We start from the raw sequence: 68,459 nt of genomic DNA, 5'->3' as shown, positions 1-68,459 counted from the left end.
CCTTCAGCTGTGGCCATCAACACTGTACAGGTACCATGACCAGGAAAGGGTGGGGCTTGGCCACAGAAGCCCCAGAGCATCACAAGTCTTTGTAGAGGAGGGGTGTCTTTAGGACGTGGACCACTCTTATTTACTGACTGAAACCTGGACCCCTGGCTGGTCCCGTGAGACCCAGATTATCAAGGGGCTACTGTCTCTCAGGCTTTCGGACTCTTCTACTGAGGATCTAAAAGACCACTGGGTCACTATCACTTGGGGTCCTGATGGGTCCACCCAGGGACCTAGGACATGCGAGGGTCATCGTCACTTAGGCTTCCGGTTGGTCCACTCGGGCTCCAGGACATGAAAGGGTCACTGTTACTTAGGAACCTAAACTGGAACCCCACAGGACCCAACATTGATGAGTCACTATCACTTAGCCTTTGGATTGGTCCACTTAGGACAGTAAGGGTTGTGGTTCCCTATACCTCTGGTTGACAAGGACCCAAGGGCCAGGACCTGAGGGGCAGAGAGAGCTCTAGAAGCCCCAGGGAAGGGGGAGAAGACTAAGTGCTCAGGGATAGAGGAAATCTTCAGCGGGCACCAGGGCCCAGATTTCAAGGACGGGAGGTGACAGGGAAGAAATAAGGCCACCTGGCTGGGTCAGGCCAAGATGAATCCATAGGGGACCAGCTTCTGGGGCAGCGAAGAGTGCCCAGCCACTGCTGGGAGGGGATCGCAAGGGCCCTCAAACCTTCGCCGGGTCCCAGCCCGCCCCCGGTGCAGAACTGGGCCAAGGAGCCAGTTGTGCGTAACACGGCTCATGACCCATCGCCTCCACCTATGGGATCAGGGAGTGGGGAGGGGTGGGCCTGTGGCTGCAGGTGCAGTGGGCTCAGTCCTCCAACCCCTCTGTCAAGTCTGCGATGCTCTCCACATAGTAATGGGGCACGAGGTCGTGCTGGCCGGCTGCTAGGTAGGCCTGGGCCTCTTCTAGGCGGGAGACTCCTGTGAGCGTGAGCACAGTGGTCATGCCGCAGCGGTGGCCGAAGAGGATGTCGGTCTCCAGGCGGTCACCCACCATAAGCATGCGTGTGGGGTCGATGCTGAAGTTCTCCGTGATGCACTCGAACATGTAGGGGCTGGGCTTGCCCACCACCAGGGCCTGGCGTCCTGAGGCCGTCTCCACTGCAGCAGCCAGGCTCCCGGTGCCTGTAGGGAGATGGAGACGCAGTCAGCAGGAGGGCGGCAGGGACAGCATCAGGCCCTGAAACTGGAAGTCCAGGGAGGCGGATTGTGCCGGGGTCAAATCGGCTGCTGAAACAAGCCAGAAAGCCCACTTCCGAGTCTCACTGTAGTGGCTAAGGGTAGAGACGGCAACCAGATGCCGGCATCTGGACTCCATCTCCACCGTTCTTGGCAGGCTGGCTAACCTCTCTGTGCCTTGGTTTTCCCATCTCTTATATGGGGATGTCTACAGCACTTATCTCATGTGGGTACTGTGAGGATGTGTGGAGCTACCGCAGGTAAACAGGGCCTGGCTCGGTCAGTCCTGCCTGAGGTTCGCGATTTCACCCTGGCAGCTGTGGGCCTTTGGACAAACCACTCAACCACCCCGAGTTTCTCCGGACTCCTATGAAAGCGGAATCCAAGTAATGCCTACCTCCAAAGCGGCGCTGGGCAACACGGGCAAGTGCTTTGTAAATGGAAAAGCATTTAACAAATAGCAGTTGTGGTTACTGCTGCAGGAATTCATGCGGCTGGCGTCAGAAACTGGCACAGCCCCTTTGGAACACAGCGGGGCACAGAAATGTTCGCACCTCTGACCCAGTCCGCCTCCCCCGGGAAAGTGATCACAAGAAGAGAATTCCAGCTGGAGACAAAAAGCTGCAGGCTGGAAGACATCTGTGGCTACAGTAACTGATAAGCCAAACTGTGGAACACGCCCAAGTGTCCAACAATAGGAGGACTGTTTAGAATTAAAGGACAGTCCTGTCTTCCAGACCAGTATCATCCTGCCTCACACAATAAGTCCACTGTGCCTGTCCCACAGACGTGTCTTTGTGCCAGAACATTCAGCCTTCATGCTAATGTCCCTGAACAAATGATGATAATCACCATTTACTAAGCACATTCTAAACCGCCTGGCCTGTGCTGGGTGTTTATGGAAGCCCATTTTACAGATGAGAATGCCAAGGCTCAGGGACATTAAGTAATTTGCCCAGGGTTGTACAGCTTCATAAGTGGCAGCAAAAGGATTTGCATTCAGGTGGGTCCAACCCAGCTCTGACCTGGGAGTACAGATTGTTTCCTATGCAGGAATTTTATGAGCTGGTTGTTAAAGGAAGGTACTATTAAGAGTCAACTTATGACTGGGGACAGTGGCCCATGCCTGTAATCCCAGCACTTTGGGAAGCACAGGTGGGAGGAATGCTTGAGCCCAGGAGTTCAAGACCAGCCTGGGCAACATAGGGAGATCCCATCTCTACTTAAATAAATATACATATATATTTAAAAAATTTTAAAAAAAGAAAAGCTGGCTGGGCGCCGTGGCTCACGCCTATAATCGCAGGACTTTGGGAGTCTGAGGCAGGCGGATCATCCGAGGTCAGGAGTTCAAGACCAGCCTGACCAACATGGTAAAACTCCATCTCTACTAAAAACACAAAAAATTAGCCAGGCGCAGCGGTGCATGCCTGTAATCCCAGCTATTTGGGAGGCTGGGGCAGGAGAATCACTTAAGCCCGGGAGGCAGAGACTGCAGTGAGCTGAGATCACGCCAGTGATCTGGGCCCAGATTCCAGTCTGGGCGCCAAAGCAAGGCTCTGACTCACAAAAAAAAAAAAAAAAAAAAAAAAAAAAAAAAAAAAAAAGTCAACGTATTCCAGGCACAGCTGCATTTAAAATAAATAAATAAATGAATAAATAAATAAATAAATAAATGGCCCAGCCTGCACCATGAAACCCCATCTCTACAAAAAATAAAAAATTATTGGCCTTTGTAACACCAACATCCGGTCCAGGGCACTCTTCACTGCTGTCATCTTGCGAATTTGGCCCTGCAGGGGAGGCGGGAGCAAAAGGAGGCCCCTCCATTGTGGAGGGTTTGAGTCAGACAAAAGAAGGTGGCAGCAGAGGCTAATTGGCAGTGGTCAGTGTGTGTGGACAGGTTAATAGCCCAGTGAGTAGACTGGGGGCGTGGACAGATCTCTGTCACTCCCTCTCTGCTGGCCACTGACCCGGACAGTCATTGATATTAAATCCTGGGGGTACAGGATAGTATTGAGTGAAGAGAAGTAGACACAGGATTATAGTGGGGTACGGTGGTATATACCTGCAGTCCCAGCTACTCAGGAGGCTGAGGCAGGAGGAGTGCCTGAGCCCAGGAGTTTGAGGTTAAAGTGAGCTGTGATTGTGCTGCGGCACTTCAGCCTGGGTGACAGAGCGAGACCCTGTCTCAAAAAAAAGTCAGCTCACAAACTTACAACTATATGATAATTTTTTTTTTTTTGAGACGGAGTCTCGCTCTGTTGCCCAGGCTGGAGTGCAGTGGCGCCATCTCAGCTCACTGCAAGCTCCACCTCCCGGGTTCACGCCATTCTCCTGCCTCAGCCTCCCGAGTAGCTGGGACTACAGGCGCCTGCCACCATGCCCGGCTAATTTTTTTTGTATTTTTTTAGTAGAGATGGGGTTTCACCGTGTTAGCCAGGATGGTCTCGATCTCCTGACCTCGTGATCCGCCCGCATTGGCCTCCCAAAGTGCTGGGATTACAGGTGTGAGCCACTGCGACCAGCCCATGGTAATCTTTTATTTATTTATTTATTTATTTAGAGATGGAGTCTCGCTCTGTCACCCAGGCTGGAGTGCAATGGCGCGATCTCAGCTCACAGCAACCTCTGCCTCCTGTGTTCAAGCCATTCTCCTGCCTCAGCCTCCCAAGTAGCTGGGATTACAGGTGCGTGTCACCACACCCGGCTAATTTTTGTATTTTTAGTGGAGACAGGGTTTCACCATGTTGGCCAGGGTGGTCTCGAACTCCTGACCTCAAGTGATCCACCTGCCTCGGCCTCCCAAAGTGCTGGGATTACAGGCGTGCGCCACTGTGCCCGGCCAAAATGATACTCTTTAAAACAAAGGTAGTAAGTTCTCAAAACTCATCACTTCTTAGTTATTGAACCACACTAGCCTCTGCTCTTTTTGCTCTTGAGGTTCCACCATACCTGTGATGGTGGAAATCCCATATGAAGGTGTGTGCTACTGCACATCTCTTCCTGATCCCACGTTCAGGGACTGACTTCACGTTGGTAGCTCAAGATCGGCTGTACTGGGAGTATTTACACCACAGAAGCCAGCACATGGTATAATCATGGCTTTCCCTGCTATTCCATGTTTCTCAGTGCACCACTGGTCTGATCCCAAATGCTCTGGGCCTCCTGTCTCCCTTCCCAAGGCCAACAACACTCCAAAGGCAAAGGCAAAGATGGGGAAGGGGAACAAAGGGGAAAACAGGTGGGGAGAGCAAGAATCCTCAGCCCTGCTGTCCCCAGATGAGGAAGAGAAACTTCCCAGGATCACAAGATCAAGGCCGAGGTGGGCCAGAACTCATGCTTTCAGGTGGGCCCAGGGCAACACCCCTGGGAGTTCTCCCCCCATCTGACATCTCCTGACCTGCCTGTTTTAAGAACTTGGTAGAGAATAAAAATTAGCTGGGTGTGGTGGTGGGTGCCTGTAATCCCAGCTACTGGGGAGGCTGAGGCAGGAGAATCGCTTGAACCTGGGAGGCAGAGGTTGCAGTGAGCCAACATCAGGCCACTGCACTCCAGCCTGGGTGACAGAGCAAGACTCTGTCTCCAAAAAAAAAAAAAAAAAAAAAAAAAAATTAAAGCAAAAGAGAGAGAATAAAAGCCATGTGCTCCGTTGGTGAGCGATTCCTTCTGGGACAGAAAGGGCTTCCACTGAGTCATCCCAAAATATTCTTCTGAGCTCAAGAATGGCCCCAACTCTGTCCTTCCCCACAAGGATGGAGCTGATCACCTTTGGGCCCTGTGTCCCACTTCCTTCATTCAGCTAATATTTACTAAGGCCCAACTACATGCCAGACACAGGGGATAGAGCAGTCAACACTACAAAGATCCTGACCTCACGGGAGCGAGCCTCCTAGCAGGGGCATCTGGGAACATCGCCGTCTCCCAGGCCACCATCATTCCACTCCCCTCCACTCCGTAATCCACCTCTCTGCATGTTATGCTGATGACGTATTCCTAAGACAGCAGGCCTTTCTATTTGTCAGCTCAAGTGGCTGCCATGTGGTAACAAGATAAACACACAATTTCGGAGGCCCCTGGGGCAGGGCAGGAGGAATTGGGGGTGAGATATTTGCATTATTTCAGACATACGCATCATGGGGGCTTTTATTAATATTGTCACACCACACCGCACCACACCACACCACACCGTTTGAAAGCTGCATCAAGCTGTGCACAAACATGATCGCAGCGCTGTATTTGTTAAGCCTCTGCCCCCCCCCAGGCTGTGAGAGTGACAGCAGGATGGGTGGGCACAGCCGGGTGGCTACTGAGACCAAAGGGGTCTGGATTCCACAGAGGCCTGCAAGGCAGGCGTGGGCAGGGCCTGGTTTCTCCCTAGCTCCTTGACAACCAGCCTTCCTGAGCCCTGGGGAACCTCTTAACCCACAGCCTTAACCTGAGCCTTGAGGCCTCCTGGGAAAAACTTTTCATAGCATAGCCTAAGGCAGGCAGGAGCTGCTGCCACTGAGAGCCCTGACCAGAGAGCCCTCAACACAGATCTATAGGGAAACTGAGGCTGAGGTGAGCCCACATACCAAGCAGGTGTGCAGCACAGCCAGGAGAGGCCAAGGACTACAGAATCCCTCTCTGCCATGCCGTAACACTGGGTTTACATCTCCTGGTATATTATCACTGCCCTGCATCATGCCTCCTCCAGGAAGTCTTCCCAGATGCCCCTGGCACTAGGCCCTGCTCACCACCCCACCATAATCCTGTGTCTACTTCTCTCCACTCAGTACCATCCTGTACCCCCAGGACTTAATATCAGTGACTGTCCGGGTCAGTGGCCAACAGAGAGGGAGTGACAGAGATCTGTCCACGGCCCCAGTCTACTGACTGGGCTATTAACCTGTCCACACACACTGACCACTGCCAATTAGCCTCTGCTGCCACCTGCTCTTGTCTAACTCAAACCCTCCACAATGGAGGAGCCTCCTTTTGCTTCTGCCTCCCCTGGAGGGCTGAACTCGCAAGATGACAGCAGTGAAGAGTGCCCTGGAGGTCGGTGTCGCAAAGGCCAAATTCAGGTTCCTGTGCTCTATCACTCTGCTAGGGAGTTGCTGGCAGAATTCCGCCCCACCCATCATTGGGGTGGGGTTGGAGGGTTGGAGGGGAAGCCTGGGAGGACTGTCCCTATATGTGAGGGCTGAAACACCAATTCCCAGAGGCAGGATGGAGGCAGGTGTGTGGGGACACAGGAGGTGGAGGGGCTCACTATATCTGTTCTTGGGCAGCTCACTTCCCTTCTCTTAGCCTCAGTTTCTTTCCTCTTCTTTTAGAGATAAGGTCTCACTATATTGCCCATGCTGAAGTACAGTGGCTTTTCACAGATGCAATGATAGCACACTACAGCCTTGACCTCCTAGGCTCAAGCAATCCTCCCGCCTCAGCCTCTCGAGTAGCTGGGACTACAGGCCGTTGCCACTGCATCCGGCTGCCTCAGTCTCTTTACTTGAGAAATGGGACAATAACTCCCATCTCCAGAGTAATTTGGAAACCAAAGAGGAACACACACCAAGCTGTTTCATTAAGTTCTCTGTAACATGGGGGCCTCTGGCTACAACTTACATCATCTGAACACCTACTATGTGCCAGGCACTCACCCTGATCACCGTCACCGGGCATGCTGAGCACTGCCATTTTTCACCCAGGCAGAAATGCTTGGAGGTTATGTAACTGAACACGATTACACAGCTGTGGAGCTGGATGGAGCTGGACCTGGAACTGAGGTCAAACTCCACCGCCTTTGCTCCCCACACACCTGCCTACACCCTGCCTCTGGGAATGGTGTTTCAACCCTCACACAGGGGGACAATCCTCCCAGGCTTCCTCTCCAACCCCACCCCGATGGTGGGTAGGACAGAATTCCGCCCAACTCCCTGAGTTACAATGGGCCTCAGTTTCCTCATCTGTCCAACAGGGACCACATTGCTGCCCCTCACGGGATGACGGCTACAGGGATCAACAGCCCCCACACCAAAGCACCCTGGGCCTCCTTCGCACTCTCCTGTTCCCCACCTGCCACCTGGAGACGCCTCTTCCCCGCCCCTCACCCTTAGGCGTGGAGGCGAATGCGCAGGTCGCCCCCATCTCAGTTTCCCCGCCATTCCCGCGCTCACCAGGGGTCCGGCTGCCGTCGCTCAGCGGGTGCCATGGGTCACGGTCGGTGGCCACGAGTAGGCATTCGGGGTCGCGCAGGTGCGCGCACGCCTCCCTCAGCTTGGCGAAGGAGAAGTGCTCGTCGTAGCCCACAAGCACGGCGCGCACACGCGGGGCCGCGCCGTCCCCCGCGCTCGGGTCGTCGCCCGGGTCCCCGGCCAGGCGCAGCCCCGCGGCGCGCAGCTCGGCGCGCAGCCCCTCGCCGCCCAGCACAAACACGGCGCCCGGCGCGTCCGGAGGCCCGGGCAGGCGCTGGCGCAGCAGGCGCGCGGCGCATAGCGCGGAGCTGAAGAGCTGCTCGGCGCGCAGCCCCCCGAAGCCGAGGCGCGCGAAGCGCAGGGCCAGCTCGGGCCGCGCGCGCCGGCTGTTGTTGCTCACAAACAGAGCCGCCTTGCCGGCCCGCGCCAGCCGCTCCAGCAGCTCCGGGGCGCCCGGCACGGCGCGCTCGCCGTTCCACAGCACCCCGTCACAGTCGAACAGGACCCCCTGCGCCCGGCCCAGCACGTCGCGCAGGGCCGCTCCGCGCAGCCTCTCGCAGCGCGCCATGCAGCCGGCTGGCCGCCGGCCTCCCGCGCCGCGCTCTCTCCGCGGGCACGGCGCGCTCGCCCTGGCATGTTCATCGCAGCCGCCAATTGGCGCGCTGGAAGGACCGGGGGCGGGGCAACGGCATGGTCTGCAGCCAATGGGGGCGAGAGTCTGGGAGAGGAGCGAGGCCGCGAGCTAACGGAACTTGGAGAAAGGGGCGGATTCGTGGCCAACACCGAGGGGAAGGGACCAATGAAGAGCTAGCTTGATCCTTCTTCCCGTCCCCGGTTCTGCTGGACCAGTCGCCGCCGAGTTTCAATGCGGACTACAGGCTTACGGGGTGGGAGACTGACGCTCTTCTTAACCAATAGGAATCTACAAACAAAACGCGGAACGAAAGGCCCCGCGCCCTCCAGCCAATCAGAAGCTTAGGCGAGCTGGTTGCTAGGAGAAAAACAGATGCTAAATGAACTGTCTTTGGGTCAAATCTCATTGCCCTCTGAATCGTGGACCTTCCAGTTCAGAGCGAAGTCCCAAGAAACGTGTGGGTATGATGGGGTACGAGGCACATGGTGTCTTCTTGGGTGCTGGAGCCCTCGGTCTAGACCAGTAGTTCTTCACACTGCGTTAGAGTCCCCTGGGAACTTATTTTCAGATATCATTTACGTATAGTAAAATGCATAGATCTTAAATGTACGGTTCAATGTGTTTTGACAAATGCTTTTAAAATCACCGATGTGTAGCGGGACAGATTCTCATGTAACTGTTTTGGGTGGGGACTGGGCATTTTTTGGTTGGTTGGTTAGTTGGTTTAATTCCAGGGATTCTACTGTGAGGCTAGGATAGAGTAGGGAAGCACTGGGCTAGGGGCAGGCAGGCTGTCACTGGAGCACGCCCCGGGAGGGCAGGAGCTAGAATGGTCGTGGCCAATTGCCCAGGATAGTAATGGGGTGACCCAGGTTTGCTGGGTCCCTGTCTTAGGGAGGGGGCCTTGTGATCTGGAAGCAACCACAGGTCTTGGGACCTCTGAGGAGCCACTGGTCTGCAGTGTGGGGATGAATGAATGGTGAGCTGTGGTGTCACAGCTTTGAAGTTGTCTGCCAACTTCAGAGAAGGCTGTGACCCCCAGGAGCAACTGGAGCTCCAAAGACTTGGGAAAAACTGTACCTTGTAACCCAACCTTAGAAGCTCAACTAGCTCCTATTCCCCAAGTGCCCTAAGCCTTTTGCTCCTGGCCTTTGCATAGGTAGTCTCCTTGGCCTGAATGTTCCTTTTTCCTTTAAAAATTTCACCTTCAGGGCCGGGCTCGGTGGCTCATGCCTGTAATCCCAGCACTTTGGGAAGCTGAGGTGGGCGGATCATGAGGTCAGGAGATCGAGACCATCCTGGCTATGGTGAAACCCCGTCTCTACTAAAAATACAAAAAAAAAAAAAAAAAAAAATTAGCTGGGCATGGTGGCAGGTGCCTGTAGTCCCAGCTACTCGGGAGGCTGAGGCAGAATTGCTTGAACCCAGGAGGCAGAGCTTGCAGTGAGCTGAGATGGTGCCACTGCACTCCAGCCTGGGCAACAGAGTGAGACTCCATCTCAAAAAAAAATAAAAATAAAAATAAATAAATAAATAAAATAAATAAAAATAAACAAATAATATTCACCTTCAGGTCAGCTCCTGAAAGACTTCCCTTAAATATCACCTCCTCCAGGAAGCCTTTCTTAACCACCCACCCCATACACATGAGTCTAGGTTATATGGCCACCCCTAACTTGGCTAATATGGGCTCCCAGTGCAATGACACTTGACTTTTTGAGACAGGGTCTTACACTGTCACCCAGGCTAGAGTGCAGTGGCATGATCACTGCTCACTGAAGCCTCCAACTCCTGGGCTCAAGCGTTCCTCCTGCCTCAGCCTTCCTAGTTGCTGAGACTACAGGCACATGCCACTACACCCAGTTAATTAAAAAAATATTTTTTTTTTGTAGAGATGGGGTCTCACTATGTTGCCCAGGCTGGTCTAGAACTCCTGGGCTCAAGTGATCCTCCTGCCTCAGGCTCCCAGTGCTGGGATTATAGGCGTGAGCCACCGTGCCTGGCCAGACACTTGATTCTAGTGGTTGCTTCTGCCTGTCTGTTTGGGAACTCTTTGGGTGTAGGGTTAAGTCTGGGAGCTAGCTCAGGGCCTGGCACAGAGCAGATTTAGAGAAGGTTTGAGGACAGATCCATCTCTGCTCCTTGGGGAGCCTTCCCAGCCTCCTCCCGGAAGGAGAGTGAGGGGTCCAGGAAACACTGGGAGCAGCAGGCGCTTCTGTGGGCCAAGGGTGGTGCTTTGGTTTTCAATGGAGAGCAATGCCTCTGTGGAGGGAATTATTATAAAGTTTCACAAATGAGGAAAAGGGACACCAAGAAGTTAAGTAAATTGCCCAAAATGTGAGGGACAAGCCAGGCTTAGGAGTCAGACCTAGGCTCTAATCCCAGGCCCCTGCCTGACTGCCGTGTGACCTTGGCAGGTCACTTCTGTCTGACCCTCAGTCTCCTCACTGGTAAGAGGTAATGGTATTTACTGCAGTAGGAGAAGATTAAGTGGAAATCATCCACAGAAAAGCACAGCATGTAGTGCAGAGAAAGCTCTAAAAATGTCTAAAAATGCTGTGATCTCATTTCAGACAGGAAGAAAGGAGGCAAAGAATATGTATTTTTTTCCCCTTTATAAAATTGGCTTCTTTATTTCAAGGACAGAAAATAAAACTATCATTTGGGCAGCTGCTCCAGTTTTGTCCAAAATAAATTATTTACCAGCCTTACAAAAAACATGTTGGCAAGAGAAGAGTCAGTCCCGTAGGAGCAGGCAAGCCTCTCCTTCCTTCCAGTGGCTCCCCTAGGACCTGCCAGAGAGTGGAGAGTCCGGTGGGGGGGTCCCCAAGCCCAGGGTGGACGAGGAAAAGGTCAGGAAGTGGAGGACTGTCCTGAGCCCTCCTGGCCATGGAGGCCGACCCAGTGGGCACTGAGGCACTTGTGGGCAAAGGCTGGAGGCCCACGCCCCTTTGTGGGGCGTGAGAGCTGTCCTGGGAGGGCCAGGTTGGGAGGGAGGGGATGCTGAGGGCTGCTTAGGGAGAAACCAGCCACTCAGTTGGTCTCTGAGGCAAGGCTCCTGGGGCGGGGCTGAGGGGGGATAGCTGGGGGAGTGGGGACCCCACTGACAGCCTCAGGGGCTCCTCCCTCTGTTGTGGCAGCCCCCAGGTCCACCTGTGCAGGGTTACTCAAAGAGACTGGGCTGGGGGAGGCTGGACCTGGGGAGGCCGGGCTGGGGGAGGCTGGTGAACGCCGGCTTTGGCGCCGGGCAGGCTGAGGGGGTGTAGGGGGTAACGGGGGTGGCACTGTGGGGGCTCGGAGGCTGCCAACCAGACGTCGGGGCAGGGCTTGGGGGGTCCCAGGACTTCCAGAGCCAGGGGGCAAGGGCGGGGCTGGAGGGGAGGAGCGGGAGCCGGAGACCTGGGGGGGCGGCATGGTGGGCCGGGCTGGCGCTGGGCGCTTGGCTGTTGAGGAAGGAAAGGGTGAGGGAGGTTGAGTGTCCACGTGGCCTGTGGTGAGTCCACCAAGCTCCGTGCCCCCTTACAACCCTTGCATCTGCTGTTCCCTCTGCCAGGAACACCGTTTCCACGGCTGGCTCATCATCTATGCCTCTCCTTGTGCCCTTTGCCCCCTTGGAGGCCCTCCCTGAGCACCCTAGTTAGAGCCCCACCCCAGCTGCTCCGTCACATTTTCCAGTTGTATTTTCTTCGCAGGACTTTTTGTCCTCTGAAATTATCTTGTCCATTTATTTTTAATTTTTAAAAGTTCTTAAATTTTGAGACAGGGTCTCGCTGTGTTGTCCAGGCTGGTCTTGAACTCCAGGGCTCAAGCGAGCCTCCTGCCTGGGCCTCTCAAAGTGCTGGGATGACAGGCGTAAGCCACCGTCCCCGGCCTATCTTGTTCATTTTTATTTTACTGTAGACTACCTGCCAGCCCCGGTCACGAGGCTCCCAGAGCTGTTCCGCCTATTCCTGGCTGGCCACTGCCCATTGCCTCCACTGAGTGTCAGTCACTCTCTCACCTGGTCAGCTCTGGGCCAAATTGACAGGTGAGTGTGCCAGAGGGGCTCAGAAGGAGGCCCCTGGTTTCTTCCCACCCCTGCCACCTCCTGTCCTTCACTGCCACTGCCTTTTTTTTTTGAGACAGAGTCTCATTCTTGTCACCCAGGCTGGAGTGCAGTGGCGTGATCTTTGCTCACTGCAACTTCTGCCTCCTGGGTTCAAGTGATTCTTCTGCCTCAGCCTCGTAAGTATCTGGGATGATAGGCACCCGCCACCATGCCCAGCTAATTTTTGTATTTTTAGTAGCGATGAGGTTTCATCATGTTGGCCAGGCTGGTCTCGAACTCCTGGCCTCAAGTGATCCACCCGCCTCGGCCTCCCAAAGTGCTGGGTTTACATGTGTGAGCCACTGTGCCCAGCCCCTTCACTGCCCTTTGAAGACTCCCTCCTTCTACTGTAGTCTGTGACCTCTGGGCTTCTGGAGGCACGGGACTCCAGTACCCCAGTACTCATGCCGGCTCCCCTTTAGTGGGCATGTGCTGTGTGCTAGGGCCAGGCACTCCTCCTGCAGCACCACTGCAGGCTCCATGCAGCCCCATAAGGTAAGTGCAGACACTGTCCCATTACAGAGGAGGAAGGTGAGGCTCAGACAGGTGAACTCACCTGCCCAAGGTCAAAGAGCCCAAATCTAAACCCAGAGTGCCAGGTGGCAAAACCTGGGCTCTTTACCACTTTGACTCCTGGCCTCCCCTGGCTGCCTAAAAAGATAGGAGGACCTGGGACTGCCTGTCCTCTCTCCCCGCCCACCCTCTGTCCCCTCCTCCCCTCCCACAGCCAACTCACTCCTCCGAGCCATGTCCTCCACTGGGGCAGCTGTCTCCGGGGGGCTCCTGGTGACCTTGGGGGAGGCTGGTCTGGGGGGCACCTCAGACTCTGTCCTGCAGAGGGAAGGAGAGGATGGGGCAGACTTGGCCACCTCCCGGAAGTCTCATGGAATCCTGAGGAGTCTCCAGCTGCCAGGTGGAGTCTGGATCCTCCCAGCACTCGCTATCACCCTGTCCCCATGCCACACACCCCTACCAGAAGATGCTTCTGGCATTGGTCGGGGTCTGCATCCACTGAGCCCCTAGCTGCTTTGTGACCCTGTGACAAAGTCCATGTTCCTCCAGGGACTGGGAGGGAGCCCCACCTTCCTGGTAGGTACGGCCAGGATGGGAGGTGGGACATAGGGCCTGACCTCTGCCTCAGCTCAGGGCCTCCATGTGGTTTTTTTTCTTGAGATGGAGTCTCGCTCTGTCGCCCAGGCTGGAGTGCAGTGGTGCGATCTTGGCTCACTGCAGCCTCCACCTCCAAAGTTCAAGCAATTATCCTGCCTCAGCCTCTGGAGTAGCTGGGATTATAGGCACACATCACCATGCCCAGCCTTTTTTTTTTTTTTGTAGTAGAGACGGGGTTTTGTCATGTTGGTCTTGAACTCCTGGCCTCAAGCGATCTTCTGCCCACCTCGGCCTCTCAAAGTGCTGGGATTACAAGTGTGCGCCAACTAGCCTTGTTTTTTTTGTTATTGTTCTTGAGAAGTCTCGCTCTGTCGCTCAGGCTGGAGTGCAATGGCATGATCTTGGCTCACTGTGACCTCCGCCTCCTGGGTTCATGGGATTCTCCTGTCTCGGCCTCCTGAGTAGCTGAGATTACAGGTGTGCGCCACCATGTCTTGCTAATTTTTTGCATTTTTAGTAGAGATGGGGTTTCACCATGTTGGCCAGGCTGGTCTCAAACTCCTAACTTCAAGTGATCCACCTGCTTCAGCCTCCCAAAGTGCTGGGATTACAAGTGTGAGCCACCACACCTGGCCATTTCTTTTTCTTTCTTTTTTTTTTTTTTGAGATGGAGTTTCGCTCTTGTTGCCCAGGCTGCAGTGCAATGGCACAATCTTGGCTCACCGCAACCTCTGCCTCCCCGGTTCAAGCCATTCTCCTGCTTCAGCCTCCTGAGTAGCTGGGATTACAGGTGTGCACTACCATGCCTGGCTAATTTTTTGCATTTTTAGTAGAGATGGGATTTCACCATGTTTTCCAGGCTGGTCTCAAACTCCAGACCTGAAGTGATCTACCTGCCTTGGCTTCCCAAAGTGCTGGGATTACAGGCGTGAGCCACCACACCTGGCCATTTCTTTTTGAGACAGGATCTCACTCTGTTGCCCAGGCTGAGTGCAATGGCACAATCATTGCTCACTGCAGCCTCGACCTCCTAGGCTCAAGAAATCCTCCCACCACAGCCTCCTGGGTAGCTGGGGCCACAGGTGTGCACCACCACACCGACCTCATTTATTTTTTGTAGACACAGTCTTGCTATGTTGCCCAATCCGCCTCCACGTGATCTTTTTTTTTTGAGATGGAGTCTCGCTCTGTTGCCCAGGCTGGAGTGCGGTGGCGCGATCTCAGCTCACTGCAAGCTCCGCCTTCTGGGTTCACGCCATTCTCCTGCCTCAGCCTCCCGAGTAGCTGGGACCATGCTACTCGGCGCATGCCACCATGCCCGGCTAATTTTTTGTATTTTTAGTAGAGACGGGGTTTCACCGTGTTAGCCAGGATGGTCTCGATCTCCTGACCTTATGATCCGCCCGCCTCGGCCTCCCAAAGTGCTGGGATTACAGGCGTGAGCCACCGCGCCCAGCCACGTGATCTTTATGAGATGCTTTGGCCACCGGAAGCCAGAGAGCAGGTGAGAAGCAGAGGGGGTCCCAGGCTCATTCCTCACTGCCTTCGGGTCTCTGCTTGGTCGTCTCTTCCTCAGCGAGGCCTTTCCTGGCCCCACAGGTAAAGTGGCCCCCGCGCTCCCCCTTAACCTGCTCCCCCTCCCTGAGCAGCGCCTCTCCACCTGACACTATAGAGAGAACGCACCAGTGGCTGCGCTTGATGCTGTCTCTCTCTCTCCCTGTGCCCTGGAATGTGAGCATTTGTCTTGCTCATCAGGAAATTCAAGGTGTGAACCGCAGTGCTCTGTGGTATCCTGAACAGTAGCTGCCGGGTATGGAGGTACCACGGTACCACGAAGCCCTTCCAGATTTAAACAATCAAAGAGAAGACGGTGGCCAAGCACGGTGGCTCATGCCTGTAATCCCAGCACTTTGGGGGACTGCGGCAGGTGGATCGCTTGAGACCAGGAGTTCAAAACCAGCCTGGCCAACATGGGGTAACCCTGTCTCTACTGAAAATACAAAAATTAGCTGGCTATGGTGGTGCACGCCTGAAGTCCCAGCTATTCGGGAGGCTGAGGCAGGAGAATTGCTTGAACCCGGGAGATGGAGGTTGCAAGTGAGCCAGGATCTCACCATTGCACTCCAGCCTAAGCAACAGAGTGAACTCCATCTCAGCAAAAAAAAAAAAAAAAAAAAAAGAGAGGCCGGGTGCAGTGGCTCACACTTGTAATCCCAGCACTTTCAGGGGCCAAGGTGGGTGGATCATTTGAGGCCAGAAGTTCAAGACCATCCTGGCCAACATGGTGAAACCCCGTCTCTACTTAAAATACAAAAATTAGACAGGTGTGGTGGCACTCACCTGTAATCCCAGTTACTCGGGAGGCTGAGGCATGAGACTCACTTGAACCTGGGAGGCACAGGTTGCAGTGAGCCAAGACTGTGCCACTGCACTCTGGCCTGGGCGACAGAGTGAGACTCTGTCTTAAAAAAAAAACAAAACTGGAAGGTATTTACAGATTCCAAAATGATCATCTCTCGAGTTCCCTAGGATTGGAAACAAAGCCTGGCATATACTAGGTGCTCAGGAAATTGCCACATGATGAACAGGGCACACATCAGTGGCTGAGACAAATACCGCCTCTGAGTCTCCGCCCCACCCTCTCCAAACTAGATCTGGTCTTTGGGATGAAAATGCTAATAATTACATTTCCAAAAATTCAGCTTCCAGCTCTGATACATGGTGCCTCAGGCAGGCTGACTGTGAGACCACCACAGGAGCCATTCATGCCCCTCAGTCCTCACCTTTCCTTGGTAGCCGCTGAAGCCAAGGCTGGGGCTGGAACTGGAGCTGGAGCTGGAGCTGGAGCTGGAGCCGGGGTGATGGCTGGGGTGGGCACGGCAGTGGGTGGCAGTTCCTCAGAGGCCAGCCTGTCACTGACTGTGTCCTGGAGGGTAACAGCTGAGAAGAGGCCTGACACGTTGAAGTTGATGTCTGGAGACAGAAGGAGCGGAGACGGCTCAGAGACTGCGCCAGGCTCCTCGCTCCACTGGCCGGAACCGTTTCCCCTTCCCCCGAACCCATCTGGACCACGTTCAGCTTCCCCACTCCCGTGTGAGCCTCACCACAACCCCACAAAGCAGGCAGACCATCCCCGTTGTAAAAACGAGAAACGGAGGCTCAGACTTCCTCCTGGACTTATGGTGAGTTTGTGGGGCTGCAGGGGAGGGAGCAGGGCAGAAGAAGGGCACCCAGCAGGGCGTCCATGTAGGCAGGAGCTTCACCTCCAGGGAAGAGGGTGTCTGCGCTCTGGATCAGCGCCTCGACGACGCCCACCACCTGGATGGAAGACACGGAGGCCGCATCCAGCTGGGCCTGGTCCCTGGGACAAAGAGATGCGTCTGCTCAGCAAAGGGTTTGTGATCCCAATTCTCTGTCTCGCCCTCTGCTGGGCAATGGAGACACAAGGATCCATCATATTGAGTCCTTGTTCTCAAAAAGCCCACAAACCACCAGTTGATGGTAAATGTGTCACTCACATGCCAAATGTCCCCCTTCCTTCACCCTGACAGACATCACTAATTAATCAAGGACCCTTTTCCTCATGGTTGTGATCTAGACAGCCTCTACCAAGCAAATGCAATCAGCACGTGGGAGGAAATCTTGCCATCTGTGGCCAGGTGAATAATGATGACTCCTCACATAGCACTGCACTTTACACTTTAATTTTATTATTTCTTCTTTTTTTTTTTTGAGATGGAGTCTTGCTCTGTCACCCAGGCTGGAAATCAGTGGCCCGATCTTGGCTCACTGCAACCTCCACCTCCCGGGTTCAAGAGACTCTCCTGCCTTAGCCTCCCTAGTAGCTGGGATTACAGGCGTGTACCACTACACCCAGGTGATTTTTGTATTTTTAGTAGAGACGGAGTTCACCATGTTGGCCAGGCTGGTCTCGAACTCCCGACCTCAGGTGATCCACCCACTTCGGCCTCCCAAAGTGCTGGGATTACAGCCATGAGCCGCTGCGCCCAGCCTATTTCTTCATTTTTAGACACAGGGTCTTATTCTGTCGCACAGGCTGGAATGCAGTGGCTCCATCACGGCTCACTGCAGCCTTGACTCCCCGGGCCCAAGCAGTCCTCCCACCTCAGCCTTCTGAGTAGCTGAGACTTCAGGTGCGCACCACCATGCCTGGCTAATGTTTTTAATTTTTTGTAGAGACGGGGTCTCATTAAGTTGCCCAGGCTGGTTTCAAACTCCTGAGTTCAAGTGATCTTCCCACCTTGGCCCCCCAAAGTGCTAGGATTACAGGCATGAGCCACTGGACCTGGTTTGCACTTCACAGTTTCTAAAACATTTCCCAATTCATCATATAACTCACTCCTCAAAGCAAAAGCCCTCAAAGTTTGTATGATTTCTCCCCAATTTACAGATGAGGAAATCGAGGTTCTGAGGGTGACTTCCTCAGGCCCATCTCTGGAAAGTGGAGGGGTGGAGCTATTAGTAGAACCTGATCGGGCCGGGCACGGTGGCTCACACCTGGGGCGCGATGGCTCACACCTGTAATCCGAGCACTTTGGGAGGCCGAGGCTGGTGGATCACAAGGTTAGGAGATCGAGACCACCCTGGCTAACACGGTGAAACCCTGTCTCTACTTAAAATACAAAAAATTAGCCGGGAGTGGTGGTGCGCACCTGTAATCCCAGCTACTTGGCAGGCTGAGGCAGAGAATCGCTTGAACCCGGGAGGCGGAGGTTGCAGTGAGCCGAGATCGCGCCACTGTACTCTAGCCTGGGCAACAAGAGCAAGACTCCGTCTCAAAAAAAAAAAAAAAAAAAAAGAACCCGATCTCTGGGCTCCCAGCTCCCCCATGCCACTAAACACCTCATCACCACCACTGGCCAAAATGCCAGAACTGCCTCTCTCCAAAGCCCTGTGGCCTGCACAGCCCCTTTGGCCTGTTCCTCACGGCAGCCTCAAAAACAGGAGCTGCTCAACCCACTCCAAAAATGGGGACACCGAGGCCCCGGGGAAAAATAGACAACAGATGGTTGGGGTGGGGCAGGAGGGGCCTTCCTCCTGCCACCTCCCCCAGCCCGCGGCCCCTCACCCTTCTTTCTCAGGTGGCCACAGCAGGTTGGGTCCCAGGACGATGGCGATGTTGCTGGGTGTCATCTTGTTCACCTCCTGCTCCTCGGCCAGCCGTGCCAGGAACTTCATCAGGTACCTAAGGGCGGAGGCAGGCTTAGGCCAGGGGCAGAATGCACCCAGCCCTGAGAATTCTCCAGCCCAGGGTTTCCAAAGAGTGTGAAAGACACCGCCCAGAATGGTCTTAACATTGTCACAGTTAAATCAGCTTGTCCACTGAGTGCCAACCCTGCAGCGGGCACTGAGCCAAGGTGAGTCCTCAGCAGCCACCCTACAGGGTAGGGACTGTTACAATCTGCATTTTCCAGATGATGATGCCGAGTGGCCTGCCCAGAGGTGGCATGTGAAGCCAGGCGGTATGGCTTCAAAAGTTCAAGGTCTCATTTATTTCAATGCTTCGCATAAAAATATATGACTAATCCGGCTGGGCGCAGTGCCTCACGCCTGTAATCCCAGCACTTTGGGAGGCTGAGGTGGGTGGATCACCTGAGGTCAGGAGTTCGACACCAGCCTGACCAACATGGTAAAACCCCATCTTTACTAAAAATACAAAAATTAGCCGGGTGTGGTGGCAGGCACCTGTAGTCCTAGCTACTCGGGAGGCTAAGGCAGGAGAATTGCTTGACCCCAGGAGGCGGAGGTTGCAGTGAGCCGAGATTGCACCACTGCATTCCAGCTTGGGCAACAGAGTGAGACCCTGTCTCTCTCACACACACACACAAAAATTATATATATAAATGACTAATCCATCAAAGCTGCACTTTCAGAAATATTTCTTAGGATACAGTGGCAAGGCCAGGCTCAAGCCCAGGGTCCCAGGGTCCCAGGGTCCCTGACCCCAGCTGGGCTCTGGCTCTGTGGCAGGCTGGGGAGGCGGGCTCGGGCTCACCTGAGGTTGCTGAGGTTCTCAGGGGGCAGGCGGCTGCACACCTCTTGGAAGGCCTGCAGCCGGGCCCCTGGCTCCTTCAGGCTGTGGGGGAGTGGAGAGACCTGTCACCCAGCGCAGGGCTACGCCTTTGCATCCTCCTCCTCCCCATCCCCTCCCTCCTCCAACATCCTCACCTGGCTGCCGTCATCCAGTCGTCATAGAGGTCGAAGGTCATCAGAGGCTCCGGCAGCTCCCGCAGATACGACTTGAGGGCACCTGAAGCAGGGGTGTGGGGAGGGTCGGAGGCAGCCCCCACCCCGCTCTCCCACTCTCCCTGTAGAAAGAACCTCCGGCCCTTGTTCACACTAACGTCACTAGGTCTGACAGTTTCTTTGGGCTGCAGGCCCTTTTGAGAAAATGAAGGCTAGCCATCTTGTCCCCAGAAAAATGTACAAACATTTTCAGGGGACTCATGATGGACCCCACCTTAAGAACCCCTGAGAGTCCTCAGTCTCAACAGAATATCAAGTCTTAAAGCCAGGCTATCTTGGGATCATTTCAAGCCGCTGCACCCCTTCCCCCCAACCTCCTGCCCAGGGCTCCCCGGATCAGGCACCTGCCACGGCGTGTGGGTCGGAGCAGAACTCCTCCAGGCTGTGGGGGTCCGAGGCCATCGTCTGCTTGAGACGCTTCAGCACCGAGGCCCCAGCAGCCAGACGGAAGAGACCCTGTGTTCAAGAGGAGGCAGGCAAGGGTCATAGAGGGGCAGGCAGGGCAGGACACTCTGACGCACTTGTAGCCTGGGGTGTGCCACTGGCCTTTGCTAGGCCTGTGTCCCCGCTGGTCTGGCCAGCAGTGTGGGCACCATGGTGTCCACGGGCCTCAACCTTCAAGGTCTAGAATTCTGAGCAAAGGGCGGGGCTGGGAAGTCTGGGAGGAGGTGGGAAAAATCACGGGGAAATGGGAGCTCAGTCAGAAGTGGAAGGGAGGGGCCGGGCGCGGTGGCTCATGCCTGTAATCCCAGCACTTTGGGAGGCCAGTGCAGGTGGATCACTTGAGGCCAGGGGTTTGAGACCAGCCTGGCCAACATGGTGAAATCCCATTTCTACTAAAATAAAAAAAATTAGCTGGGCATGGTGGTGGGCATCTGTAATCCCAGCTACTTGGGAGGCTGAGACACAATCGCTTGAACCTGGGAGGTGAAGGTTGCAGTGAGCCAGGATCGCACCACTGCACTACAGCCTGGGTGACAGAGCGAGATCCTGTCTCAAAAAAAAAAAGGGTCGGGTGCAGTGGCTCATGCCTGTAACCCCAGCACTTTGGGAGGCTGAGGCAGGTGGATCACCTGAGGTTAGGAGTTCAGGACTAGCCTGGCCAACATAATCTCATCTCTACTAAAAATTACAAAAATTAGCTGGGCGTGGTGGTGCATGCCTGTAGTCCCAGCTACTTTCGAAGTTGAGGCAGGAGAATTGCTTGAACCCAGGAGACGGAGGCTGCAGTGAGCCGAGATCGTGCCACTGCACTCCAGCCTGGGTAACAGAGCAACACTCCATATCTCAAAAAAAAAAAAAAAAAAAGAAGTGTAAGGGAGAAAGGAGGCCCCAGCAGGATTGCTGAGCAGCTCAGAACTGTTTTGGGGTATCTGCCACCACTAGGGTCTATCTTCAGAACAGGGGGGCAATGTATTCACAGCAGATCCAGCCAGTGTGTGGCAGTGGAGCCCCTGGTTTGAGAAGCCACCTTCTCATATAACTCTGGGCGTGGTTACCTCTCTACCTCTGTCTCCCTCTTGTGAAATTGTGAAATGGAGCTAGGAATGCAAAGGCTTCTAGCACAGCGCTTGGCCCACGCGAGCACTGACACGGGGGAGGTAGTGTGGATGCCGCAGGAAGCAGCCATGTCTTCTCCCAGGGAGCTGGGCTCCAATGAGGGAATTACAGGCACCGGGACAGGGCAGCAAGTTGGGGGTTTGGGACAGAATGAGGGCCCCAGTGCTCCTTCCCCACCTGCCCCAGGGGGCCCCACCTCTTCCTTCATGCCCTCAGAAAGCAGCATCATGACGCAGGCCTCGATGGGCAGGGCAATCTCCCGGCCCAGCTCTTGCAGGTGGGTTGCCAGCGACACCCCATACACCCTGGGGAAGTGGGTGGCTGTCATCGAGGGGGAGTGGTCTGCAGGGATGAAACAGATCAGCGGCCCAGGGCCTTCCCACCCCAAGCAGTCAGGCAGGGGCACCCCCCTGATGTCCTCAAGGTGGTACCACCTGCCACTGACTGTCCAGGCACACATCTGAAGTCATCCGTCACATCTCTCGAATCAGCCCGCCTCCACTGCTTCTGTCCTAGTCTAGGCCACCGTCGCCTCCTTCTGCCTAACAGGCCTGGCTCTAGTCCTGCGCCCTTCACTCCACCCTCCACACAGCAGCCAGAGCAGCCTCTCCATCACAGATTGAGCCTAGCTCTCAGAACCCATCCACAGCTTCCTGCTGCCTTTCAGGATGAAGTGCGAGCTTCTCAATAAGCCCCGAGCAGGGCAGGGTCAGGAGTGTGGTATCGCCGGTCCTATGTCCCCACCTGCTTGGCTGTGGTTCTCCCTCAGCTCAGCCAGGGCTGTGTCCAGCGAGCTCAGTGACCTGCGATGGTAATCGGCCTGAATCTCCAGGAGCTGTGGGGATGAAGGGACACCCTGAGCGCAAGTGAGGGAAGCTGAGCCTTCTATAGGGTCCTTGAGAGCAGATGCCCCCTCCACCATCTTAGAGCCCCAGTGGCCCCTGGCTCTGGCATTCAGCCCCCGAGCTGTGGATGACTGGGGCCCGGTCTCGGACTCACATGAATGAAGTAGTTGGCATAGGAGTCCTCCTTGGTAACAAAGTGGTACAGGTCAGCCAAGTACTCGTCCTTGGGGACAGAGAGGGGAGAGCTTACATTGGGTGAGGCTGGGGGTCTAGAGGGGAAGAGGAGGCTTGGAAAGGTTGGTGACCTCTCCCAGGCCACACAACTGCAGGTGGAAGGTCCCAGCCAGGCTCCTCTCTCTGCCAAGGTTGGTGCTTGGGGCCAGCCCCTGGGAACTCCCTCAAACTTTTCTGGCTTCTCGTCCCCATCTCTGTGTCCCCATAGCCTTAGCACAGTGCCTTGTTTTTTGTTTTGTTTTGTTTGAGACGGAGTCTCGCACTGTTGCCCGGGCTGGAGTGCAGTGGCGCGATCTTGGCTCACTGCAACCTCCGCCTCCTGGGTTCAAGCGATTCTCCTTCCTCAGCCTCCTGAGTAGCTGGGATTACAGGCGCCCGCCACAACACCCAGCTAAGTTTTTGTATTTTTAGTAGAGACGGGGTTTCACCATGTTGGCCAGGCTGGTCTTGAACTCCTGACCTCATGATTCGCCTGCCTCGGCCTCCCCAAGTGCCGGGATTACAGGCGTAAGCCACCACGCCTGGCCTTGCACAGTGACCTGTTATTCACCATTCAATCATTCTTTCATTCACTCTTCATTTATTCATTCACTCGCTCACTCAACAAACAAACACAAGCAGACTCAGGAAACAGACCAAGTCTCCGCCTTCCCAAGTTATGCATGGGGTACAGACAGAAGAGGCTATGAGGGAATGGCGGAGCTCTGCTGGCTCCTAGCCACATGGCCTTAGGCAAGTCATGTCACCTCTCTGAACTTCAGCTTCCTTGCCTGTGAGATGGGGCCAGGACCCACCCCTGCCACCCCTACATATCCAGGGGACCCCCATGGCCCTCACCCTGCATTGCTCCACCTTCCTCTTCAGCTCCTCCTCCTCCTCCTTCAGCGTCTCCACCTTGTTGGCCATGGTCGTATGGCTGTGACTACCCGGGCCGCCTCCCAGGCCTTGACTGCTGCCTGAATTCTTGGTTGCCTGACTGAGCCTGGGGATGATCCCAAGGTGAGCTGGTCACCTGCCCTGTTGCATGTCCAGAGCCAAGTGTCCCCTCCATACAGCAGACCACATGGGATTCTAGGATTTAGAGCTGCAGATCTGAGAGCTCCACTGGCCAGGGCCTCTGCCCAGGCTGGGCCATGAGTGCTCGGGGTTGCCCCCTGGTGGCAGGTTTGGTGATCACAGCCACTCCACAGAGTGGAGAATGGGGCCGCCGCAGGACTGTTTATGGCGATCCCAGGCTTTGGGGTCGGACCAGCATCAGCTGTGACACACACGGGCACACCCTCACAGATACCCTCACCACCTGTGTTCCTAAGGACCAGGCGTGCACAAGTACACACACTGTACTCAGCAGACCCCACAGCATCCTCCTGGTGTCGCCAGGGCCTCAAAGCTCTATGACCATCTCTGTGGGCTGACCCAGGTAAGAGCCCCCTGAGCGGCTGGGGCTCCCACCTGCTCTTGAGTGTGTTCCAGTCGGACACGAGCTTCTGGAGGCTTTTCTTGTGCTTGAGGATGGCTGGCAGCTCCTCCTGGGGATGGGCATGGGGGGGTCAGTGTGCTGGGGGAGGAGGGAGCCAGAAGCTGAGGAAGCTGGGGGCTGGGAGCAGGGCACAGGCTCACCTCACTCAGCCTGCTGAGTGGCTGCAGGACATCCCTCTCCAGGGTTATCTCAAACTCGGCCAGGATGCGGGCCAGCTGATTCTGGATGGCACAGCTCATCTCCAAGGCCTTCCTGTGGACACGGCACCCCGTGGGTCCAGGCGCCCGCTGCCCTCACCTCCACTGGAAACACTTGGTGGGGCCTCTCCTCCCTCACTTCCGGCCCCTCCTAGATATCCTTCATCTCTGCTAAGCCGAACACCCTCCCAGGCTTGGCCACCCTCACTGACCTGGGCACTGTCCCCAGCCTGGTCATTCTTCTGATGTGGATGCCCTCACCACCTGGACCCTCTCCCAGCTGAGATCACGTCTTGGTATCCCCAGGTGAGGGCTGGGCCCCATCTGTGCTCACCCCATGCTGGAATCAGGGTCCAGCTCCTTGAAGCTCTCGGCCATCGTGGTGGACAGAGCCATGAGGGGAAGCTTCTTCTGCAGGGAGGGTGGGGCCGGCGGTGAGTGTCCGTGCCTCCCTCCACCCTGCCTGAGCACCAGGCCAGCCCCTTGGGGCAGGGGAGGAGGGAACCCAGGAGGGCCACAGTCCCAGATGAGAGTGGAAACAAGATGACAAGGCGTGGTGGGGGTGACATTTCCCTAAGAGCATGGATGGAGCCCCTCTCCATCTGGCGTGCCTTTTCCTCTTCCCAGGAGCCACTTGACTGGGCAGGAAGGAGTGACCAAGTCCTACTGCAGACTGGGAAACTAAGATACAGGGAGGGCAGGGAGCTTGCCCCAGGTCACACAGCTGGAGGGAGAATGGGAGGGGGAACTGGCCTGGGAGTGGGGGCTCTTTCCCCTGTCCCAGGGTATATGTGGCTGACCTAGCCACCGCTGAGCTCAAATGCTCTATGGCTCCCAATGTCCTTGCCTTGGCCACACTGAATTGTCAACTGATTCCAAAACATGGCCCCACACTCCCACCCCATCTGGAGTTACGGAGAATGCCTGCCCTGGGATCAGAGACCAGGGTTCAAACCTTAGCTCTGCCACTTACTAGCTATGTGACCTGGGACAAGTGACTTTACCTCTAGGCCTCCAGTTCCTCATCTGTAAAACAAAGCTTGCTCCTGGGGTTGTGCCAGTGTTCCATGAGACAATGCACTAATATGTTAGCAATAGGCTGGCGGTTATCAGCCAATAAACGCTGCTTCTTGATTAATACATGAGTATCCCTCAAAAGCCAGCTCAACTGCTACCTCCTTCAGGAAGCCCTCTGAGGCTGCCCCATTGACAGCCTGCTCTGCGTGCTGATTGGACAGAGAAGTTCAGGTGCTGTCAGAGGCCTGGCCTTGGCTTATGGGAACTGGTGCACAGGGAAGTGGGGTAAAGGTGATGGGGAAGGTATAGGGCCTCTTGAGTGCAGTGCCAGAGGGGCCTTGGAACAGAGCAGTCTCCATGCCCTTGGTGCCAGACACTCAGACTGGCAAGGAAACCCCAGCCCCGACCTTGCTTCCCCATTGGATGGAAGTCTCCTGCTCAGGCTCCTCCTTCCCGGGACCCCCTACTCACCACCCGCTTGTCCATGTCTGCCCCGCTCTGGCCCTGCAGACAGGCCTGCAGCCGCTTGTGGACGTTGTGGGCTGCCCGCTTGGCCGGCTCCAGCCGCTGTTCTACCTGGGAAGGAGGTATAGAGGTTAAGGATCAAGAGAAGCTGTCTCCCCCGAGCAGGAAACTTTCTCCTGTCCCCTGGGGACCCCATGGCCAACAGCTTGAGGAATGACTCAACCCGGGCCCCTACCTGGCGTCCCCACCCCGGCCCTCTGCTCCGTGACAGCCTGCACAGGCCTGCCTTCCCACCGGCCCGGCCCAGGCACGTACCTGCAGCAGGTCCTCACCCAGGAACTCAGCGGTCTCCGGGGTGCTGCGGGGGGGAGAGCGGTTCTGCTGAGCCTGCCTGGGTTAGAATGCCCCCTGCTTCCCTTCCCCGCAGCAGGGCACCTGGACCCCAGTGCTTCCACCGTCCCTCCCAGGTGCGACCTGCCCTGGGTGGCCCAGTTGCTTCATCCCAGTCGGAGCACATTCCATGGGGGTGGGAATAGGATACATGGGTTTTTCCTCCTCCACCCAGGGCTGTGTCCTGAGAGAGGGCGGACAGATGAAACTAAAGGGGAGGCTGAGAGACCCACCCAGGGCTCAGCTTTGGGACACGGAAGCCTCTCTTCTGCTCACTCCCAAATCCTCAGCCCACCCCGGGACGAGGAGTATTAGCTGGCCCCAAGAACGGGAAGTGCGGGAGCTCAGACTCCTAGGCACAGTCACACAGCACTCTGGACTACAGCTGTGGGCAGGGGTGCACAGGCCCTTGGCCCCCACCTGGGGACACATGGGGGATGCCAAGGCCCACCGCAAGGTGGTCTGACTGCCCAGGCTATGTAGGCATCTGTGCCAGTGTGAGACTAGAACCAGGTCTCTGGACACCCGGTCCCCTCCCTGGGCCCAGAGAATGGGGAACTCCTGAGGCTGGGGGAAGACGAGCAGAGAAGACAGGCTCTCAGAGGCTCCCCAAACTTCCGGCCTCCATACCACCGGCTCAGAGGCTGGGGGTGGGAGCTGGGAGACCTGGGGATGTTTCCACCTGAGTCCAGGAAAAGCAGAAACGAGACAGAGAAGCAGGAGGCCCCTGGGCTTGGGGGGAGGGGGAGGGGAAGGGACGCTGCAGGCCAGGGGCAGGCCCCTCCTCCCACCAGGCCAGGACCCATCTCCTCCCCTCGCCCCAGGTCTGTGGCCCTAATCGACCCTCCTCCCTCCCCCGCCCAGCAAGCGGAGGTGGTGAACTGCCCCATTGTCCAGAGGGGACAAGTGAGGTCAGGAGGACCATCCACTTAGAGACTCGTGGAGGCAGAGAAGTCCCAGTGTCCTAGGGCAGAGAGCATTCTCCCGCCTGAAGCCCCCTCCAATCCGGTAAGGGGGGGCATCCCTTCCCCCAAAGGCCACCCCTGCTCCTCCAGCTCTGCCCGAGAGACGGGGGCGGCGTTCAGAGGGGAGGAAGAGAGGGCAGGAGTCTGGCCGCTCAGAGGGTGGCTGCCCAGCTGTCCCCAGCCTCCCCCACCCCCGTCTCCCCGACCCTTTTACGACCCCTCAGGTCCTGCCGGGGTAAGAGTGGGGCTGGAAGGGGGTGACACTCACCGTCCCAAGCTGCCCGTCTGGGCCAGCTGCCGCATGCGGTGCAGCTGCCTCTTCATCATCTTGGGGGCGGGCTGGGGGTTGCGGGGTCACGGCGGGGGTCGCGGGCCCGGGGAGCCCCCGGTGCAGCCTGCCTCTCCTGCGACGCGGCTCTTGCCCCGGATGGGTGGGCGGCGCTCTCGCTTCCTGGGCCGCCGCGCGGCTCTTGCTGGCGGCCGGCTCTCTCCTCCCCCGCTCACGACTCCGCCCCCGGCCCCCAGGTCACTCCTCTCTCCAAGTTGGTTTCCTCGCTCTCCCCGGGCTTCCGGGCCCCCCGGCGACCCCCGGCCGGGCCCCCGCTGCTGTGTGTCCGCCGGCCGCGGCCGTCCACAGGTTGTGCCCGGCTCCTCCTCCCCGCAGCGCCCCGCCCAGCCCCGGTGGCGGGAAGCAGGTAAGCCCGTTCCTGCCCCCGCGCCCGCAACCCGCCCCAGGCGGGGTGCCTGCCCCACCCGCAGCCTGCAGGCCCGGGGTGTAAATAACCTTTGCATCCCTCGCAAAGAGGAAAGGGTGCCAAGCGAAAGAGGGGTAGGCCTTTCTGACCTGTCCTGGCCCCTCTGGGCCTGCCGCGGATACTACGCTGCACTCTCTCCCACAGAGGACCTCTGGCCCCCTGGAACTAAACCCCCCACCACCGGATGACTGGCTGGGAGCTTTGGCTTCCTGGGGCCACGTGCTGCTGTGTGGCCGTGGACCGTGGACAAGCCCCTGGAACTCCGGACTCGCTGTTTCTAATGGTCTGATGGGCCAGCTGTCCTGGGCCTGCCCATTCTGCAGAGTGGACAAGACACCCCTGCCAGCTCCCTTTAAGGGAGGTGCGTGCCACCCCTCAGCCACCAGGAGCCCTCCCAGAGCGGTTCACGACACCCTGTTCTCCACATCTCCTAGCAGTTTGCTCCATCTGTGAAGCCCGTCTCCTCTCATTCCTCCTGGCAAACAGCCTCAGTCCCCCTTCCTTCTTGTAGGGCAATGATGTGGGTGCTGCTCTGACCACCCCCCAAATTCAGTAGTTCTCCTCTTTGGCCCTCCACTCAACACAGTTAGGCATACAGTAAGTGCTCCATAACTGCTGGTTTTACAAGATGTGAGAGCCTTTAGGAAAACAGTAGGCTCTCCTTACCCTGCACCCCTGTGGCATCAGGAGCCGCGGGCATGGGGAAGAGGGGAGGGGTGCCCCTGAGTCCTGCCACACCCTCTGTACTTTGCTTTGTTAGTTTCAGTTTAGTTTGAGACTATTTGAGCCACTACTGTATGCCGGTGCAGACCGGGCGCCTCTCAGAGGCAGGACCTTGGCCCCACACACCTCCATACTCCCAGTGCCTAGCCCAGGGCCTGGCACACTCAGTGGCTGCTTCTTTCCTCCCTAATGAGGCAGGCCTCACTGGGGGTGGGAGGAGCTGAGAAGGGAACCCAACAGCTGCCTGCTATGGCCAGAGCCTCCCAGATGGGAGCCCACCTGAGTGTGGAATTCTGGTGGGAAGTTGGGAGGCTCCGAGATCAAAGCTCAGGCCAGGATGAGATGTCAGGCAAGGTTCCCTCCCCCATCTCCCTTTTCCCAACAGGAAGGCTGCTGGCCAGTGACTATGGGTGGCATGGCAAGGGAACCTCAGGTGCCATCCTTCCTGTCCCTCGGGAAATCTCTGGACTATGTGGTGCCCCCGCTCTGTTCCAGCCAAGCTTCCAGCCCAGACCACACTGGGCCTGGGCTTGTCTGGTTCTGTAGCTGGTCTGAAGGTCCTTGAAGGCAAGGTTTGGCTTATACCTCTGTCCCTCCTAGATTTGCCAAGTCCTGAGCCCCAGCTCCGGCCTGGTGAGGGGTCAGTACATGTGGGTTGTAGCCGCAGCTGTGGTGGTGGAAACTACCCCAGCCATATTATCAGTCTAACTGAGCTCTTGCCCCGCACTCCTGCCCTGGTCTCCAGACTCCCCTCCAGCCAGACCTAAGGGTCCTGGGCAGGAGAGACACCCTGGGCCTTTGAGTCGGATTCCGGTGGGGCTGCTGTGCCTCCTAGCTGGGTGACAGGTAGATTTTAGGCCCTCCCTTGTCACACCTGGATGTTGAATCGTAGAAGGATGGACTCCTCAAGGTTGGGTTAGGGTTATAGGCTGTTCCTTAGAAGGATGTTGTAATCAGAGACTTACGGACTCAGAAGTTTTGATCAGTGGGTGTTGGGATCATGGCCTTTCTAAACTGCGGACACAGAAGGGGGACCTCAGAGGTCCCCAGCCAACCCCTCGTGGGGCCCTTCCCCAATCCAGGGGCCCGTTGGCTTGGGTCGTTCTCTACCAGGCTGGTCTTAGCTGGCTCCTGCTAAATCCTCTGGGACCCAGCACTGTGCCTGTCACAGTGGCTCAGGCAGCAGGAACAGAGAGAGCTTAAGGGTGTGGAGGAGGCTAGCTGGCTAGGCTCTGGCTCTCATTAGCTGGGTGACCTTAGGTGGGACACTTCTCGTCTCTGAACCTCAGCATCCTCCTCAGTAAATTGGAAATAATAGTACCTACCTCACAGAAGCGTTAAGTGAATTAATAGATGCAAGATGCTTATAAAGTGCCTTGCGCTGTTTCTTGTTACCATCATTATTCAGCTTGCCAAGTCAGGAATGGAAAGACCCCTTACCCCCATTCCTGCCCCAGTGACCCCTGTGTGTGTCTAGCTGCCTTGGGACAATGGGACTTTTTGTCATGTGCTATAGCATATCCTCCAGTGAGGATGGTATCACTGTCCCCATTTTACAGGTGAATAGCCCAAGGCACCTGGCGTAAGGTCCCCAGCTGGGAAAGTGGTAGAGGCCACGTTAGGAAACAGATCGGACAGTCTCCTAAGCCCACGTGGGCTCTCCTGCTGTGCCAGACCCAGACAGCATTGTCTGGGAGCTCCAGAAATGCTGGCCCTTGGCTCCGCCTTAACCCCTGTGGTTGCTTTGAGGACCTGGCAGCCTCTGTGCAGATTTGTCTGTGAAAGCCTGGGACAGTCTGGGTAGCGTGTTCTGGTGAGGCTTGAGCAGGATGTGGGCAGGGAGGTCAGCAGCTGAGTGGTGGTGGTAACGGGGGTCAGAAGCAGGGGCTGCAGGAGCAGAAACATCCCATTTTAGACACTGACAAATTGCCTGTTTGTAGCATCCCGCGGTGCTGCCCTCTGTGTGGACTTCCACCCAGAGCAGCTAGGGGCATAGTGAGCTCTCTGGGGCTCTAAAAACTCTCTCACCTCCCTCCCCAAGCGCAAAGGACTTTCCAGGAAATCCTGGGGTGGCCCTAAGGCTGAGGACTCCATTTTAATCCTGATAGCCCTGGAGGAGTGTGTACCCTGAGCCCAGCCCCAGAGGACAGCCCTACAGAGGCTGGGGGGAGGACTTGGGAAGTAGGGGGCAATGTGCCATCCTGGTAGACACCTCAAGACTGCTGGCCCAGACTCAGCCCTAGCCTAATGTGTGACTTCTCTTGAACCTCACTTCCCATTTCACAGGGCATTTCAGAGGCTTAAGGCGGGAGGCTACAGGCATCAGGTCCGGGGGCTCCTCTTGCCTGCCTTGCTGGGCTGGTGCCCTGGTTGCAAGGCCCAAAGAGACTGGGGGAGGGGGTATGTCGAGAGACCAGGCAGACCAGGCACAGTGGCTCACCACAACACTTTGGGAGGCTGAGGCAGGTGGATCGCTTGAGCTCAGGAGTTCCAGACCAGCCTGGGCAACCTGGCGAAACTCTATACAAAAAATAAAAATATTAGCCGGGCATGGTGGCACACGCCTGTGGTCCCAGCTGCTCAGGAGGCTAAGAGGGTAGGATTGCCTGAGCCCAGGAGGTCAGGGCTGCAGGGAGCTGTGTTCACAACACTGCCTTCCAGCCTGGGTGACAGAGACCTTGCCTCAAACAAACAAACAAAAAAACCAAAAAACCGACTGGGGGCCAGGTGTTGGTGGCTCACACCTGTAATCCCAGCACTTTGGGAGGCCAAGGCAGGTGGATCACCTTAGGTGGGAGTTAGCCTGACCAACATGGAGACACCCCATCTCTACTAAAAATACAAACTTAGCAGGATGTGGTGGCGCAGGCCTGTAATCCCAGCTACTCGGGAGGCTGAGGCAGGAGAATCGCTTGAACTCAGGAGGCAGAGGTTGCGGTGAGCCGAGATCATGCCATTGCACTCCAGCCTGGGCAACGAGAGCGAAACTCCGTAAAAACAACAACAACAACAACAAAAAACCGACTAGGCAGGAGCAGGCTCCCAGGCTCCCAGGCCCTTGCCACTTCTCCTGGCTGCCATAAACAGACGAACTGTGTGATGTGGTTGCTGAAAACCAAAATTAACTGCTGCCTCGGCCAAATCAACAGAAATGAAAGTGTGGCTTCGAGATCTGGGAAGTCCCACTGGTCTTGGCATGGCACTGGGGGTCACCCTCCAAGAGACAGAGCACACGCCTCCCCAGTGCACCGCATCCCAGCCCCTGAGATTGCAGAGCGCAGTGGCCCGGACCTCTGTGCAGCAACACCGTATTTGCGGAAGGACTCCTCCAGGGAGTGGAGGCCCAGGGTCCTTTCCTCTGGTTAGAACCCACCCCAGACTCTCAGACAGATGCAGGGCTTCTGTGGTACCTCATGTCTTTGCTCTCAGGGTGCCACACTGGCTCCGAAGTCCTTGCCAGCTTGTGAACTCTTAGGACAGGGGCTGGCCCAGGGGCTGCTCAGGAAACACTGGCATGACTAACAGGATGGGTGGGTTAAGGACAAGGCAAGGGAGAAGGTCCAAAGGCTGAAGGGACCCCACCTTCCTGTCCCCGGAACATCCTGGGTCACTCCAAAGCTGACAGCCTGGCTCCTTTGTCCAAGGACTCCTCAGAGGGACCTTATAGCTCATTGAGTCCCTCTCCCCTTTTCCAGAAAGGAAAGCACCTTCCTCAAAATCACGCAGCAAGCCAGTGACCCAGCCAGAACCAGCCCCCAGACTCCCAGCTCACAGTCCCACCTGTTCCCCACGCCAACCTGTACTCCTCCCTGCCATGACCAGTAATGAAGACTGTGCTGGAGGTGGGACTCTGGCACCCCAAGTGGATGCTGCAGGCGATATGGTTTCATTTCAGGTAGAAGAAACTTCCAGCCGGAATTACCTTCAGGAGACATCACAAGTGTGGAGGCGAGTCCTGCAGGGCAGGGGAGGGGAACAGGAACGAGGCCACGTGGCTGGGACAGGGTGTCTGGAAGCCTCCAGGGGCCGGCCAGGCTCTGTCTGGAGGGCTGTGCCAGGGTGGGAGTCCCGCTGTAGGGATCTGATAGGAGGCTCCCGCGGGGCGCAGCTAATGCCTCTTGTCCCCTCAGCAGTAAGGCGGACATGGAGGAGCTCTCAGCCTGCGCTTTCAGTGTGGGCCCAGCAGAGAGGGGCCCCTTGCTTGCTGATGAGTGTTAAAGAGCACACACGCTGGGAGGCGGATGTGCTGGGCAATGCTCCAGCATGTCACAACCATATCTAAGGAGAAGGGTTCAGCGGCAAGTTCAGATTGGGAAACACTAGATTAGACAAAGTGAAAATGGCTTCTTAAATGAGGGACTTCCCAGGGTCTGTATGGGCTCATCAGCTCAGGAGAAACCGTGGGCGGCCTCCCTGGACTCATCTGAGCAGGGAACACTTTCCTGCAGAGCCACACGCAGGGCTGGCCTCCCACACACAGGGCCCATCTGCCTGGACCAGCGCCCCCTCGCTCCCAGCTGTGTGGCCTCGAAGCCACGCCCAAGCTTGGACCCCAGCCTCCTGGTTGGAGAAAACTCTGATAGCACTATGTGGGGGAGAGCTGCTGCTGGGAGTGGCGGGGGCCCAGCTCAGGGTCCCTGGGTCTGCTCCCAAACAAACTGCGATTGGTGCTGGGCAAGGGAGCGATGTCTGGGGGGAGGGAGAAGCTGGGCTTGGACTTCCCTCCGGGGTGCTGCAGCATCGAGGTTGTGTGGAGGGCTGCACACAGCAGGAGGAAGTCGTGAGCAGCCAGGGGCCTCCCCCTCGGTGTCTGTAGCAGCTGGGGCTCCTGCCAGGCCCTGGCGGTCGCCCACTTCCAGCTGGGATGGTCCTGGTCTGCCACAGCCGAGCGCCCTCTCTGGTGACTCAGCACTGGCCACAGGCCCCTTCGCAGGGCCTCTTCCGGTGCAGGGCCCGGGGGGTGGTGGGGAGGGGGCCCATGGCCTGACCTCCAAAGACGGAAGTGGAGAGGTCTACAGGGCAGCCCTGGGGAACGTGGACTCGACCCCTCCCATCTCCCTCAACCTCCGAAGGGCCACGAGAGCAGCTGGTCCAGGAAAAACGACGTTTTATTTTCATAAATACTCCTGCTCTCACTCACACACTGACCCCACTTCTGACCACGGACAGATGGATGGACAGACGTGAGACACCCATAGGAGGCCCCAGCAGAGGCCAATGAATGAAGGAGACACACTGAGAACTCTAGACGCCCCACAGCCCCTCGCTGGGGCCATGGGCCTCTTACATTACCCTTGAGCCCCCATAGTCCCTCAGGGGGCCCAATGGCAAAGGGAAACTCCCAGGAGGAGTAGGGGCCAGGTGAGGTTCCCCCAGCCTGGCCCCCTGAGGCTGTAACCACAGGGCCAATCCGGAAGAAAAGCAGAGTCAAACCACAGTCCAGAGTGCAAATAGCTGGGGGTGTAGGCGTCACCCCTCAGTCACTAGGTTCCTATGGAAGAGGCCTGAGCTGGTCCCCAGCTCCAGTATGGCCCCCGAGTTATGGCTGGGCCTTCCCATAAGGCATAAGAGACAGGCGGGGAAGACTCCACCCCAGCTGGGGTTGGGGCTGGGCCTGAGGTCCTGGCCCTTCCCCGACAGCCCTGCTTCCTCCCCATGACCCAAGTTCTTCCAAGGCTACGCAGCCCCTCCCTCTCCGGGTCCCGGTGATGGAGACCCCAGCGGCACAAACCCAGGCCCAGCCTCCTACTGGGTTTGGCTCAGCAGGGGCGGGGGCGGGGCCGGAGCAGGAGGGGGGAAGAGTCACTTGAGGCCTACAGGGGTGTGGGGAGAAGCACCAGGCCTGGGGGTGAATGGCCATGGGCAACAAAGGGTGTCCTTGGCCACCACTGCCTCCCTCCAGGCTGGACAGTGACCGGTCCCTCTGCCCCTTCCTCTCCCCAGCCCCTCTCTGTTCTAGAGGCTACCCCAGGTTTCGGGTGGGGGGAACTGGTCCACGTCCCCCATCTCGTTGTAGGTCTGGTCACCCATGGTGAAGGTGAGCTTGTAGCGGAGGCGAACCTTCTCCTGGGGAAGAGATGGCAAAGGCAGAGGGGTCAGAGGAGGAGAAGCGGCTGCCGCCACCCTGCAGCACTGCCTGGGGGCCCCTTACCTTCTGGGGGTTGGCAAGCAGCAGGACCTGGGTGATGGCTGAGGGGTGGACGATAGGGTTAAAAGCCGGCAGCTCCATGCCCGAGGGTGGCTGCAGCTTCACCTTCATAACCTGTGGGCAGACAGCAGGATGGGCACAGCTAGCCCTGGCTGCTTGTCCTGCTCCGAGGAACCAGGCCCAGCCTGCCAGCTCCCCTCCGGGGATCCTGGGGTTCAGTCCTTCTGGTCCCTTCTACCCCGACCACCCAGCAAGGGAGGGAGACCTGCCCCCTGACAGGTGGCTCCCCACCCAGCTCCATGTCACCCTGCCTTGAGAGGAGGGAGGCATGCCCTGTCCAACTGGCTTGTCACCTTGGGGACAGCTGACTGGAACACGATGTTGCGGATGGGCTGGGGGGCGGTGCTCAGCATGGAAACCACCACCACCAGCACGTCGGAGCGCCCTGGCAGTGGGTCGCGGGCAAAATGGAAGAGGATGCGGAAGCCGTGCTGGTCATACACAGTCACGGGCAGGATGCTGCCTGCGGGAGAAGGTGGGAGGGCGATGGGACAGCTGAGCTGGAGCACATCCGCTCAGCCCCCAGCCCCCACCCGGCTCGCCTCAGGAGCTGGTTGCTGTACTGGCAACAAAAGCAAAGCCCTCCTTTGGGGCCTTACCTGGACCCTGGGTGGCAGTGCAGGCAGGGGCACAGAGCGGTGCCCAGAGAGGGCAGGTGAACCCCCAGTCTGATAGTGGAGGCAGGACACCCACCCCAGAGCCGTCACAGCCCAGGTTCCCCAGATGCTGTGTGGCTGCTGCCTGGAGTGCTGGGGTGAGGGACTCGGTGAGGGTGAGTCTCACGCTGTGTGACCTCGCGGCAGTCACTCCCCTTCGCTGAGCTCAGGGTTCTCCTACTGGTGAGAGGGGCAGCTCTGCCCACTGCTGGGAGACACTGTGGGGGTAGTGTCTTTGGTCACAGGGAGCTCATAGAGGGCAATGCTGAGGACCACCAGGCCTCATGTGTCTGCTCGGGGCCCGGGGCTGGGTCCCCTTACTGCTCCTGGGCTGGAAAAGCCCAGCCTTGGATCTGGGTCTTTATCATGGTTCAGTTCTGTAATTTGGGGGAGACCCCAAACCTCTCTGTGTCCTGGGCCCTGCCTTCCTGGGGAGGGAAGGGGCCCAGAGCCTATTCCCTAGAGGTCTTCTTGCTTGTATAAGCCTGGAGTTTGTACAGCAGTCCTCTGATTGCTCTGGGGCAGATAAGGAAACTGACTCCTGGGAAGGGGAGGGCCTTGTTCACAGCTCCCCTCTGGTTGGCCAGTGGCAGAGCCAGGGGAGCCCCGCTTTCCCACTAGCTTCCCCAGACAGAGCTCCTGACAGGGCAGCAAGCTGACCCAGCCCAGCTTGCGCCTGCCCCAGCCCTACTCACTGGGCTTGATGGACTCCAGGGGCACAGTGATGCTGGCCAGTGAGAGCTCGGTTGGTACGGGCTGCTGCGGAGGCCTGGGGGGCTCTGGGGACACGGTGTGGAGAAGGCTGGTGGCGCTGGAGCTGGGGGAGCTGCAGCTGCTGCTCTTATTCTGCAGGTCCCGGAGTGTGAGCCGGGGGGCTGGCTGCTGCTTCTCCCTTAATGGGGGGACAGTGCATTAAGAAGTGATTCTTGGCCAGGCATGGTAGCTCACCCCGATAATTCCAACACTTCGGGAGGCGAGGCGGGCAGATCACTTGAGCTCAGGAGTTTGAGACCAGCCTGGGCAACATGGCGAAACCCGGTCTGTATAAAAAATACAAAAAACTAGCTGGGCGTGGTAGCGCACACCTGTGGTCCCAGCTACTCAGGAGGCTGACGTAGGAGAATTGCTTGAGTTTGGGAGATGGAGGTTGCAGTGAGCCGAGATCATGCCACTGCACTCCAGCCTGGGTGACAGGGTGAGACTCCCTCTCAAAAAAAGAAAAAGAAGTGATTCTTTGGTGATGGAGAGACCAGGGGCACAGGAAAGGCTGGCACGTGTGGCTGTCTCTCTGGCCTTGGGTCTTACCTTTAGAAGGAGCAGCTCTTGTTCTCCCTCCACCCCACACCCCACCTGTTCACTCCAGCCCAGTGTCCTCCCCTCTGCTGGCCCTCTGGGCCTTTCTCAAGGGAGCTGGGAACACCTGGGGGGAGGCCAGGCCAGTGGGCCCAGGACTCATAAACTGCTCGGTGAGATGGGCCCAGGTCTGCCTTGGGCACTGTTGTGTTTCCAGAGGCAGGTGCAGTGCTTGGCATCTGCTGCTTATAGAACAAGACAGCAACGAGCCTCTCCCTGCTGGGCCTGGACAAGCCCAGGAGAAGTTGCTGGTTTGTGGGAACAGGGAGTGCTCCCCACCGCATGCCAGCCATGGTGGGCCCTCACCACCGCACTTGCTGGGACTCCGGGGGCAGTGACTGCTGCAGGAGGGTCTTCCCCAGGAGGTCTAGGTCGTCCAGACCGCTGCTTGCTGGCAGGGATGTCTGCGCTGGGGGTCGACTTTCCATACTGGGGGCCTGGGCCAGAGCAGGGGCTGGGGGCTCAGTGGCATCCGACGACTGTGGGGAAAAGGATGCAGGTGGGGTGGGGCTGTCTAGAGAGGTGTCAGCATCACCTGATCCTGGGGCTCAGTGTCCTCCCTGCAAATGACATCTGGGAAAGCAGCCACAGAGGTGGGGACCCCAGACCACCCATGTCCATGATGCAGGGTGGCTGGGTCTGGTTGGGGGTTCTACATTCCAGGGACCTCTGTCACCCTCAAGGGAAAGGAAGAGGGATTACCCATCTCAATCCCAATCCCAAAGGCTGGGCTGCAGCCCCAAGGCTGAGACTTGGGGAAGATACAGCTGGAGGTAAGGGGAGGCCCTCTACCCTGGGTGGATGTCTCCAGGCCCCTGGGCCACCCCCTGGCCCTGGGCCCTTGAGTGGAGCCCATCCATCCTTTTAGTTTCTCCAGGCCGCTTGTCCCAGCTGCCCTGACCCTGGGACTGGGACAGGCCAGGCTAGTTTGTGGTCCCCTCCTACCTGGAAGCTGTTCCATCCGGTACCATCCAGGCTTGGGCCTGAAGGGGGTGTGGGGTCACTGAGGCCTGAGGGGAAAGCAGGAGAGAGGTGAAGGAGCTGGGCTGACCCTGCAGAGGCCAGAGAGCCGAGGGGCCATGTGTGCTGGCATGGGGCTCCCTGCCCCTTTCTAAGGCTCAGCACAGAGGGGAGAAACCCACACTTTCAGAGGGAACCAGCAGCACAGCACAACTAGTAACCAAGATCCTGGCAGCCCCTTGTGCTGACCCCACACACACTTCCCCTCTTCCCGGCCAGGCCACTCCAAAGCTACTGTGCACACAGACAACAGACATCAGGACTTTCATCTTCGCTCGTCGTCTGGCAGCAGAGAGCCTGCAGGGCTGGGCTGCAGGGAGAAGAGGTTCTTCTCCTCATGCATCCAGGCAAGCAGAGAGCAGCTCTGTGCCCGCCACTGGCCCACTCGAGGGACGCCTGCTGGGTGACTGTGGGCTAGGCACAGTGCTGGCTAAGCCACAGTGTCCCCAAGAATACGAGGACAGGGCTGGACTGGAGGCGACCCTCAAGGCCCTCTTGGCCCTGGAACATGCCAGTGAGGGTCACTGGTACTACGGAGGGCTGGGGGGCCCTGTGGATGGCCCTGGAACTAGCTGCCGATGGGAAGGAGGCAGCAGGTCACCAGCCAGCCTGACCTCTGCCTGCCCTGGAATACTGTCAGCCAAGTTCACCCCAGATCTGACCTAGAGAAGATAAGGGATCTTGTTTCTAACAAATCCTGAAAAAAATGAGGTCCAAACCGAAGTGCTACCTGACAGGTAAAGGCAAGGGTACCAGGACGCTGTGACAGTTGGGTCTCTTCTAGATGCACTTCTTAGAGGCCACAGATAAAGTGCACTGATGATGCCCTAGATGCGTCAGGCCCTTCAGATGCTGGTCCTGCTTAATCCTCAAACAACCTTCAAAGGTAGGGGTGAGTTTCTCAGCCCTCTTCTAGGGATACGAAAATGGACTCAGAGTTGGTAAATAACCTGCCCGAGAACACACAGCTGGAAAGTGGCAGAGTCTGGACTCAGACAGAGCATGGCCTGACTGCCAGCATTTGAACACAACTCTGCCACTTGGCTGTGTGATACTGGGGGGTGACAGCCTCATTTGTAAAATGGAGACACCAGCCAGGTGCAGTGGCTAATGTCTGTAATTCCAGCTATTTGGGAGGCTGAAGCTGGGGTTTGAGATAAGCCCAGGCAGCATAGAGACTCTACCCTAAAGAATAAAAGGAAAAAAAATTAGCCAATGCCTATGGTCCCATCTACTTGGGAAGCTGAGATGGAAGGACTACTCAAGGCCAGAAGTTTGAGACCAGCCTGAGCAATATAGTGAGACCCCCATCTCAAAACCAAAAAGAGGTGGGCGCAGTGGCTCATGCCTGTCATCCCAGCATTTTAGGAAGCCGGGGTGGGTGGATCACTTGAGGCCAGGAGTTCAATAACGGCCTGGCCAACACAGGTGAAACCCTGTGTCTACTAAAAATAAACTAATTAACCGGGCGTGGTGGCACACACCTGTAGTCCCAATTACTCAGGAGCCTGAGATGGGAGGATCACTTGAGATGGGGGAGGTTAAGGCTGCCTGAACACCCTCCTTGACGGACAGGAACCTGTCTCCCACCCCTGCCGTGAAGAGTGAGGACCAGCCCCCTGTGTGGCCCCGGGCCTCCTCCATTCCCCAGGCCCAGGCTGCAGGCTGCCCTGGCACTTCCGGCTCCTGTGCCCCCATGCTTTGCCTCTGAGAGGAAAACAGAAGGAAGCTGGTGGCTCAGGACTATGCCAATGCAGTGCGGGGACAGGAAGTGCGGCTGCATCTTGCTTCTCCTGTGGAGGTGGTGCTGCAGCTGCTGGCTGGGGGCTGGTGGCTCTGCAGTACTTCCCCACCCGCTGCCCCTCAGGTAGCTGCCGCCCAGGGCTGGCTCCACAGGGGAAGATAAACCTTGTATGAACGTTCCTGTTCCTTGACCGTCCTTTACCTCTCTGTAGAATGGGGTAATGGTCCTCTCCCTGCAGTCACCCTTGGCTCTGAATGAAGAGGGGGCAGCTGCATGGGGCTCGTAAGCGGCTTCAGGGAGGGTGCTGGCTGGTGAGTTCACAAAGGGAGCTCACAACTGGGCCTCCTTTCCCCTCAGCTCTCCTTCCCCTTCAGCTCTCCCTCCACACTCCGGGTCCTCATTTCCTTTTCCTTGCTTATGAACAACGAGTCAGAGCAGCCCAGCTGCTCAGAGTGTGGCTTCAGGATCAGAGCCCAGCTCAAGTCCTGGAGCCCTTTCTGCACAAGTCACCCAGCCTTTCTTTTTCCTTTTTTCTTTTTTTTTTTTGGTGAGACGGAGCCTCACTCTGTCACCCAGGCTGGAGTGCAGTGGTGCCATCTCGGCTCACTGCAACCTCCGCCTCCCCAGTTCAAGCAATTTTCCTGCATCAGCCTCCCCAGTAGCTGGAACTACAGGCATGTGCCACCACGCCCAGCTAATTTTGTATTTTTAATAGAGACGGGGTTTCGCCATGTTGGCCAGGCTAGTTTCAAACTCCTGACCTCAAGTAATCCCTCTGCCTCGGCCTCCCAAAGTGCTGGGATTCCAGGCGTGAGCCACCGCGCCTTTCTGTGCTGCCATTTCCTCATTGTGCGGTGGGGCTATTAACGGCACCTGCCTGCAGAGACTGTGAGGGTCACCTAAGACAGGACAGAGTGCAGTAGTGGGCACCACCTAAGGAAGCACTCCTGGAACCCAGGCAGACCCCGTCCAGGGCGCCCCCGGCCCCCATCACTTCTTCAAGGCCTTCAGGTCTGGTTTTGGCTTCAGAACTGGCTCAGGAAACCACAGTCTGAATCTTGGCTTCCAACATATCCCTGAGGATTCCTTTGATGGGGCCCTAATGTCTCTGCTCTTCATCCCTTCAGCGGCTCTCAGGAGGAGGCTGTTCTGATCTCAGCTCTCGGATGGGGCTGCTGCCCTGAGAGCAGTTGGAAACCCAAAAATGGTTTGGGCAGCTGGGACTGCTTTGCTGCTTCCCCCCAGGTAAGCCTGGCCCCTGCTGGGCTCTGGAGCCGGAGCCTGCCTGGGAGTAACAGCAGGCCTGGCCCTGGACCAGCTTGGATCACGGAGTCCCTCGCGCTCTGGCCTCGGCTTCTCTGAAGCCTCTGGGTGCTCTGGAGCCCAGAGCCCTCCCTCTCCTCTTGGTGGATGAAGAAACTGCTGAACTTTTGCCCAGACAGTTCTCAATTCCAGGCTCTAACCTGTTGCGGGGAAATCCCCTGGTTTCCCCCCAGGCTGCCAGAGCCTGAATGCTGGTTAGCTTATCCGAGGCCGGCTTAGAGGCTGCCAGCCTCACCCTCTGGCCGTGTGGTCTCGCACAAACTCCTAACTTCCCTGAGCCTCGGTTTCCTCAGTTGTGAAGTGGGCCTAATGCTCATCCACGTGCCCCACACGATTCACACCTGGGGTACGTGGTTCCGCTAGCTGTGAGTGGGCCCTGGAATCATGCCCCATCTGCTGCTGAGCCCGCCCTCCTCCAGGCCTGGCCCCTTCCTCACCCAGAGACATGAGCTCGTCGTCAAGCAGGGAAACTGAGGCACTGGGCTGCTCAGGGCTGGCTTGCTCGCCAGGGCGGGTGGGCATGGCTGGGTAGGTGGTGCCCGCAGGCGGGAGATCCAGGCCTGAGAGATCCAGCAGGGCCGAGGTGCTCCCTGGGGTGGGAAAGAAGAGGCTGGCAAGTCCTGGGTGTACACGTGTCTCTCAGAGTCCACAGGGGTTGCGGGGGAGCAACACCTAACCCCCGATGCTTTACCACTGGTCTCCTGCCTCCCCTTCCTTGGCCACACCAGCCGCTGCCTGGAAACTGCTCAACAGGACCTCTCTTTGGCATATGATGGTACTTCTGTCCGGAATGTATTTCTTTCTTAGCTCTACTGGGCAAACTGCTACCCATCCTTAAGGCCCTGCTGAAACTTGGCTGCTTCCATGCAGTGCCTCCATCCCCACTTCTCCCTAACAGAACCAATTCTAACCCCTTTTGTGACCCCCCAAGGTTGCCATCTTACCCTTATTAGAACTGAGTCTGTAATGTTTACTTTCCTAACCCCCCTCGCATTTTCTGATAAATAAAGCCTCTGGGGTGTCATCTAGCCCTGTACAACAGGTGCCAGATTTATCAAATGAAAGAAAGCCTTCCTTTTTCTGCCTGTCCTCGCCAAACCCTCAGCTCCCCCACCAACATCCAGACTTCTTCCCCCACAGCTGCAGGCTTGGCACAGACTTCACCCCCAGCTCCCTCCCTGGGGCCTTCCCCATCTTAAGGGGCCAGGGTCACCCTGGCAGTCATTCCAGCCGCTCTGAGACCAGCACACCACCCTGCACTCTCTGTGCCCCTCCAGCCTGATGGGTGCCCTCCCAGCTCTCCTGCCACCTCCTCACCAGGGATGGAGCCGGCTGTGGCATCACCGTTGACCTCCTCACCCCGCACCAGCTGCTTATACAGGTTGATCACCTGGGTGAGGTTGTCATTGGCCTGCAGGATCTCCGCTGGAACAGGCAGGAGGGGAGAGGCCAGGCTGAAGGACTGTGGGGGCCTCTGGGTGGCAGGGGACGAGGACCCCACATCCATCACAGCCTGTGTGTGAGGGGAAGGGAAAGGGGCAGGGAAACAGCCCATCTCGTCTGCTGAGACTCCGGCCCTCCGCTACCTCCCTGGTCTCACCTCCCACCCTTCCCTCATTCACTCCCTGCCATACTGCCTAGGCTGTCTCAACACGCTGGGCCCGCTCCCGCCTCCAGGCCTCCACTCCAGCTCTGCTCTCTGGCTGCCCCAGATCTCTGCACGGCTTCATCCCTTACTGCCTTCAGGTCTTCACCCAAGGCTCACCTCAGGGAGGCCTGTCCTAAATCCCTCCTGCACCACCTTATCCCTTCCCTGCTTCTCTTCCTGCGTGCCACTCACCACTGTGACAAACTGTCGGTGTTCATGGACTTGGTTATTGTCTGTCTCCTCTCACTCAACTACCACGAGGAAGCTTTTGTCAACCTTTTTTTTTTTTTTTTTAATATAAATATATTTGAAATAGAGACTGGGTCTCTCTATGTTACCCAGGCTGGTCTTGAACTCCTGGACTCAAGCAGTCCTCCCACCTTGGCCTCCCAAAGTGCTGGGATTACAGGTGTGAGCCACTGCGCCCGGCCTTTTGCAAACTTTGATCAGTGCCAGATCCCTGAGGGCCTAAAACAGTGCCTGGCACCAATCAGGCCCTCGGCAACACTGCCTGCCCGGGTGCCAGGGTGTGGGGCAATCTGGGCAGTGAGCCTTGTGGGTGGGGCTCCTGCTTAATGAGGGAGTGGATGGTACCCAGACCGCAGCCCAAGTGGCCCAGGCTGACACGTGGGCAGAGATCAAGGAAAAGAACCTGGTATGCGGCCCTGGCAGAAGCCGTCAGGCTCAGGTCTGGAAGTGCCCGGGCTGGGGGACGCACACTTAGCTTCCATTCGCCCTCACCAGGGAGGAAGGGCTGGGGACAGACGGCCCTCCGTCTCCCCTGGCTCTGCCACTGTTCTGCTCTGTGATCTGGGCAAGTCATTTTCCTCCCTCAGCCCCAGCTGTGAAAAGGGGATGGTTCTGCCTCCTGTGCAGCTGCGGGCAGTAAATAAGATGCCTGTTAAGGCGGCTGGCCCACAGGGCCTCTCAACAGCGAGGCGGCCCCTGCTCTGTGTCCTCAGAGAGGAGAAACCCAAGGTCGGTGCTGGAGAAGGGGCCCCCCTGGTGGTGGCTCCTTCCAACTGCAGATACTTAGCAGGGCCTGGGGGAGGTGGGGGCAGGAGGTGGAGGGAGAGTGGGGGACCTGACCTCAGCACCTGCCCCGGGCTCACCTAAGGCCTCATCATTGTCCTCTGTGTCACTCGCCAGTCGGAAGAGCGTGGGCCGCATCCGCTCACAGCGCTGGTACAGTTCCTGAGGGCAGCAGGGTGGTTGGGTCAGGGTCCGCGTGGGCTGTGGAATGGGCAGGGAGTGGGGTAGGCAGGGAGGCAGGCGCACCTTCATGAGGTCCTCGCTGCTGCCAGCTGCTGCGCCGCCCTGGCTGTGGCTCATCACCATCTCCGTGAGCAGTTTCACATTGTTGTTCACCTCCTCGATGGCATTCACCCGCTTCGAGATCTTCTCCATCCGCTTCTGGTCCTGGGGATACATTGGCCAAGGGCCCCTGAGAACCTTCGGCCTGGATGAGGCACTGCCCCCTGCCACTTGAGAGAATGTGTGCTGGGATCTGGGTTGACAGCTGGGTGACTGTGGGATCAGACTCTGCGTGGGGCTCCAGCAGGCCCTGCCAGGAGCCCCTCATGCCTAGGAAGGGCACGCTGGTCCAAGAAGCCCCCAGTGCCCAGGCCTCCGCACAAGCTCATCAGGATCTTCAGAGATGGCCCAGGAACCTGGGTTTCCAACCCCCTCACCAGGTGCTTCTGAAGGCCCAGGGCCCTAGACCTCCACTGTGGTTCTCAGTGACTCTTGCCCTCCTTGTGTTTGCCCTTTCAAAGGAGGTTCCTGTACTTCATAGTGCAAGGGAACCTCTGTGGTCACCAGGTACAGCCTAGAAACGAGCACGAAAACCCTTCTAGTGTCTGTCAGTGCCTGGCAGATGGGGGAGCCCGTGCCTTCAAAGGCTGCCGTTAGGAGCAGCCCGGCTTTCCCCTGCCCCTCCGCTTACTGTGCGTGCCCCTCCTTTGCAGAGTGAAAGGTGGCCTCACGCAGTCCTCCCACCTCGGCCTCCAAAGTGCTGGGATTACAGGCATGAGCCACCACATCCAGCTTTGAAACTTTTTTTTCAGCACTTTGGGAGGCCGAGATGGGAGGGTCATTGAGCCCAGGAGTCCGAGACTAGTTTGGGCAACAAAGGGAGACGCTGTCTCTACAAAAAATAAAATTAGCCAGGCATTGTAGCGTGTGCCTTTGGTCCCAGCTACTTGGGAGGTTGAGGTGGGAGGATCGCTTGAGCCCAGGAGGTTGAGGCTACAGTGAGCCATGATCGTGCCACTGCACTCCAGGATGAGATCTTGTCTCAATTAAAAAAAAAAGTTTCAGCAGGCACCCAGGCAACATATGTATATTTACCTAAAAATTAAACATTTGGCCAGGCAGTGGCTCATGCCTGTAATCCCAGCACTTTGGGACGCCGAGGCAGGCAGATTACTTGAGCCCAGGAGTTCCAGACCAGCCTGGGCAATGTGGCGAAACCCCTTCTCCACAAAAAAAATACAAAAACTATACCACTGTGGTGGCACACGTATTTGTGCCAGCGGCCTGGGAGGTTGAGGCTGCAATGAGCCATGATCACACCACTGTACTCCTGCCTGGGCAAGAGAGTGAGTCCCTGTCTCAAAAAAAGTCTCCTCATATACATACACATATACATACTTACATATATTCATGTATTTTTAAAAATATACTAAGGCCTAATTCATTTCTAACTTTTGATGAAGAGGTAGCCAGCCTCCCAAAGGCCCATCCAGAGCAAGTCACCCAGGCTGCCGGGAATCCTTCCCTGCACACCCTCGTCTCCCAGCATCAGCTTCTCTGCTGTGCCAGCCGGGTCACTGCAGGGCTCCTTCCATGTGAAGACGCATACAGCCCCATCTCGGTGGCCCAGCTCAATACCCCCATCCCGCCTCCTCCCTGTGCTCTGGGCTCGGCCGCTACCTCCTGCACCATCTCTTTGATGAGCTTATTGGCTGCGCGGAGGTCTTCGGGATGGGAGCTCTTCAGCAGGCGGGCCAGCATCTGCAGAGACAGGGGGGTGTGACCGTGAGGGCAGCACCTGGGCCAGGGGTCAGAAGACTGGAGTCACACAATGGCTCCCCGCTTCCTGCCTGTGGGACCTGAGTAAGTTACTTAAGCTCTCTGTGAAATGGTGAGAATTTACTGATGCCTGATAGGGTGGCCATAGGCCAGCGGAGACACTGCGTGTAAAGTGCACACCACAGCGCCTGGCAGAAATAAGTAATCAACAAATGGTGCTCCTTATATCCCCATGGCTGAGAACCTTTCTGGGACAATGTACAAGAACCTTAACAGTAGATACCCTCCAGGGCTGGGGCTAGGACTGGGGAAAGGGGAGCTTTTACTTTAACCTCTTTATTTTAATCTTACCTTCTCCTGGGCTGTTTAACTTTTCACCCACAAGTTTTAATTTTATTAACTTTTAACAAAAGATTAGTGAAATTCTTATAGAAAAGGTCAAAATACCCTCAAACAAACTCCAGGGACACCAGACACACTCCTGTTTATTAAATATGGGGATGCTGTATGGGACATACTCAGCACATATTAAGTGCCCAGTAAACAGCGCCCATCATCTACAATGACGCCTGGGCTCAGTGTGTGCCTCTGTTCCAACGGCTGATGCCAGGGCAGCTAGGGGTCAGAACCCACGGACCCCCACCTGGGCTCAGAGTCCCCATATGTGCCTCCTTGGAGTCTCACCTTGGATTTCTCCTCATCTTCAAAGATCACATTCTTCGGCCGTGGAGGAGGAAGGGGAAAGGTAGTGTCATCTGGAAGCTTGGGGTCGGACTTTACAATCCCTGGATTAGATGAGTGTCAGAAAGGCTGTCAATATGTCCCAGGCCCAAGGGTAGGGGTGACATGGGGATGGGGGCAGGCAAGGGTAGGACAGAAGAAGGAGGTCAGTCTTTTGCCAGCACGCTGGCTCTGGACTCTTAGTGGCCTGGGCCTACTCCTACCTACTCCATCAAAATTGCCTGGGGGAAATGGTTTGGGGACCCATATTTTGAGGCTACTCCCTGGAGACCACTCTTTGAGGGTAAGCTTGATTCGAACTCACCTTCTTTCCACCCAAGCTAGCCTCAGGCAGAGCACAGAAGGCCGCACTAGCTGTACTTTCTCCAGGAGTTAAAGGACAGACCCATGACCTTGCTGGCTCAGAAGCCCCTGAAGCTGCTGGAGCCCCAGCTTATGGTGGGGGAGGGGAGGGCAGGCCCTGGTCACCCCCCACCCTCTGTGTGCCTCACCCTGCTTCTTTAGCATCTGGTAGGCCTCTGCGATTTTCACCTCCTCGGGCAGGCCCACTGTCCAGCTGTAGAGGAGCTCCAAGATCTTGTTCTTCACCTTCTCCGATGTCCGAGAGCCCAGATACTTCAGGGACACAGTGGGGAGGCCTTTGATACTGCCCAGCCCCACTCACTTCAGCCTCAAGCCCTGTCCACACCCTCCTGCCTCCCCAGGACTCCCCGGGAAGCCCTCTAGCCTACAGGGTCCTCACAGCCCCACCCAACCAGCCTGGGGTAGACTGAGTTCAGCTACTACCCCTGCCACTTATTAGCTGGGTCAGCCCTCAGTGTCTGTTTCCCCACCTGCTAGATGGTACCATGGTGAGGATGCAGAACTGACATGAGGGACAGGCCTGCTCACAGTGGGCTCTGGGGACTTAGCCTTGACATCCCAGGAAAGAGGAGCCAGAGGCCTCCAGGCTGCCCGGGGTGGGGGGGGTGAGGGTGGAACTGGGAGGCCCTGGGCCTACTCTCCATCTCCTAGCAGCAAACTGGGCTGGGGAAAGTGGCTGTCACACCACAGCCCCCTCTTGGGAGGAGAATGGGAGGCCATATGGATCATTCAGTAGCTCTGGTCAAAGGATGGGTCTGAGCGAGGAAGGGCCAAGGGGGTGGGCTGTCACTCAAACGGCTTAAGAAATGTTCACAGTAGGCCGGAGGCTGTGGCTCATGCCTGTAATCCCAGCACTTTGGGAGGCCAACGCAGTGGATCACGAGGTCAGGAGTTCAAGACCAGCCTGACCAATACGGTGAAACCCTGTCTCTACTAAAAATACAAAATTAGCCAGGCTTGGTGGTGGGCACCTATAATTGCAGCTACTCTGGAGGATGAGGCAGGAGAATTGCTCAAACCTGGGAGGTGGAGGGTGCAGTGAGCTGAGATCGCGCCATTGCACTCCAGCGTGGGTGACAAGAGTGAAACTCCTTGTCCAAAAAAAAAAAAAGTTCATGGTAGGTAGGCCGGGCATGGTGGCTCACACCCGTAATCCCGGCACTTTGAGAGGCCACGGCAGGCGGATCACGAGGTCAGGAGTTCGAGACCAGCCTGGCCAACATGGTGAAACCCCATCTCTACTAAAAACACAAAAAATTAGCCAGGCATGGTGGCGTGTGCCTGCAATCCCAGTTACTTGGGAGGCTGAGGCAGGAGAATTGCTTGAACCCAGGAGGTGGAGGTTGTGGAGCATGGAGATCATGCCATTGCACTCCAGCCTGGGTGACAGAGCAAGACTCCGTCTCAAAAAAATTAAGAAAAAGAAATGTTCACGGTCTGTGGGAAGACTCCTTGGGCTGAGCCGGGGATGGCCCGTCTGGAGCCAGCAGGCTCCATCACTCAGGTCTGTGGCCTTGGATGCCGAGGTCCAGGGAGGGTGCTCCTGTGTCGTGGGGACAGGGAAACCTGCCAGAGACCAGGTAGGGTTCTGTGGCCAGGTCCACAGGGAGTGATCTCAGGCCAGGGATCGCTGACACATACAGCCATCTGTCAGCTTACGTATTCCCTGGAATCATTTCTCCCTAAGCACCGGGCAGCTCCATGGCTGCCCCACCCCTGGCCAGCCTGGAAACACTCCTCCGAGACCCCAGGCTGTCCCAGAATCAGGTATGAGGTGACTGTGAGAAGGGATCTGTGTTTGTCCTAGGTCTGAGTTCTAATGGGGGGCTGAGGTGACATCCCAGTGGGAGGCTCCCTGGAAAAGTCGCTCCACAATCTGAAGATCCTCTTTCCTCTCCCCACATCCGACAGGGCAGGTCTGAGCTTGGGCTGGGGGCACCAACCTTGGGAGACACGACCTTGATGAGCTCGTTGAGAAAGCGGAACTTGCCCACTTCGTCGTGGAACCGCTTGCCGCAGCTCTTCATGCATGTTTCCAGCACCTGTGCAGGGAAGGGGGATGGGAGGGGACGCCCAGGTGCATCAGAGGCCGTGGCCTCCCTCCCACGCCTTGGACAGGGGCCAGAAGCCCATGGGTGGGCATTCAGAAGGGAGGGAATGGCCTGTGAGGATGGAAGATTCAGAGTCACAGAGGCCTCTGGGACTGGTCATCACTCCCATGGGAGATAGGGTCAGGCGACCTACAGTGCCCAGCAATGCCCAACCTGTAGCAATGCTCTAGTCCCATTCATAGCTTAGGCCCCACATCTGAGTACCAACTGTACATTATTTTCTCACTATTTTTCCTTTTTTTTTTTTTTTTTGAGACAGAGTTTCACTCTTGTTGCCCAGGCTGGAATGCAGTGGCATGATCTCGGCTCACTGTAACCTCTGCCTCCCGGGGTTCAAATGACTCTCTTGCCTCAGCCTCCCAAGTAGCTGGGATTACAGGCACCCGCCCACCACGCCTCGCTAATTTTGTATTTTTAGTAGACATGGGGTTTCTCCATGTTGGTCAGGCTGATCTTGAACTCCCGATCTCAGGTGATCTGCCCGCCTCGGCCTGCCAAAGTGCTGGGATTACAGGCGTGAGCCACCAGCCTGGCCTATTTTTCCTTTTTTAAAAAAACCTTATATAGGCAACATCTACCTTGGCCTTATCCTAAGCTATATCTATGAAATCACAGGACTAGTTACATTTGAGAAAAAATGTTAAAACAAATATGTAACAATAATGATTATTATTTAGAGATGGGGTCTCACTCTGTTGTCCAGGCTGGAGTACAGTGGCACAATCATAGCTCACTGTAGCCTTGAACTCCTTGCCTCAAGCAAGCCTCCTGCCTTGGCCTCCCAAAGTGCTGAAATTACAGGTATAAGCCACTGCACCCAACTAAACACGTAAGTATTAAAAGAGAAATTGTTTCTCTACCACCACTTAAAATCAGCTTTGCTCCATGGTGGGTTGGTATGCGGCCCATGCTGGGGGCCACAAACAGTACACCCCTCTCTCCTCTGCTATTGAACAGATGCAAAACCTCAGGCCTGAGCCCAAGTAACACCCCTTAGCTTTACAAACATGCAGATCTCTGGATGCAGATACTCCAGGAGTATGGCCTCGGCAGGTCTGGGTGGAGCCCTGATTCCATGTGTTGAACACGCTTCCTGGAGAGGCAGCCGGTGTGCAGCTGAAGCAAGGAACCCCTGGACCAGATGACCCTAGAGGGCCTTCCCTCAGCAACAGGCCTACATGTATGGATGCTGGGGTGGGAGGCCAGCCTGCTGGCTGTGGTGGGACCCTTGGGGCGGGCCCGGACCTCCATCCTGGGCCATCTTAGCACAACTCTCTTGGGCTCTGAAGAGCCTTATGGACCCCAAGAACCTCAGTCTTGGCCTCCCTTGGTGTCGTCACATGGCGAGGGATGGATGGTGGCCTCTCCCCTTCTCACCGTCAAGGCCTGGATCGCCTCCCACTCCTGTGGGGACTGGATCTTGTGGGCCAGCAGCCGGGTGGCGAGTGGAGGCCTGGGTGGGAGGAACAACACAGAGCCAGAGTCACCATGGAGTCCCGGTCACCCTAAGGGAGGGCCACGACCCCAGCCCGCCGGGACAGCAGCCCTCCTCCAAGGGGCCCTGGTCGCCCTAGGGGAGGGTCATCACCCCAGCCCACCGCCGAGACTTCAGCCCTCCAAGGTCTCTGCAGGCATATGCAAAGGCCCAGCTCCCTCTCCAGATCAGATATGGCCTGAGATTGTGGCAGGGCAGAGCCACGTAGAGACTGCCTGGAAGGCAGGGACCTTCAAAAGGTGTGAGCTCAGCTCCTGGGCTGGCCTAAGAACTCTTGATGTGTCATGTCCTTGGCTTGGCTTGCCATAGACACAATTAAAATGTGCCACGAGAGACGGGCAGACATAGTTCCCTGGGAACTCAAGGTGGCAAAGGACGTTCTGCTGTGGCAAATCAGAGCAGCTTCATGGTGGAGGTGGTGACATCATCTACCAGACTGTAAAAGACCCGTCGCCAGTGACGGTCAAGAGCTCACATGTGCTGAACTGGTCATGTGTGAGGAGGCTCACATGCACTTTCCTGCCTAAGCTGCATAAGGCAGGCAGCACTGTCATTCCCACCTCACCGTGGGAAGTTCCTTCAACTGTGAAGAAACTGACACTCAGAGGCAACCACTCACCCAAGGTTACTCAGCTAAGAGAGGGGACCGGACTCGTACCCAAGCAGCATGACTCCAAAGCACACACACCACTGTCTGTGGTCCCGAAACTTTAGTATCACCTGAGGAGCCCACTAAGAATGTCCACTCCCGGCCAGGCGCGGTGGCTCACACCTGTAATCCCAGCACTTTGGGAGGCCAAGGCAGGCGGATCATGAGGTCAGGAGATCGAGACCATCCTGGCTAACACGGTGAAACCCCGTCTCTACTAAAAAATACAAAAAAATTAGCCAGGCGTGGTGGCGGGCGCCTGTAGTCCCAGCTGCTCGGGAGGCTGAGGCAGGAGAACCGTGTGAACCCGGGAGGCGGAGCTTGTAGTGAGCCGAGATCGCGCCACTGCACTCCATACTGGGCGACAGAGCGAGTCTCAAAAAAAAAAAAAGAACGTCCACTCCCAACCCCCCACTGGAGAGTCGAGTCTGGGGGCAGCCCAAGAATGTGCATTTACTTTATTTATTTTTTTGAGATGGAGTCTCACCCTGTCACCATGCTGGAGTGCAGTGATGCAATCTTGGCTCACTGCAACCTCCGCCTCCCGGATTCAAGCGATTCTCCTGCCTCAGCCTCCCGAGTAGCTGGGACTACAGGCGCACACCACCGTGCCTTACTAATTTTTGTATTTTTAGTAGAGATGGGGTTTCACCATGTTGGCCAGGATAGTCTCAATCTGTTGGCCTCGTGATCCAACTGCCTCGGCCTCCCAGAGTGCTGGGATTATAGACGTGAGCCACCACACCCGGCCTTATTTTTTATTATTTATTTATTTACTTATTTTTTGAGACGGAGTTTTACTCTATCGCCCAGGCTGGAGTGCTATGGCACGATCTCGGCTCACTGCAACCTCCACCTCCTGGGTTCAAGCAATTCTCCTGCCTCAGCCTCCCGAGTAGCTGGGATTACAGGCATGCACCACCATGCCCGGCTAATATTTTTTGTATTTTTAGTAGAGACGGGATTTCTCCATGTTGGTAAGGCTGGTCTCCAACTCCCAACCTCAGGTGATCCTCCTGCCTTGGCCTCCCAAAGTGTTGGGATTACAGGCGTGAGCCACCATGCCTGGCCTATTTTTTTATTTTTTAAGAGATGAGGTCTTGCTATGTTGCCCAGGCTAGCCTCGAGGGATCCTCCCGCCTTGGCCTCCCCAGTAACTGAGATTACAGGTGTGCGCCACCATGCCTGGCTAAGAATGTACATTTCTGACAAGCATTCTAGGTAACTCTTTGTTTTGTTTTTTGAGACAGAGTCTCACTCTGCTGCCCAGGCTGGAGGGCAGTGGCGCAATCTCGGCTCATTACAATCTCTGTCTCTCGGGTTCAAGCAATTCTCCTGCCTCAGCCTCCTGAGTAGCTGGGATTACAGGCAGGTGCCACCATGCCTAGCTAATTTTTGCATTTTTAGTAGAGACGGGGTGTCACCATGTTGGCCAGGCTGGTCTCAAACTCCTGACCTCAGGTAATCTCTCCACCTCAGCCTCCCAAAGTGCTGGGATTACAGGCGTGAGCCACTGTGCCTGGCCAACATTCTAGGTGATTCTAATACAGGTAGTTCTGGTTCTTCCTTGAGCAAAGGGCCTACTGGCCTCCTCCCAATTGGGGAACATGCAGTTCTCCCTCTGGGGAGCCTTTCCCCACAAAGCACTGGCTGTGTGTGGGTCCAGCAGGCCTGGGTCTTACCAAGCTCAGGACTAGCATTTTCTCCCTGGGAGATGTGGGGGCAGATCTGAATCCTCTGAGCCTTGATTTCTTTACCTGTTAAATGGATCCAGCAAGGCCCACCCCAGAGAGTGATACTCAAACAGCATTCAGTGCCAAGTGCCCCATCCTCATCGCTTTGTGAATACGTTCAGAATGAAAACCGGGTCTCCACCCACCCAGGCCATTGTACCCGAGACTGGGTTCTGGAGAGCGCAAGGCAGTGCACACAAGCGCGGCCGGCCACCTACCCCTCAAAGTCCTCATTGAGCTGCTCGCAGAAGCCGTTGATGCTGGCCCAGTCGAGCTCCTTGTTCAGGGGGTTCGTGGCTCTATCTGGAAGAGGAGAGCTGGGGTCATTGTGGCCCGGCAGTGGGATTCCTGCTCTTCCACTCCTGACCCTGGCAAAGGTGTGGTCAGGAGTGGGAGGGGAGTGTGACTGAGCACGTGGGAATGCTCTCCCCTTTCCTTCCTGCCCAGACAGCCTCAAGACCTGAGTGTGGGTGTAGACAGACAGATGAGCACAGCTGCCCACCAAAGGGCCCCACTTTTAGAGACTATGGTCAGGGCCCTTCCCCTCCTCCCCACTCCTCCCACCCCTGCAGCTGGACCCATCACGCCAGCCCCACCTCCTCTGATTCTGCTGAGAACAGTGTCTCCATAATTCTCATGAAATTTATGCTCAGAGGACATCCAGAAGTAAGGGAGAAAAAAATCATAGTCCCGCCCTCAAGGAGCCATGTAGCCGGGAAGCGGGCCAAGGGAAGCTAGGTTCTCAATAACGTGTGACAGAGGGAAGCCAAGGAGCTGTAGAAACACAGAGGAGGGGCTGGGCGCGGTGGCTCACGCCTGTAATCCCAGCACTTTGGGAGGCTGAGGTGGGTGGATCACGAGGTCAGGAGATCAAGACCATCCTAGCTAACACGGTGAAACCCCGTCTCTACTAAAAATACAAAAATTAACCAGGCTTGGTGGTGGGTGCCTGTATTCCCAGCTACTTGGGAGGCTGAGGCAGGAGAATGGTGTGAACCTGGGAGGCAGAGCTTGGAGTGAGTCGAGATCGCGCCACTGCCCTCCAGCCTGGGTGACAGAGCGAGACTCCGTCTCAAACAAACAAACAAACAAAAAAGAAACACAGAGGAGGGGACTCAGTTCAGTTTGGAGCTGGGGAGGTTGCCTGCAAGAGGCAACACATAAGCAGGGACCAGGAGGAGTCACCCAGGCTGGAGCTGGTCCACCTCTGACTTGCGCATGGCTGTATGGGCAGGAAAGATGCGGGTAACCACACGAGGCAGAGAATGAGGGGCCTCAGTAAGGAGTGTGAGTCTTACCATCACATCAGGTTCAGAAAGCCTTCATTCCCTTGGGAGTGGCTCTGGTGTCCCCTTCCCTAATCCTCTACTCCTGCCCAAGGTAGCAGTGCTGGGGCGGTTCTCTTTTGTGTCCCCCAGCCTGCTACGGCACTGCATCCCAGCCACTCATGTCCACACCTGTATCCCCTTGGCAAATGAATGAGCAGTCAGCTGAGGGCAGACAAGGGGTGAGGTTCTGGGGAAGTCTGAATCCAGAAATGGATAGTGGCAAGGAAAGAGGGCCAACAGGTCTACATGAAGTGGTGTAAACACAACCAGACAGTTACCCCTTTAACCCCCAATACTGGTTAAACAACAATCTAGGTTACATGCTTCCCTGAACCTCCATTTCCCCATCTTGTAAAGCTGGAATGAAATATGGATTTTTTTTTTTTTTGAGACGAGTCTCGCGCTGTCGCCCAGGCTGGAGTGTAGTGGCATGATCTCCGCTCACTGCAAGCTCCGCCTCCCAGGTTCATGCCATTCTCCTGCCTCAGCCTCCCGAGTAGCTGGGACTACAGGCACCCGCCACCATGCCTGGCTAATTTTTTTTGTATTTTTAGTAGAGACGGGGTTTCACCATGTTAGCCAGGATGGTCTCGATCTCCTGACCTCGTGATCCACCCACCTCAGCCTCCCAAAGTGCTGGGATTACAGGTGTGAGCCACCGCGCCCGGCTGTATTTTTTTTTTTTTTTTTGAGATGAAGTCTCACTCTATTGCCCAGGCTGGAGTGCAGTGGCACGATCTCGGCTCACTGCAAACTCTGCCTCCAGGGTTCATGCCATTCTCTTGCCTCAGCCTCCCGAGTAGCTGGGACTACAGGTGCCGCCACCACGCCCGGCTAATTTTTTTTTTTTTTTTTTTTTTTTTTTTTTTTTTTAGTAGAGACGGGGTTTCACTGTGTTAGCTGGGATGGTCTCGATCTCCTAACCTCGTGATCCGCCCGCCTCGGCCTCCCAAAGTGCTGGAATTACAGGTGTGAGCCACCGCGCCTGGCCTGTATTTTTTTTTTTTTTTTTGAGAAAGAGTCTCGCTCTGTCACCCAGGCTGGAGTGCAGTGGCAAGATCTCGGCTCACTGCAATCTCAGCCTCCTGGGTTCAAGCAATTCTCCTGCTTCAGCCTCCTGAGAGTAGCTGGGATTACAGGCATCCACCACCATGCCCAGCTAATTTTTTTTGTATTTTTGGTAGAGGTGGGGTTTCACCATGTTGGTCAGGCTGGTCTCAAACTCCTGACCTCAAACGATCCACCCACCTCGGCCACCCAAAGTGCTGGGATTACAGGCGTGAGCCACTGCGCCTGACCGAAATATGGATTTTGGATGACAAAATACTTTTTGCATGGGAAGGCCATGGGGGCAGCCAGAGCCCAAGCTTCATTTCTCCACAGCCCACCTCTAAGCAACACCCCTTCCCAGCCAGTTCTGCCCATGCCTGAGTACCGAGCTGAGGGTGTGGAAGGACACAGCCCAGGAGGTAGAACAGAGAAGAATCTGTGGACAGGAGGCTGGGGACTGACCCAGCATGTGGCACCTGCCCTGGGTCATATGTTATGGCAGGGGGCCCAAAGGCCTGGAATCCCAGTGGCTGGCCGCCATTCATCCAACTCAGATTTAAGTATTCTGGATGCTGGGGCTCCAGCAGTGAACAGACAAAATCCCTGCCCTCCTCAAGTTCACTGCCCAGCAAGAGAAACAATGAATACTCAGATTAACAAACCCCGTGTACTGCAGACTGTTGCGAAATGTTACAGAGCAAAGCAAAGCAAGGAGAAGTGCAGACAGCCTGGGGGGTGAGGGCTGCTCTCCGGGAGGGCTCTCAGAGCTGAGCTGAGATCGGAAGGACGAATGTTCTCTCTGGATCTAGATCTCTGTCCCAGGAGCTCCACAAGACCCTCTAGTCCCTCAGAAAAATGAAGCCCCTGTTGACCTCCTGGGGATACCAGGAATACGACCCTCCCCAACCCAGGGGTAAGGGTAACTGTCTACTCTGCCTCCAAGTCCCCAAAGGCTGGGGAACATCAGTCTAAAGTTAGAGAATCACTGCCCATTCAATGACACCCAGCTGGAAGACCCTAAAACAGGAAGTCCCTTAAAGTGTCAAAGACACGTGAGCTGGAGTAAGGTCAGAGAAGCTGATTCCGGACTGCTCCTGGGTCAGATGCCAGTGAAGAGGAAGCGCTGGCATCATGAGACATCATCTTTCTCCCCCTGCATCTGGCTGAAAGCCAGGGCCTCTAGATCCAAGGAGATCTGACCGACCTCCTTGGCCCATGGCCCCTGACCCTCAGCCCTCTTAATTCTACCTGAGGGGAGTACCCTCCCTAGCAGGCAGTTGGGGAGAACACCTAGAGAGAGAGGGAGGTGTTTCACAACAGGGTAAGACTCCACCCTGCCACTCTATAGTGCTGGCAATAACATCATTTACCTCACTAGGCCGGGCGCGGTGGCTCACGCCTGTAATCCCAACACTTTGAGAGGCCGATGTGGGCGGATGAGTGGCTAACATCTGTAATCCCAACACTTTGAGAGGCCAATATGGGTGGATCGCTTGAGGTCAGGAGTTCGAGATCAGCCTGGCCAACATGGTGAAAGCCCATCTCCACTAAAAATACAAAAATGCTGGGCGTGGTGGCGTGCACCTGTAATTCCAGCTACTCGGGAGGCTGAGACAGGAGAATCACTTGAACCCGGGAGGTGGAGGTTGCAGTGAGGTGAGATTGTGCCACTGCACTCCAGCCTGGGTGACAAGAGCGAAAAGCTGTCTCAAAAAAAAAAAGAAGCTACCCTTTACCTCCAGCCTCCCCAAGGGAAGAGGGAAGATCTTACAATTCTGCTAGGACACAAAAGGGAAGGAAAGGAGAAAATCCCAGCCCCAATGTGTCAAGGCCCAGCCAAACCCAGGTATCTCTAACTTCTGCCTGGTTTTAGACTCTCTGGACTCTCAGAAAACCCCCAGTTTCTAAACCTGAGACTGTTTTGTATGACCCACAGCTCAAGTCCTGTGTCTGAGATCAGTTAGCCAGGGACCCACCCATCTCCCCCCAGCCCAGTTGCTGCTGAGACCCAGGCGGACACTTCTGGCGTTCACAACGGTCAAGGGCTGCTGAATGCCCCTTTTCCACCCCCTGCCCCTCTGGTGGCTAGGATGACTCTGAAACATCCCTAGAGGTTTGGTTCTGGGGCCAACCTCATGGTTCAACTCTGCTCAAGCCTGGCTTAAAAGGGGCCGGCCATGACCCCAAACCACGCTAGACTGTTGCCGGTGTGCCTGGGTCCAAGAGGCTTCCCTGAGGCCCTGGCAACGACGGGGTCCCAACAGCAGTTAAAGCCTTGGGAGAGAACCCTCACTAGACCAGGGAAAAGCCAGCCACGGCTTTCAGAGGCAGAGTCCAGGAGCGGGGCTGTGAGAGCAGGGGATCATCAGGGCTGTGGGTTAAGGAGCTCAGGTGGAGGGTTTGGGGGCTAGGAAGCCTAAGCAATAGGAAACTGCGTCTGAGGAAAAACATGAAAAAAAGGGGTGTAGAGGCCTTTGAAGGAAGTTCAGCAAGAGCTGGAAAAGGCATCTTGGAGGCTGAGGGGCTAGGCTGAAGGGAGTGACAGGGAGCTTGGAATTATTAATACTTCTGGAGTCTAAGATCCTCCCAAGCCTGTCGGGTGCGGGGGTTTCTCAGTGTGTGGCTAGAGACTGGGAGCGGCGGGAGGAATCAAATGGGGCAGTGGGTCCTCTCTTCCAGGACGGGGTAATGAGCAAATGTGACTAGTTGCGGGCTCCAGGAACGCCATGCAGGGCCAGAGAGTGGAGGATTCGGGGCCTGAGAATAGTAGGGTCCCTCCCTCCCGGGTGTGAGATGCAACCCCGGGGGACCGCTCGCGTGCTCCTTCCCCGGGCCGCTACTCCGTGGAGCAATGTGAGCCTGGGGGGTTGGAGGCTGCTCTCTCCGTCCCGGGAACGGAGCCGTCCCAGGGGAGTGAGTGCAGCTCACTCGCCGTCCCAGGGGTCGTGGCCCAGGGATCCGACAGGTGGGCGGCGCCCGCTCCCACCGCTGGACCGCGCTGGGGCCGGGGTCCTCCATCGCTCCAGGGTCTGAGAGGCCGACTGAGGACACCGCCCCTCCCGGGCCGGGGGCGGGGCGTGAGGAGGGGGCGACCCGTACCCCGCCCCCGCCGGGAAGGGGCCCGCCTCGTGCCCCCGGTTCCGGTTCCGGTCCGGCCCGCGCCCCTCCCGGACACTCACTGATTCGCGCCTCCAGCGTCTCCGGCTCCATCGCGGGCTCCATCCGCCACCGGCCCCCAGCCTCGGCACCGCCCCCCCCGCCCCCCGCAGCTCTCGCGGGACCTCCTGGGCACCGCCCTCTGCCGATTAAAGGGGCAACGTCCGAACGGGCGCGCTCGGCACCATAGAGAGGCCAACGAGCTCGCCTAGAGCGTCACCTACTCGCCCAACCCCTTGCCCAGGCGGTGTCTAAGTCGCAGCTGGGACCGGCCGCCTGCTTTTCCGTTCCCGGCGCTCAGGCGGGAGAGGAAGCGGAGATACTGGAGGCTAAGGGCAGCACCATGGAAACCCCAAGAGATGCTCTAACTCGTTCTGCGTCACGGAGATGTCTGTGACCGCCTCCGGAAGAATTCTCTGCGGGCATGTTGCTGAGGGGCTCTGAGGCCACTTCCGGAGCCCTGAGCGGGTACTTCCGCTTAGAGTTGAACGTGGGAGAGTCCCTTAAAAGGGCGATAAGGTACATCCTTATGTACCTTGGCCGCTGTGAAAATGACGAAAATAAATAAGTTTCTTGAGTGCTTACAGTATTCTGGGCATTGTCCTAAGCACTATTTGTAATTAATCCATTTAGTTCTGACTCCTTACAACAAACCCACCAGATAATTAGTCGGCCTGAGGCCGCACAAGTAGCAGAGCCTGAACCCTGTGCCGTCTCCTCCATTCATCCAGCAAACGTTTAATGAACTCTTTGTATTTGCTTTGCTCTGTGATGGGCACAGAAGGAGATAGACAAGGCCAGATATTTATTACACAGTGTGATAGGGGAAGCCCACGGGGTAGTGGGAACAAAGGAGGGGGCTCCTTCCCCAAACTGGGGTGGGGTGGGTGGGGGTGTTGTCAGGGGAGGGGTCGTGTCAAGGGAGGTTTCAAGAGAAAGTGATACTGTACTTGGCTGAAAGACAGTCGGATTTCTCCACGTAGAGCTGGTGTGAAAAGATATTCAGGGAGAAGAAGTAGGATGAAGGCCGAGGAGGGCGGATCACGAGGTCAAGAGATCGAAACCATCCTGGCTAACACGGTGAAACCCCGTCTCTACTAAAAATAAAAAAATAAAAAAAAATTATCTCGGCGTGCCTGTAGTTCCAGCTACTTAGGAGGCTGAGGCAGGAGAATCGCTTGAACCCGGGAGGTGAAGGTTGCAGTGAGCCGAGATTGCGTCACTGCACTCCACTCCAGCCTGGGCGACAGAGCGAGACTCAGTCTCAAAAAAAAAAAAAAAAAAAAAAAAAAAAAAAAAAAAAGTAGGATGAGTCCAGGGAGTTGGAAGTATTTCAATACGGCTCCCAGATATCTGCAAATAGATATCTATTTGCAGGAGATATCTTGGAATTAGGCTGGGGCAAGATCACCCAGGTCCCATGTTTTGCTGCCTTTTTTTTTTTTTTTCCCTGTAAGCGACGTTGGAGGTGTCGTATAGTTTTACGGATGGTAGCAAAGTCAGGCTTTTGTTTTAGAAAGGTCCAGCAGTGGGAGGAAGATAGCAGTGGGAGCCAGACTGGAATCGGGGAGGACAGTACGAACAGACCTCCTAAGCGCCTTTTCTCCTGTATCTCCCTCCATCAAACACCTCCCTCACCTTGTGGCGTCACGACCTGGCGGCGCCTGGTCCCCGACTCACCTGGGTCCATTGCAGTCTGTCGCCCCCTCGCGGCCGGCTGGGAAACCGGCCCGTGGTGACCTCTCCAGCGGTCCTGTGCCTGGGAGGGTTAAAGCTCCACTGAGACTAGGGAATCTGGCGAATCCGGTTCTGCCTTGGCGACTTGACCTCGATTCACCTTGCAGAACCGCAGTAACCTCATCCAGGAGATGAGGGGGCTGTGCCGGGTCAGTTTTTCCCCTAAACTCAACCGTTCAGCGACTGGGATGCTTTTCTAAATTCTCTCCCAAAGGCCATTGAGATTATACAGGGAAGTGATATGTATGTTTATTGCATTCCTCGATAAAAGCTGTAGCATAGTGTATACTTATAGCTTTTTGTTTGTGTCTTTTACTACTGAAGTGAATTATATATTTTTTTTATTTTATTTTATTTTTGAGACGGAGTCTCTCTCTGTCGCCCAGGCTGGAGTGCAGTGACGTGATCTCAGCTCACCACAACCTCTGCCTCCCGGGTTCAAGTGATTTTCCTCCCTCACCCTCCCAAGTAGCTGGGATTACCGGTGCCTGCCACCACGCCCGGCTAATTTTTAAATATTTTTAGTAGAGACGGAGTTTCACCATGTTGGCCAGGCTGGTCTCGAACTCTGGACCTCAGGTAATCCACCCGCCTGAGCCTCCCAAAGTGCTGTGATCACAGGCATGAACCACTGCGCCCAGCCTATTATATTTATTTTTGAGACAGAGTTTTACTCTGTCGCCCAGGCTAGAGTGCAGTGGCATGATCTCAGCTCACTGCAACCTCCGCTTCCTGGGTTCAAGCGATTCCCCTGCCTCAGCCTCCTGAGTTGCTGGGATTACAGGCATGCGCCATCATGCCTGGCTAATTTTTGTATTTTTAGTAGAGACAGGGTTTTGCCATGTTGGCCAGGCGGGTCTCGAACCCCTGACCTCAGGTGATCTGCCTGCTTTGACCACCCAAAGTGTTTGGATTACAGGTGTGAGCCACCACGCCCAGCCTGAGATGAATTATTACTGAAATAAAACTCACATCGCATTTACTGCATTCATTTAGGGACACGTCTGTGCTGTCAGGAGTCACTTTTAAAGACAACATAGATTTGATTTAGGTGCAAATTCTGACTTCATTGCTTTCTGGATGATCTTGAACAAGTGTGTCTGCAAAATTAATCCCCTACCACATGTTCCCTACCACCTTTTCTGCTGAACTTTTTTCCGTAGCGCTTATCTCCACTACATATTTCATTTCTTTGTTGTGTTTTGTGTCTCTCTCCCCCACCAGAATGTAAGCTCCACCAGGGCAATGGATTTTATTTAGTTACTTCACTAATAATATATCCCCAAGCCCTAAAACAGCAACTGTTACACAATAAGTATTCAATAAATATGCATCAAATAAATGAACGAATATGCCCAACATTGCACAGTGAGTATGGGGTTTGGAGAGGCGAGCCAGGCTGTGCTTGTAACAAAGGCTCTAGGCTGTCCCTCTGAGTTCTGGGGAGCAGGGCATGGTAAGGTAGACTCAGGAGCTGTCTGTGCATGAAGGGCCTGGCCCAAACTGGGGATCAGGGTAGGAGATACGGTAGGAGGAACCTAAAGATGGTGAAAGGAAGGAGGACCTACATGGGAAACTTGGAGGAAATGCCTGTGGCAGCCGTTCCCACCCATTCCCCACCATGAGCAAATGTGTTGCTTTGAGAGACTTGAGGAACCCCTGAGAAGGGCAGGTAAAGCTCAGCTATAATCACCTGAGCCATGCTGACCTCTAAGGATTTAACACCTCAGCTCCTTCCTAGGAAAACCCCTGGAACACTGGAAACGTTGGTGAGGGAGGGCTGGGGTGAGGGAATAGGAGCTGGGGAGATGGGCATCCTTGTAAACTTGGAGGAGAGATATGGGGGAGGACATGCAATTCTTTCTTGGAGGAGGATTGTAGAAGGTTCAGGAAACAAACTGAGGCGTGGCCCCAGCTTCAGCCCCTGTGACTCCAGTCAGATCCTGCATGTCCCTTCCGGGCATCGGAACCTCGGGAGGGGGGCATAGAGGACCATGGTTGTCATTGTCGCCTTTAATATTCACACAGACCTCAAAGTTGAGCTCTATTCTTCCCGTTTTACAGATGAGAAATCTGAGACTCTGAGCAAGGGTGTGGTTGGCCAAGGCCCCCACGTGTCTCCATCACAAGAGCCCACATTAGAGCAAGTCCCTGCCTTCAAAGGATGGAAAGCACAGAAGCAGGCTGGGTGGGGTGGCTCAAGCCTATAATCCCAGCATTTTGGGAGGCCAAGATGGGTAGATCACTTGAGGTCAGGAGTTTGAGACCAGCCTGGTCAACATGGTGAAACCCCATCTCTACTAAAAATACAAAAATTAGCTGGGCGTGGTGGTGTGTGCCTGTAATCCCAGCTACTCGGGAAGCTGAGGCACAAGAATTCCTTGAACCTGGGAGGTTGCAGTGAGCTGAGATCGTGCCACTGCACTCCAGCCTGGGCGACAAAGTGAGACTCCATCTCAAAAAAAAAAAGGCTAGTGGCTCAAGCCTGTAATCCCAGCACTTTGCGAGGCAGAGGTGGACGGATCACGAGGTCAGGAGATCAAGACCGTCCTGGCAAACATGGTGAAACCCCATCTCTACTAAAAATACAAAAAATTAGCTGGGCATGGTGGCACATGCCTGTAGTCCCAGCTACTCAGGAGGCTGAGGCAGGAGAATTGCTTGAACCCAAGAGGCAGAGGTTGCATTGAGCCAAAATTGCACCACTGCACTCCAGCCTAGGCAACAGAGTAAGACTCAGTCTCAAAAAAAAAGAAAAAAAAAAAGAAAACACGGAAGCAAACAAAGCACATGGAGGTAATTACGAAGGGACCCAAGTGGGCTAGTGTGAGAGAGTAGAGGCCATATGGGAAGTGGCCTGGGCAGGCCTGTTGGAATTCATATTTAAGCTGATAAGGAGCCAGCTGTAGAAAGGGTGACTACGCAGAGAGCAAGTGCAAAGGTCCTGAGGTCACATGGTTAAGAAGACAGAAAGCAGAATTTGAACACAAAGCAGAATCAAGCAAGCTTGATTCTCTGCACCCAAAGTTCATGCATGATCCCAGGAACCATGATTCCAGATGCCACTGCTGACTGGGAGAGAGCAGACATCAGAAAGATGACACAGCCTATGGAATGGATGTATTCAACTCCTTATGTATGTGTGCAGGGGACAGGGAGAAGGACTCATATTTTCTGAATCTGATCTAGGCCATGTGGTGTAACCAAGATCATTGCCGAAATGTGTGAATTTACACAATAAAAGGCTCACAAAGTATTAAAATTTAGCTCTATTTCCCTGTGAATTTAATAAATTATCTTAATTGAAAAGAATGATGTTGGCTGGGTGCAGTGGCTCACACCTGTAATCCCAGCACTTTGGGAGGCCGAGGTGGGTGGATCACGAGGTCAGGAGTTCAAGACCAGCCTGACCAACATGGTGAAACCCCGTTTCTATTAATTAGCTGGGCGTGGTGGTATAAGCCTGTAATCCCAGCTACTCAGGAGGCTGAGGCAGGAAAATCGCTTGAACCTGGGAGGCGGAGGTTGCAGTGAGCCAAGATCACGCCACTGCACTCCAGCCTGGGTGACAGAGCGAGACTCCATCTCCAAAAAAAAAAATTATAATAAATATTTATTTATTGTAAATAAATAAAATAAAAAAGAAAAATAATGATGTTTAAGATGAAAAGAAATATAATTCAGTACAAATATATAAATGCCTGTGTTACAGAAGATTATCTAATTGGTTGTTTGCAATTAAGCCTTTCTGCCAAAATCTAGATTGCCTGAAACAATGGGACAGCAAAAATAAGATCTGCTACAAGGTCAGCAAGACCCCGTCTCTACAAAAAATTTTAAAAATTAGCCAGGCGTGGCCAGGCACAGTGGCTTACTCCTGTAATCCCAGCACTTTGGGAGGCCAAGGCGGGCAGGTCACCTGAGGTCAGAAGTTCGAGACCAGCCTGGCCAATATGGTGAAACCCCCATCTCTACTAAAAATACAAAAAATTAGTCGGGCTTGGTAATGCATGCCTGTAATCCCAGCTACCTGGGAGGCTGAGGCAGGAGAATTGCTTGAACCTGGGAGGCGGAGGTTGTGGTGAACTGAGATCTTGCCACTGCACTCCAGCCTGGACAACACAGTGAGACTCTGTCTCAAAAAAAAAAAAAAAAATTAGCGAGGCATGATGGCGCCTGCCAGTGGCCCCAGCTACTCGGGAGGCTGAGGTGGGAGGATGGATTAAGTCCAGGAGGTTGAGGCTACAGTGAGCCATGATTATGCCACTGCACTTCAGCCTGGGCAATAGAGTGAGATCTCAAAAAAAAAAAAAAAAAAAAAAGATCTGCTGCAAGGGAAATCTGGGCCATTTCAGGGTGTGAGTGAGGGGACTGTGGCCACTAATGAAATGAATTTGTTCATTGGGCTTTTCCATGTCCTGGGAAGATTGAGTGGCAGGTGGGAATCTCATGTGTGACAGTTCATTTCACTACCTTTGATCTGATTCCAAATCAGGATAATTGGCTACCATTTATTGACTTATCCACTATGTGCCATGGCTTTTCCATCTATATCATACCAGTACTTTAAGGTAGGTATTAGTCTTCTCAAATTACAGAGGAGGAAACTAGAGGGCCAGTGAGGTTACAGAAACTCTTGCCTGAAGCCATAATTGGGGAGCTGGGGCCAAGTTCTGCTTGATTTCCAAGGTGCTGCAGGCTGCTGGTTTTCTCTGGGTGACCACCATGTCAAAGCCCCTTGGAGAGGCTGGGCACAGGCACAGGGGGCTCAGGACTGTAATCCAAACACTTTGGGAGGCCAAGCAAGGAGGATCACTTGAGCTCAGGAGTTTGAGACCAGTCTGGGCAACCAGAAAAAAAAAAAATTAGCTCAGCGCCGAGTGTGGTGGTATGCACCTAAAGTCCCAGCTACTCGATACGGCGGGGAGGATCGCCTGAGCCCAGGAGGTCAAGGCTGCAGTTAGCCGGCCCAGGAATGTCCGCCCAAAGTTAGAGAAGCTTAACCTCTGCTCAGTCCACCTCATGCTCCCCAAGCCAACTGTTCCTGCCTGCTCTGGCTCCCCAAGGACCTTAGATCTGAGATGAGCTTATGTAGATTCACCTCAAGGTCTGACTACATGGTGAGGACCATCTCTGCTGCAGAGTGGGGCTCTAGTCCCCAGCCTCCTCTGCCCCAGCTCTTCATAATATCAGCCTCTCCCTACTCTAGGTGCTCAGGTGTACCGGACGGGGCCATGTTTGCCGGTGACTGAATTGTGTGCCAACCAGTTGGGGGACAGAAGGGACTGGGGAATGAAGAGTCTGAGCAACTCCCTTTTCCCCACCCCCGGACACCTTTTCATTGGCTAGGAAGATGTAAATTACAGGGGCGTGGAAACTGAGGCCGATACTATGCCCTTACCCCACTGGCCAGCAGGAAAAGAGAGACAGCGGATTTCACCAATGGGAAGACAATATGCAAATACTGCCCCGAGTTAGTTGGCTGATGGACAGTTGCTACTTTTCATTCTTGTGCTCTAGCACTTGGAGTTTACAGCATGACTTTGAGGTCGAGGTTACACAAGAAAGCAATTAATGGTTCAGCGCTCACCTTGTGCCAAGTCCTGTGGCAGGAGAGGGGAGGAAGTTGGGGGGAATAAGAGAGGCAAGGCCCTGCCCTGGTAGAATTTACATTCAAGTAAATTACTCAGCCCATAAATGAACAATATACTTTCAGATTGGATGGTGCCACAAAGACAATCAGCCGAGAAGCTGTAGGCTGGCGGGGCTGTCCGAAGTCCTGTGTGGGTTTATTCAAAGTGCTGCAGAGGAGGGCGAGAGACCAATTATCCGACAGGTGGCTGAATGAGTCTGAGACAGAAGGGGCAGTAAATGGAGAATGAGGAGGAATTTCCTCCCCAAAGTGGGTTGGGGTAGATGGTGTTTGCTAAATAAAATCTTTTTTTTTTTTTTTTTGAGATGGAGTTTCACTCTGTGGCTTAGGCTGGAGTGCAGTGGCTAGATCTCGGCTCACTGCAACCTCCGTCTCCCAGATTCAAGCAATTCTCCTGCCTCAGCCTCCCGAGTAGCTGGGACTACAGGCATGCGCCACCACTCCAGCTAATTTTTGTACTTTTAGTAGAGACAGGGTTTCTCCATGTTGGTCAGACTGGTCTCAAACTCCCAACCTCAGGTGATCCACCCACCTCGGCCTCCCAAAGTGCTGGGATTACAGGCATGGGCCACCAGGCCCAGCCCTGTTTTTTGTATTTTTCGTTGAGACGGTGCTTCACCATGTTGGCCAGGCTGGTCTCAAACTCCTGACCTCAAGTGAGCCGCCCGCCTTGGCCTCCCAAAGTGATGGGATTTACAAGCTTGAGCCACCTCGCCCAGCCTGCTAAATAAAATCTTTAGAACTAGGGAGCATGGCAATGCTGGAGGGAAAGAAGTGCAGGACAGGAGAGTGCAGAGCTGTGTGACTTCGGGTCACTCACCTCTCCAACCTCGGTTGCTGGAAGGTTAGAAATAACACGTACATGGCCAGGCGCAGTGGCTCATGCCTGAAATCTCAGCACTTTGGGAGGCTGAGGCGGGCAGATCACCAGAGGTCAGGAGTTCGAGACCAGCCTGGCCAACATGGTGAAACCCTGTCTCTACAAAAATACAAAAATTAGCCGGGCATGATGGCAGGTGCCTGTAATCCCAGCTACTCGGGAGGCTGAGGCAGGAGAATCGCTTGAACCCGGGAGGCGGAGGTTGCAGTGAGCTGAGATTGAGCCACTGCACCCCAGCCTGGGAGACAGAGGAGACTCTGTCTCAAAAAAAAAAAACAAAAAAAGGGAAATTACATGTACATTACCTAGCACGTGGTAGGCACTCTATAAATTCTTTTTTTTTTTTTTTTTTTCTGAGACGGAGTCTCGCTCTGTCGCCCAGGCTGGAGTGCAGTGGCTCGATCTTGGCTCACTGCAAGCTCCACCTCCGAGGTTCACGCCATTCTCCTGCCTCGGCCTCCCGAGTAGCTGGGACTACAGGCGCCCGCCACCACGCCCGGCTAATTTTTTGTATTTTTGGTAGAGACAGGGTTTCACCGTGTTAGCCAGGATGGTCTCAATCTCCTGACCTCGTGATCCACCCACATCGGCCTCCCAAAGTGCTGGGGTTACAGGCGTGAGCCACTGCGTCTGGCTGGCACTCTATAAATTCTAAATAAAGAAGCCTCCACCAGCCTGGGCAACATGGCAAGACCCTGTCTCCATAAAAAAATTTTAAAAATTAGCCCGTCATTGTGGTGCATGCCTGTGGTCCCAGCTATTTGAGAGGCTGAGGTAGGAGGATGGCTGGACCCAGGAGGTCGAGGCTATAGTGAGCTGTGATCGTGCCACTGCACTCCAGCCTGGGCAACAGAGCTAGGTACTGTCTAAAAAAAAAAAAAAAAAAAAAAAAAAGGCTCCAAATGGTGGCTGCTATTGATATACTGGGAGAGGCCATCAGTTCCATTCCCTAGGTTTAGGGCTTTGTTCCTACCCTTTTCCTTCTCTTCTCCTAGAGCATATACCTTCAAAGCACCTGTCTTCACCTCTCCCTGCCTTGGCCTGCCTACAGCCCTGCACACTGGCACTTTGTCTCCCTGCCTCCCTGCAGGACAAGAACTTCAAGGACAGCAGGAAAGACTTGGATCAGCTCCAGGGAAGAACTTCCTTGTCTTTCTGTTAGAGTTGTAGCTGCTGAGGGGAGGGGATCAGAATGCAGTTCTCACAGAGTTAGAGAATTCTAGAGAAGGAAGAAATCTTTGAGATTGGGCTGGGAGCAGTGGCTCATGCCTGTAATCTCAGCACTTTGGGAGGACCAGGCAGGCGGATCACTTAAGGCCAGGAATCTGAGACCAGCCGGGCCAACATGGTGAAACCCCATCTGTACTAAAAATACAAAAAAAAATTAGCCAGGCGTGTTGGTGTGTGCCTGTAATCCCAGCTACTAGGGAGGCAAAGGTAGGAGAATCGCTTGAACCCGGGAGGTGGAGGTTGCAGTGAGCCGAGATCGCGCCACTTCACTCCAGCGTGGGCGGCACAGTGAAACTCCATCTCAAAAAAAAAAAAAAAAAAAAAGAAATCTTTGAGAACATCTATCTAGTCCAGAGCTTTTCGATCTTTTGTGGCAGATATCCAATTTAAGAAATACGTTTTACATCAGGATGGGGTGAATTCAGATTTTGTGGAGCCTGAAATTTGTAAAAAATTGGGGAACCTCTAAGAAAAAAGGATATAAAATGACTGATGCAAAATTATGTATTTATTTATTTATTATTATTTTTTTTTTTGAGACGGAGTTTCGCTCTTGTTGCCCAGGCTGGAGTGCAATAGCACGATCTCGGGTCACCGCAACCTCCGCCTCCCAGGTTCAAGCGATTCTCCTGCTTCAGCCTCCTGAGTAGGTGGGATGACAGGCATGCGCCACCAGGCCCGGCTAATTTTGTATTTTAAGTAGAGACGGGGTTTCTCCATGTTGGTCAGGCTGGTCTTGAATTCCTGATCTCAGGTGATTCACCTGCCTCGGCCTCCCAAAGTGCTGGGATTACAGGCGTGAGCCACCATGCCCTGCTTATGTATTTATTTAGAGTGAGAAATAGATTAAAAACTTTAAAATATTGGCAAATACCATAATTATTAAATCAGAACAATAAGATATTTTTACTTAAGCACCTGACATGCCACTGTAATACATTTTTTTCCTACAATTTTGGGCCACATGCTTGTTATGTAGCAATGATTTTATTTTATTTTCTATTTTTATTTATTTATTTATTTTTTGAGACGGAGTCTTGCTCTGTCCCCCAGGCTGGAGTGCAGTGGCGCAATCTCAGCTCAGTGCAACCTCCGCCTCCTAGGTCAAAGCGGTTCTCCTGCTTCAGCCTCCTGAGTAGCTGGGACTACAGGCACGTGCCACCACTCCTGGCTAATATTTTGTATTTTTAGTAGA

General features: G+C 55.4%; 2 protein-coding genes and 1 long non-coding RNA gene across 8 annotated transcripts in view; 1 reads left to right on the top strand and 2 right to left on the bottom strand.

The window, feature by feature from the left end:
* LOC100435859 (chronophin) overlaps positions 1-27,345 on the bottom strand; it is a 27,533-nt gene extending 188 nt beyond the window's left edge. The window contains exons 1-18 of one of the 4 annotated variants that reach the window (XM_054543401.2): positions 26,944-27,337; positions 25,636-25,678; positions 25,327-25,431; positions 24,173-24,249; positions 23,782-23,893; positions 23,614-23,690; positions 22,999-23,143; positions 22,082-22,150; positions 21,827-21,917; positions 21,279-21,424; positions 19,867-19,978; positions 19,445-19,526; positions 19,272-19,352; positions 18,345-18,461; positions 16,519-16,616; positions 16,039-16,228; positions 12,882-12,976; positions 1-1,191 (exon numbers count right to left, since the gene is read on the bottom strand). The exon at positions 1-1,191 is cut by the window's left edge and continues 188 nt beyond it. In XM_054543401.2, coding sequence (XP_054399376.2) covers positions 875-1,191; positions 12,882-12,976; positions 16,039-16,228; positions 16,519-16,616; positions 18,345-18,461; positions 19,272-19,352; positions 19,445-19,526; positions 19,867-19,978; positions 21,279-21,424; positions 21,827-21,917; positions 22,082-22,150; positions 22,999-23,143; positions 23,614-23,690; positions 23,782-23,893; positions 24,173-24,249; positions 25,327-25,431; positions 25,636-25,678; positions 26,944-27,002 — 2,016 coding nt within the window. In that variant the 5' untranslated portion in view covers positions 27,003-27,337 and the 3' untranslated portion in view covers positions 1-874. The other 3 variants (XM_054543398.2, XM_054543399.2, XM_024239709.3) reach the window with 3 other exon arrangements.
* On the top strand, positions 16,611-18,470 carry LOC134761207 (uncharacterized). The gene is made up of 3 exons (XR_010139525.1): positions 16,611-16,914; positions 17,667-17,839; positions 18,358-18,470. It is a non-coding gene; the product is annotated as an uncharacterized LOC134761207 (long non-coding RNA).
* Positions 27,346-33,243: 5,898 nt separating the features above from the next.
* Positions 33,244-58,347, bottom strand: GGA1 (golgi associated, gamma adaptin ear containing, ARF binding protein 1). 3 transcript variants are annotated; one of them, XM_024239706.3, is made up of 17 exons: positions 57,788-58,347; positions 52,449-52,533; positions 49,731-49,806; positions 48,186-48,284; positions 46,371-46,494; positions 45,823-45,923; positions 45,040-45,120; positions 43,384-43,524; positions 43,218-43,299; positions 41,775-41,882; positions 40,895-41,047; positions 37,316-37,380; positions 36,677-36,849; positions 35,713-35,909; positions 34,655-34,824; positions 34,305-34,415; positions 33,244-34,219 (listed from the first exon to the last, which is right to left on the bottom strand). In XM_024239706.3, exons 1-17 carry the CDS (start codon positions 57,828-57,830, stop codon positions 34,109-34,111), a joined length of 1,920 nt encoding a protein of 639 aa, XP_024095474.3. In that variant the 5' UTR covers positions 57,831-58,347; the 3' UTR covers positions 33,244-34,108. The 3 variants fall into 3 exon arrangements, with proteins under 3 accessions (XP_024095474.3, XP_054399377.2, XP_024095475.3); XM_054543402.2 differs by lacking the exon at positions 52,449-52,533; XM_024239707.3 differs by lacking the exons at positions 40,895-41,047; positions 41,775-41,882.
* Between the last annotated feature and the right edge of the window lie 10,112 nt (positions 58,348-68,459).

This window comes from Pongo abelii, chromosome 23, assembly GCF_028885655.2.
Source record: "Pongo abelii isolate AG06213 chromosome 23, NHGRI_mPonAbe1-v2.0_pri, whole genome shotgun sequence".
Lineage (NCBI taxonomy): Eukaryota > Metazoa > Chordata > Mammalia > Primates > Hominidae > Pongo > Pongo abelii.
Note: the sequence above shows the minus strand (reverse complement) of the source record. Positions and strands in the feature narration are given on the sequence as shown.

Bases quoted from the DNA above. Each gene is read 5' to 3' on its own strand.
- GGA1 (XM_024239706.3), bottom strand. From the start codon at position 57,830: ATGGAGCCCGCGATGGAGCCGGAGACGCTGGAGGCGCGAATCA. The intron at 43,300-43,383 runs GTGCGCCTGCCT...TGCTGCCCTCAG, and splicing joins GCAGCGAGGACCTCATGAAG to GAACTGTACCAGCGCTGTGA. The intron at 34,825-35,712 runs GTGAGTAGGGCT...CTTCTCCCGCAG, and splicing joins CCTGGAGTCCATCAAGCCCA to GCAGCATCCTGCCCGTGACT.